At 41.6% G+C, this 53,841-nt stretch overlaps 1 protein-coding gene across 1 annotated transcript; it reads right to left on the bottom strand.

Moving 5' to 3' along the window:
- Positions 1-521: 521 nt before the first annotated feature.
- Positions 522-41,739, bottom strand: VEGFB (vascular endothelial growth factor B). The gene is made up of 9 exons (XM_063438576.1): positions 41,663-41,739; positions 40,989-41,108; positions 24,480-24,519; positions 14,158-14,354; positions 6,608-6,681; positions 5,471-5,503; positions 5,258-5,335; positions 4,003-4,125; positions 522-1,211 (listed from the first exon to the last, which is right to left on the bottom strand). The coding sequence occupies exons 2-9, from the start codon at positions 41,082-41,084 to the stop codon at positions 1,190-1,192; spliced, it is 663 nt and encodes a 220-aa protein (XP_063294646.1). The 5' UTR covers positions 41,085-41,108; positions 41,663-41,739; the 3' UTR covers positions 522-1,189.
- Positions 41,740-53,841: the final 12,102 nt, after the last annotated feature.

Below are 53,841 nucleotides of genomic sequence, written 5' to 3'. Positions count from 1 at the left end.
TTCTAACATTTAGATAAAGTGGATTCGGTGTTTAGATTGTTGGTTTACACTTTTAACGCATAAAATTTTGATCGGACAGAATCGAAACAATGTCCATACTCCCCCCCATTCTTTATATATCCCACCAAAAAAGCCTCCCAAAACAATATTCTTCTGGAATTGGCGGAAAAAGTGTACCTCTAATACAGAACCTGAATAGCTGGACCTGGCCTTTTCTGCTGCCTGAGTGAATTGGACCTCAAAATGATGGTGGATGATGGACCTTTAAAATGATGTATAAACCTTCTCTATAAACAAAGATATCTGTAAGTGCAACAAAAATAGTGGAAGATTTCTAAATGTTTTAATAAAAGACAACTGGCAAAATTCTAAAAGTGGAGTGACCATAGACACAAAAGTGATCATTCCATTGGTTCTAGAGCCCCACTGTTTTACCCCCTGTTCTATTAGCAACAGTTTTTTGTTTTTTAATGTAATGTCATCCTTTATTCTAGGAAACCAAGACAAATTGATAAACTGAGAAATGTTTTAATAGGTTGCAAATTACACACACAAAAAAATCCAAAAAGCTTGGAAGGTTAGGATCTAAAGGATCCATAAAAATTTAGTTATAGGTGACAAAAACTCAGTGATTACCCATTTCCCGTGCCAGAGAGGAGTAAACATGTTGTCTAGGGTGATCCATGTACTGATAAAAGTATCCAAGAGGGGTTCACAAAAGTAGTAATAACCCTTATTAACTCTTGCTCCTTTTCAAAGCAACCCTTTCAGTTAGAACACTTGGTAATATAACCCTCTGTAATATTTGGGTAGGAAGTAGATACTGATTTGTTTGTAACGTGAGATATAAATTCCAGCAACCAATTAACAAATAAAAATAATATGCAATTTGCTAGTAACTTGTCTTGGTTATGCTCATTTTGTTTGTCATGGTTTTCTTGAACCACTTAAGTCATCGTCGTGACTTTAAATGTATCATGAAGCTGAGGTAGCCATGTTTAATCTCTCCTTAGCTGACGTCACTGTATCGAATGTTCAGCTGTTATTCCACAGTCATCTTCTTGGTATCTCCACACAGGAATCAATGGTGGACTCTCCCCTCTGTCCTTCTTTGAATTGATCAGTGGCACAAGATCTTGTATTTGTTACCATTGTAGTGAAAAGTGTCATTGTATTACCAAGGTGACTGTCAACTAGTGATTGTCTCACACCTGCAGGGAAATGAGACACAGAGTGAGCGATCTATAGCAATTTCTGTGACACAATACACAAAAAAATCTATACCGTCAAAATGGACAACAAGTTTCACATTCCAACTAAAACAGGGGTTAAGGGGGTAGTGACAGGGGATAGGCGAGGTAGTGGGGGGTAGAGGGGCAGTGACAGGGGTTGGGGAGGTGGGGAGGCAGTGACATGGGTTAGGGGGGTAGAGGGGCAGTGACATGGGTTAGGGGGGTAGAGGGGCAGTGCCAGGGGTTAGGGGGTAGTGGGGTAGTGACAGGGGTTAGAGGGGTAGTGAGAGGGGTTGCGGGGTAGAGGGGTAGTGACAGGGGTTAGGGGAGGTAGTGACAGGAGTTAGGGGGTAGAGGGGCAGTGACAGGGGTTGGGGGGTGGAGAGGCAGTGACATGGGTTAGGGGGTAGAGGGGCAGTGACAGGGGTTAGGGGGTAGTGACAGGGGTTAGGGGGGTAGTGACAGGGGTTAGGGGGTAGTGACAGGGGTTAGGGGGTTAGAGGGGTAGTGACAGGGGTTATGGGGTAGTGACAGGGGTTATGGGGGTAGTGATGGGTTAGAGGGTAGTGGCAGGGGTTAGAGGGGTAGTGACAGGGGTTAGGGGGGTAGTGACAGGGGTTAGGGGGGTAGTGACAGGGGTTAGGGGGTAGTGGGGTAGTGACCGGGGTTAGGGGGGTAGTGACATGGGTTAGAGGGGTAGTGACAGGGGTTAGGGGGGTAGTGACAGGGGTTAGGGGGGTAGTGACAGGGGTTAGGGGGGTAGTGACAGGGGCTAGGGGGTAGTGACAGGGGTTTGGGGGGGTAGAGGGGTAGTGACCGGGGTTAGGGGGGTAGTGACATGGGTTAGAGGGGTAGTGACAGGGGTTAGAGGGGTAGTGACAGGGGTTAGGGGGTTAGAGGGGTAGTGACAGGGGTTAGAGGGGTAGTGACAGGGGTTAGGGGGTAGTGACAGGGGTTAGAGGGTTAGGGACAGGGTGGGGGGGCAGTGAGTGACAGGAGACAGAGGGGGGTTTAAATACCTGCCCTGGTGGTCCAGTGGGCGCCCTCTCTCTTCAGTCTGCAGCTCCGCCGGGAGTGAGCTGCAGACCACGTGAGTCTCGCGATCTCCAGCCAGGGCGTTGCCGCGGCAACGCTCTGACAGGCTGGAGATTGCGAGACATCTCAGTCTGCAGCTCACTCCCGGCGGAGCTGCAGACTGAGGCTCGATCTCCATCAGGGCAGACGGACAGGAGGGGCCTCTCACCCGGCGGCATTGTGGGCAAGCCGCCGGGCCCCCTCCTGTGTCGGGTCCTCTGTCATAGACCGAGGACCCGACATGTCAGTCTGCCCAGAGGTAGTGCAGCACGGAGGTGTGATTAGGGTGTGCCCAGGCACACCCGGCACACCCCGTGCGCACGCCTATGCACACAACTGATTTAGCTAATACCCCTTCAGGCCACTGGTTTATTTATCCCAAGACGGCGGCACTAACCAGGGGGCGGTAAATATTGCCACCACCCAAACACCCACTTGGGCTTCCCGGTGTTCCCCCTGTCATTGGGGGTCCAATGGGGCTGCTGGTAGGCGTGCGGCTGTGTTTGAATCATAGGCAGCAAAGGAGCTGTAATCTCCCTGCTCTGCTCCCTCGCACGCCGATTGGCGATTCCGCGGGAGCCGGAATATGACGCTCCAGGCATCAGTAGACAGCCAGCGAGGCGCAAGGGAGCAAAGCAAGGAGATCATAGCTCCTTTGCCGCCTATGATTCGAACACAGCAGCCCCACTGGACCCCCAATTTTAATTTATATTAATTGTAATAATGCCACACAGACACACAAGCTCATTTAGGAGCAGGCATGCACACACACACGTGCGCGCTCACTCACTCACTAGCAGGCCATTTTGTGGCCTCTTCCTTCCAGAAAGGTCAGCAACGTGTGTGTGGGGGCGGAGCTTGTGTGCAGGAGGCAGAGCTTCTGTTCATGGCGCAGGGCATGAGGCCATAATTGATGTACATTTTGAAGGGAGACTGACAGGTCTCCTTCCAGCCGCCAGGAGCCTAATTGCAACCGCACAAGCCCCCATTCATCCTTCTTGATTTAAATTACATTAGCATGATGATAAAGGCTGTCCGGCGTGCCAATTTGCCGCAGCACACCGGGAAATTTCCCAGAATCCCGGTGGGCCAGTCTGGCCCTGTCTGTTCCCCCTTTTATTGTTTTACCAAGTCTAACAAATGGGCAGCAACAACCAGTCTTTTTTTGTCAGCGAGCATCCACTGGCCATGTTTAGTAGACATGCACCATAGCATGGCAAGTGGCAAGTAGGGACATGATGGAAATTTTACACCTCTCTTATACTAATATGGGGTTTATTCTGACCCCTAAAGGTTTTTATTTGGTCATTTAACCTGTTGGGGAATTAGGGTGTGGGTCTCAGATAAAGTGTTAAGGGCACAAAAAGCGTACAACAGTGCTCCTGGTTTCCTGGTGTGGTAATCCCCCATTGATTTTCAGCTTATGTATTTGTAAAAATGAAGAAATAAAGGTATTGCATTTTCATTTACCGGTATCTTGAAAGATTATGTGTGTCTGACGATGCGTACATTTGGAAGTTTAAGTAGAGGTGAAACCTCATGCCATCAGCTCTCTCTAAAAAAAATTATATTGTGGTGTTTGTATACATTTTATATATTTGGACTGCATGTACTTTAACTTTGGCCTCAGTTATCCAGCTGATATTATCCATCACTAAGGATTGTTCTCCAAATTTTCGTTCAGAGTGTATCTTACCTGCATTTCTCTTTGTTAAATTTCTGTGCCTTTTTATGACATTTCTCCTCACTCCAATCACAGACGCATTTGCAAGTTTTAGGGTTCAGTGTCCTACGCTGGCCACAAGGTGCACACCGAGATCTAAGAAGAGATACAAAGATAATATCACAGTCACACTGTCCTTTAGAAGTTATGCAAAATTTCATTCTACCCTTTTTCAGGTATAACCTTGCAGACCTTAAGGATCAATATACCGGTAGTGTCAGGAACACAAACATGTATTCCTGACAATATAGTGTTCAAATAACTATTAAAACCCCCGACAAACCTTCCATTGCTTTGAAAATGTGTTTTTCCTCACTTTTTCTCCCATGCCGCAACGGTTTTGCCACAGCTGGTATGCCTCCATGGCTAAGAAAAGCAAACTTTATGGTCTCAGCCAAACCAATTGCATATGACTGGGAAAATGCTGCACCAACCAGCATTTCCTCATCTTTTGAATCAATTCATCTCTGTAGGGAACATAGGGATGCTGAAAGCCAGTGATGCACACTGTTCTGCACTGACCCAGGAAGCATCTGTAGTGGCTGTCTGAGTATTTGCCACTAGAGGTGTAACTAGCAAGCAAAGTAAACACTACCTTTTCTCTGAAAAGGCAGTGTTTATATTAAAAAGCCTGCAGGGGAAAAAAATGACACCAGAACTACTACATTCAGCTGTAGTGGCTCTGGTGACTATAGTGTCCTTTTAATTAAAGATTTCCCACCCAGAGCTCTAGAGATCTTTTTTGATGTGGGCCAGGAGGTCCAGTGGAAATTAGTTATGCTTGAAGTTCTCCCTTGCAGCCAACGCCATCTTCTCCCAAAGGATCCTATCAGTTCCTGGCTCTTCATCTGCCAGGCACTGTGTCACCACGGTACTTTCATGCATGCGTGAGAGTACAACACTGAGGTCAGTGGACTATGCCACTAGACCACAGGAACATCCATAGATCACGTGATGAGCATGACAATGCCTGAATCCCACAGATGCTGCTTGCGATGACTTTGACAAAAGTTAACAGCAAAGCCCCACCTCGGGCCTGTACAATAGACACAGTAATCCCTTCTTTGTCTTATGATATCTTTGGATTTTGTTGGAATTTTAGTGAAATTCCAACTATGAGTAATTTATACAGGTTCTATATTAGTGGAATACTCAGAGTTGCTTCAAATGCTAGTACTAGATTTGCTTCAAATCCTCTCTGGACAAACCCATACAATGTGTCACTGACCTTTTTTTGTTGGCTTCTCTTCCCTTTTTCCCCTTACGTCTCCTTTTTTTCATTTTTTTCTCACCTTGTCCAGACAGTCTATTTCAAGTGGAAAGAACAGATGGATAGGAGGGAGATTTGGAGAGGAGAAACGGACAAATGGGAAGAGTGAGAAATTAAATAGAAGTAAATAGGTTTATAATATAGCCTAGATCCATCCTGTCATGTGTTCACCTGTTAGCCTTCAACAAGACACCTTCCTTTGGCCTGCAAAATGAAAAAACAAAATCAAGAAGAACGTCACTTATGGAAAAACATGATATAAAGCACCAGGCTTAGTGAGGGAAAACTCACTGCCTTTATATATCCTGAGTAGTTGTTACACATATGTTGCAGAATACATTATACATGGTTACTCAATAAATACATGCGCACTCATGCCTGCTCCATTGTCTAGAGCAGGTGTAGGCAACCATCAGCACTTCAGATGCTGTGGACTACATCCCCCGTGATGCTTTGCCATCATTATGTCGGTAAGAGCATTATGGGAGATGTAGTCCACAACATCTGGTGTGCCGAAGATTGCCTACCCTTGATCTAGAAAATACATTCCAAAGAAATTCTTCACATGACCCAATCAACGCCATATTTTTTTTGGATATCAACAGTTAAATATTCTGAACACATACAGATCACATCACCTGTAATGGGGATTCTAGCTAATGCTATCATAGGAGCACTCTGGCGATAGGCACGTTTTCTACATTCATATTTCAGTGGTTTTAGCATTATTAAAATAATGATGTAATATAGTATAATAAAAACAAAAATAAGGTGCACTGTGCCTTTTAAGTTTTATATCCTAAATAAAATAATATATATATATATATATATATATATATAAAACTAATGTGCAACATTGCAACAAACACTTCAAAATTTACAATTAAGTGCTGCAGTACTGTGCAAAAATGCAGTGTAAAATGCCACACTTTACTTACATGCTAATATGTCCATAATAACATAAAATAGTGTTAGATGGCTCCAGATTGGAAAGAACACATGTATGGCTTCAGAATGTACCACTATGGACACAGCTGTGGTAAAGGTGAAAATCCAATCTTTATTTGTCAAGTGGTTTAAAAGCAGCATTCTTCTGTGCCTTTCACCCCTCCGATAGAGACCTTCCCGATACTCATGATGCTGAGAAATGGGGCCCACAAGAGCTGCAGTACCAGAGGTTAGACACCACTAGTATAAAATCTAGCACATTACAGTGATCGTAGGAAATTCAAAGTAGGCATCCATCCTCCTGGACAAACTTGTTCAAAAAGATATACTATAACACATCCCATGTTCATTACCACCTACCTGCATTCACAGCGTGTGTGCTGGGTAATCCCAATCTCTGTTAGCTCTGATTGGAGCAACTTCGTTTTAATGACCTGAAAAACATAATGAATTATAACATATACATTCTAATTTGTTTCTAAAAGAGATGGAAAAGTCTGTACTGTGATACCATGTATGCAAAAAAGAAGGTGCACACAATAACAGCAAGGTGGAAACTAGCTCTAACACTTAAGGGAAGGAATCCCTTAACCTTCACAACACAAAACATGCAAATAAAACAGAAATATAAGTGGAGCTCAGGTTTACCTTTACAAACAGTTGTATAATATGAGTATACAAGGTGCTATTGTAATTATCTGTAAATAATAAACAAGCAAATCTAAGTGCAGATGGTTGTTACAGAAATAAGTGGAAATAAATAATAAATGGGTAACTCACAAACATAGAGCCAATAATACACTTGGCTCCAATGGTTAGCGCCTCAGGATCTTCTAAGGTAGATCCAACACCCTCTTTTTGTCTCCTCTTGATCTCCTCCTCCTTAACCCAGTTTGGTAGGAATGGAAAGGGAAAACTCCAAATGAAGGTATAAACAAAATGTATTCAAATTTAAAATTAATCAATAAAAGATCAAAGATTAAAAATCTATATAGAAATTCATATAGAATCAATCCAAAACGCGTTTCGCCAGTAACTAGCTTCCTCAGTTGGTATAATGATCGCTGTATCCTCTTGTTCTTTTATATGTTCTTTAATTGTGAAATTACCGGCATCTGCCGGACAGGAAATTGGCTGTGTGGAACGCATATGTAGTTTGTTGGAACGCACGTACGCGCATACGTGCGTGCGTAGGTCATGTGACCCGGCTGTTTTCCTCCCTTGTTCTTCGTGGAACGCAACACATGCGTTCCACTGCCGTCGATCTTCAGAGTCGGCTGTTCTACTTCCTCTCTCTTCGTGGAACGCAATACATGCGTTCCACATCCGGATTGTGTATTTTTCGGCAAAGAGTCCTTAGTTACAATGTCCATTAGGTCTCAATGGACCCAGATGAATAAGAATAATATAAAACAGAAAAAAAGGAACATAAAATCATCATGAATAAGAATATAATATACTAATACTTATTGAATATCAATACTAATAATAAGCTCTTGCAATCAAATCCAGAAGGGTAGAGAACATTTTTTTATGATATTTTAAAAAGCTATAAAGAATCATCCTCATAATGAAAAACAGGGGAAAATATTATGATATCTTAAAAAGCTATAAAAAATCATCCTCATGGGGGGCGGAGCCTAGCAGCCGGGCTGAACGGACGCATGCTGGTGGAGCTCCTCACGAAAAAACCAGAAATAAGCCTAAATAGGAACATTACACCCTACAACTGCCTACTTTTCAGCCCCGGTACAGAGGACTTACCGCAAAGAAAGTGCGTCCGCAAAGCCGCGGCAACCCACAGCGACGACGGACCGGGGATTGACCTGAGGCCTACAGGCGGCCTACTCAGACGGCACGGGGGAGGCGGCCGATCCTTCTGCTGGCTGATGCCAAATTACTTGGAGGTCTCCCCGACACACTCTCACCCCCCCCCCCCTGCCGGAGAGGGATATCCCGGCTCAAGCCTCGGCACGGCACCGTAAACAACTCACCGACTCCATTGCTCTGGTGTGCCACATCATGGCGGACGCCACGTGCCAGCCAGAACGGAGACCCTCACTGCCACCGCTTTCGGAGCGGCTGGACCGACTGCTAGCTGCTTTCTGGGCGAAGTTCTCCGTTCCAGCAGAGACACAAGCAGCATCACCCTCTCAGATCACCAAACTACAACCCGCAGCTCCTGAAAAAGGCCATATTAATGCCTGGAAAGCTGGAAGGAGAAGGCGGGAAACCAGACGCAAACATCAACGGGTCGGCAGCAGACCACCAGCGGTGAGTCACTTAACTAAAAGGCGACATACCCCAGGTCTGCCCGCTTACACCCCCCCTTCCCCCGAGGTGATCACTATCCCTCCCAAGCAAAGAAACCTCTGCTCAATAAGGATGGGGCGTGAGAGGGGATCACCTTGCCATACTGCCCAGACAGAGTGTCCCAGCCACCGCCTGCTTCACAACCCTTGCCTGGGACAACAGGCCCACGAAAAGCTTACTATAAGTCAGGGGACCTTAACCATCATACCCCCAGACTCCAACCCGGTTGGGAACTGGAAGAACATCAAAAGCGGGGACCACTGCCTCACCACAACTAACACAGACCCGGATGAGGGCTGGAGATGGGGACATTCCACACGCTCAGAACACAGCAGGGCTGCCCCAGATAAATCCCGCAACCAACCCCGAGCAGAGCTCAGACAGGGAATCGGGTGAAGACCCTCATAAGCAAAGGACAACCGGATTAATGGATGCCGACCGCAAGCTACCACAACCGATGACTAGCAACTATAAAAATGGACAATAACAAATGTTAAGTTTTCATTATGTCTACATTATTTTTCCTTCCCTACTAGCACCCGCATAGTCTAGCATTTAGGCATGAATACATGGCCTGACAGGAGAGAATTGTTTTCTTTTAACTTTTATTATTACTGTGTGCTACATCCTAGGCTCAATGCTGCTTTTACCTATATCTGCCCACTCAGTGCACAGTTACTATTATTTACAGTATGTACAGCAGACACACCACAAAGCATATATTCTAACTTAACCTGCACGGTGTACCTACCAAGCCTGAATCTTATCACATAACATGCGTTGAGTTAACTCGAAATTGATAAACTTTATTAAAGGGAATAGCTGGTCGATATTAGTTAGAATAGCATGTTTATTATGCATAAAATATTACCTTACTTAACTGTTTTTTGTTTCAAACATTGAATCCACCTTTAAGCTACACGTAACAGAAGTGACCTTTTACATTAATATAAAAAGTGTGCAAATATGATTATGTTCCCCAATGTTGTGAATGTCATTGAAAAGCATGTGGAATGCCTTTGGGGTACCACATACGCGTTGTTATTCCTTTATGCACTACAAAAATAAAGAATTAAAAAAAAAAAAAAAAAAAAAATCATCCTCATAATAAAAAACAGGGGAAAAGGGAAACTTTAAACGGATGAGGGATATTTATGGCAAGAAATAACACAATTCAAAATCCAAATTGAATCCGTGGGGGACCATAGTATTAAAATTAAAGATAAAAGTCATTTCTTCTATGCCAATTTTTTTTAAGAAGTCTCCACCCCTCCAATTATTTTTAACCAATTTAAGTGCACAAAACATAAGACCCTGTGGATTTTGATGGTGACAGTGCTTAAAGTGTTGAGAAACACTATGTGTTTCAACTCCTTTCTTGATGTTTCTCACATGTTCAGAAATTCTGACATGGAGACATCTAATTGTCCTCCCTATATACATTTTATTACATGGACAAATTAACAAATAAATAATATTCTTAGAGAAACATGGCAATTGGTCTCTTATTATAAACTCTTTATTAGAGATTTTGTTTATATTCTTTATATGTCTTTTTTTATTCGATGTTTCCCTACACGCAAGGCACGTACCGCACCCAAAAAAACCTTGTCATTTCCATTTTGCTGATGTTTTCAATTACTGTTTACTAAAAAAATATTCATGTTCTTGCATCCCCTATGTACAATCTTAGGTCTCTCTGGTAATATTTCTTTAAGAATTGGGTCATCTTGCAATAAATGCCAATATTTATTGATGGCATACCGCACTTTCTTATTATTGGCGGAGAAATTGCAGATAAAAGGAATATTAAATTGTTTATCTTCTATCCTTGTTTTTTTCTTTTTGTAGGTTAATAAATCTTTTCGTTCTAATCTTTTTATTTCCTCTATGCTCTTTTGAAGATCTTCCTCTGTATACCCTTTTTCTAAAAATTGTTTCTTAATTATCTAAGTTTGTCCTAAAAAATCCTAGTCTTTTGTGCAATTTCTTTTCAACCTCATAAACTGCTCTTAGGTGCATTTGTGAGCCACGGAGCATGATGACAACTAGTTAAATCGAGGGGGCGGAGCCTGACCGGGGAGCTGCACAGACGTGCTTACTCTGAGCTCCGGATCCTGATCACGGTTAAAGGCAGAAATCAACGGTGCATTTCGCAAATCCTGCACCCCGGTTCACCCTGCCTTGTTACACTGGGGCAGAGGTACCGGGGGACACCTTCCGAGACAATATGCCCGCCATACCGCTGAACCGGAGGACCGAGGCCTACACCTCACTGGGCTGGCGAGAAACGGCCGCTCTCCCAGCGCACCAAATCATGATGCACCCGCAGTATCGGACCTCCTCCCCCCCCCCCCCAAGACCGGTGGGGGTTATCCCAGTCCTTACTAGCAGATATCATCGACCCACAAATGCTGCAAACGGGGACAATACTCCACAGCATGCTCCGAACCAGCAAGCAGAGTTCCACAAAATGGCGTCCACAAACTTAAACGCTGAGCCTGCTTTCCATCAGCCCCTCCACGAACGTCTGGATGCCCTGCTGCAAAGCTTTTGGGAAAAACTGGAGCAGCGGACGGCAAAACGACCACCTAACCGACAAGAGGTAGGGGAAAGGCGGGAGGCCGCGAGACAGAGCGGGCATTCCCCGGGCAAAACCGCCATACGCTTACAGGCGGAGTGCCCTTCTAGGCAGGGGCCCAACAGGAGACTCCCTCCTAAACGCCGACCACACCGCAGGAGGTCGCCCCCGCCGCCGGCGGCGGAGAACCACCAGGGCCCTCCAAAGCACCCACAACGGGAAAGACCCGGCCCCGAGAGGTATCCGAGTCTGTGGACACAAGGTATGGGCCCAACTTCAAGCCTGGAGCTGGGGTGAAGCTCCGCGCCGTACTCCAACCACCTCCGTGCTGACCCACCTGACACCTCCGCTGCTGAACTACCGATTATTCCCTTGCTCACCACCAACCATAAGACTGACAGGGATCGGCTGAATGAAACCTAGACCCCGATCATAAAAGGCCAGACCACAAGCTGACGGACACTCACAACTTGGCGCAATATTACCTAAGCAATCTACCTAAGGGATATGCATAACCTTATGTTTTGTTTTACTATTTACTGCACCTAAGTTTATCAGTTGTATTTGTATTTTGTGGAGGCATTAGCTGAGCCAGACATGACATTTCCAAGCAACATGTTACTAATCTAAATCTCAGATCTATAGCGTGTGTTTTCAACTACAGCTGTGATATGGCTGCAGATTGGGTGTGCATTAGTTTTCTCTCTCCATAGTACTACCCACCCTGAGCGAACTACCAACATATGGAGAAGCATATTGTTTGATGTGCGGGTTGTTAATACGCTGGTGATGCTCAATTCACTTAACTCGCCCTTGCCCTTTTTGTATGTTTATACTCTTGACTCTCACAGTTGAGCATTTAATTTTACCAGCGCACACTGTAACGTTACCATGCATGTTAAGCGTCCACTTAATGTTTCTTTAGCCTGTTGGCGCATGTCAGGGCACCCTATGTGACCCACGTATGTTTACTAATGCAGACCTAGGTTATGCTTCCTGAGTTAATATATCCTGTATTCTAAACTTAGATGGCGACCCTCATAAAACTCTAATATTCTCGTTTGCTAAGCAAGACCAATTTCTTTACCTACTTCTAGTTTAATCTACCGACAATTCACATGTTTTTATGCCCTCTATGCTAATGTAAATTGGAGCGAATCCAGCCTGAATCGTGCTATATTTACTAACTGCATGTCTAGGAAATTATATTGTATTTTGCTATTCCTTTGACTTTCTAACACGTCATGCAGTGCTCATGAATATATTATGTTGTTCCCGAACGACAAGTTCACAATTTAAAAAACGAAGCATCGTTATCCCAGAAATGTAATAGTTTAAAGCTGATAATGTTTAAACCCTTTACTGTACTCAAACTATACGTTTCCCTCCTTCTCTTCTGTACCCCATCAAAAATGCTTCAATAAAAGAAAGATTGACAAAAAAAAAACTAGTTAAATCAATGTATCCATTACAGTCTACTTCTTTAAAAAAAAAAAAATTGTAAAAATATTCCCTTCCTCTATAAAAACAGTGAGATCTAAGAAATTAATTTCTTTTTTGCTTAGAGTTGAGGTAAGACTGATCCCCCAGTCATTGCAATTTAGAAAGCTTAAAAAATTAGCTAAACTCAAATCATCTCCCTTCCAGCCCTTTTCCCCTGTTTTTTATTATGAGGATGATTTTTTTATAGCTTTTTAAGATATCATAATATTTTCCCCTGTTTTTTATTATGAGGATGATTCTTTATAGCTTTTTAAGATATCATAAAAAAAATTCTCTACCCTTCTGGATTTTTATCAATTTTTGTCTTAACCCTTTTATATGATTGCAAGAGCTTATTATTAGTATTGATATTCAATAAGTATTAGTATATTATATTCTTATTCATGATGATTTTATGTTCCTTTTTTTCTGTTTTATATTATTCTTATTCATCTGGGTCCATTGAGACCTAATGGACATTGTAACTAAGGACTCTTTGCCGAAAAATACACAATGCGGATGTGGAACGCATGTATTGCGTTCCACGAAGAGAGAGGAAGTAGAACAGCCGACTCTGAAGATCGACGGCAGTGGAACGCATGTGTTGCGTTCCACGAAGAACAAGGGAGGAAAACAGCCGGGTCACATGACCTACGCACGCACGTATGCGCGTACGTGCGTTCCAACAAACTACATATGCGTTCCACACAGCCAATTTCCGGTCCGGCAGATGCCGGTTATTTCACAATTAAAGAACATATAAAAGAACAAGAGGATACAGCGATCATTATACCAACTGAGGAAGCCAGTTACTGGCGAAACGCGTTTTGGATTGATTCTATATGAATTTCTATATAGATTTTTAATCTTTGATCTTTTATTGATTAATTTTAAATTTGAATACATTTTGTTTATACCTTCATTTGGAGTTTTCCCTTTCCATTCCTACCAAACTGGGTTAAGGAGGAGGAGATCAAGAGGAGACAAAAAGAGGGTGTTGGATCTACCTTAGAAGATCCTGAGGCGCTAACCATTGGAGCCAAGTGTATTATTGGCTCTATGTTTGTGAGTTACCCATTTATTATTTATTTCCACTTATTTTTGTAACAACCATCTGCACTTAGATTTGCTTGTTTATTATTTACAGATCATTGCAATAGCACCTTGTCTACTCATATTATACAACTGTTTGTAAAGGTAAACCTGAGCTCCACTTATATTTTTGTTTTATTTGCATGTACTGTGATACCAAACCGTAAGATTACACTTATATATTGCTAACATGTATATATGTAGACAGAATTAAAGCTGGGTCAATATATACAGTGACTTATGGATAGGAGTTTGCCGGCCACAGAGCTCACAATCTAAGTCAATTGAGAGGCATATAGTTAAAGGAAGGAGAAAATGCAATTTGGCCATTTTGATTGTGCATTCGGAATAAATAATAATTACACACGTAGAGATATCTAAATGGTGGCTCCTATTATATAGAATTTCTATAAGGTCATATTATATTGCTATTGCTTTTTACCTGCATAGTGATGTTGTGCGTGTGTGTAGGGACACAGCTTAGACCTTCATCCAGACAGCACCCACTGCAACGCATGACAGACACACATGGCGGCAGAAAGAGGGAGTCGGAAAACTGTGGGAACTCCACTAGGAGACTGCGAAGAACCAAACGAGGCTGGCACTGGCTGCGGTTATATAAATCCATCCAGGACAGTCCTGCAAAATACATCACAGTCCCATTATTATTTACCCTTCACATTACACCTCTAATAGTGTATTTTCTGTGTACTTATCTAGTTAAGAGCTATCCACCGAAACACAGAGCGGTTTAAATTATTCAGTACAGATCACACTTTACATTTGTGGTAGTGATAAATACTGTGATAATTAGCAAGCCAAAAGCTAGACATGTTCAATTCGTTTCGGTACGAATGGCAATTCGGGTACTTCTTATGTCTGAATAGCTGAATTGCCGAAGTCCCGAAATTTCTGAAGTGTCAAAGTGCCGAAGTGCTGTGTAATTTGACTCATAACTCTCTGATTGGTTACTTTCAATCGACCAATCAGAGTGTTGTTATGAGTCAAATTACACAGCGTGGGAAAATTCCAAAGAACTTTCCCACGCTGTGTAAAATGACACAGAGCACTCTGATTGGGTGTATTTCAAGCTAACCAATCAGAGTGCTGTGACAGGTAAATGTAGAGACTTACCTGTCAGTTTTGGGGACCCCTAGTCACCTGGGGGGTGACTCAGGGGTGGGGGCCGGGGTGAGGACATTAGGACCCCCCCTTATTCTAATTTAGGGCCCCCACCCACCGCTCAGGGGTGGGTGCCTGGGGGAGTACATTAGGTCCCCACCCCTTATTCTAATTTAAGGCCCTCACCCGCCGCTCAGGGGTGGGGTTCAGGGGGGAGGACAATAGGTCCCCCCCTTATTAGTATTTAGGGCCCCCACCCGCTGCTCAGGGGTGGGGGCCGGGGGGTGGGACAATAGGTTCCCCCCATAATTTTACTTTAGGGCCTCCACCCGCCGCTCGGTCTTTCAGCCTTTTGGTAGATAACTCCTTAATACCGTGGGAATTAGGGAGTTATCTACTAAGCGGCTGCAAGAGAAGTCCCAAAGTGCTGAAATTCCGAAATGCTGAAGTTCCGAAGTGTTGAAGTGCGAAGTCCGAATTGCAGAAGTCCCGAATTTTGGAATGCTGAACCGAACTGAAAATTTTCCCCATGCACATGCCTACCAAAAGCTGTAGTAGGCCTGTTGTAGTCCAGAACTATCCAAAAGGCTTATCAACAAGGGTAGGATTAGAGTTGGAAAAGCGTCATGGGAATTGATGTTCTACAGCTGCTGGAGATGTACGTGTGGCTATACATTTGCTAGCCAAACACAAGATCAGGGAAAGGCAACCTTTTGGTAAGGCCGTGTCCAGAGGAGAGCAGGCATGCAGGCATCCTGAGGCCTGAGGGGAAAGTATATAGATAAACCTTTTTATAGCATGTGAAAAATATGGATCCCAGGAAAAATGCATATCCCCGACTGTCTTGGATCTGGTAAAACCATCACGATTTCAGGCTCCTGACAAAGGAACATAATAGACATCCAGACCACTTCATCTCAATGCCCCGTCAATTTAACCCATTGCAGGCTTTTACATTAATAATTACTAGAGACTCTTCTGCCAAAATAGCAGAGTAAAACTCAACTTTTTCCATTAGATGGTCTGATAGAGACACTTTGACTACTGCAACACTGCCTCCAAATGCCTCATCATGGGAAAACATTAGATTGGCTGAAATCATCAAGATTAATGATCTCAGGCAACAAGGTGGAACTTTGGCACGGAGACCGGTGTGCCGCAGGATGTACGGTAAGTAAACTAACCTTAAAGTGGCACTCTCCTGCCGAATTTACCTTTCTCCTATTGTTTCCTCTTCTCTTCCTCTCTGAGAATCTGTTCTTCTTTTCTTTATTTTTGATCTAGTTTTCTTTAAAACATAAGATAAAGTATGGACTACTTTGTCATATGTATTTTTGACAAAAAAAAATACATATTCTGTCAGCTCCATTTCCTGTTACAAATTAAGTTACGGCGCACACATAAAACACACTTATAATCTAATCAGGCTACTTAAAATCGCCCATCTAAGAAAATAAATATGGGGATTCAGTTTCACCACATGGCCATATCATATTAGGCCCACCACTGCTTCATAGTACCCCCATATCTGTGGGTCCTACACTAATTCCAAATGTGGAAGACAAATTGTGTGTGCGCCGTAACTTAATTAGTATTATGTATGAATATTGGTCACTACGGCAGCACCATTCCTGCAGAATGCATGTTTCAGATGTGCCCCCAATCCTTTTTGTCTTTGCTAACTACTTTTCCTGTGTCAAAGAAAGTACTTAACCTACTACTTGACACAGGAAATGGAGCTGACTTAAGCTCCTCCTTTGGTTAAAGAAAGTCAAGCGTAGTCCCTACTTTATCTTATGTTTTAAAGAAAACTAGTACATCAGAAATAAAGAAAATAAGAACAGATTCTGAGAGAGTGAGAGAAGGGGAAATAAGAGGAGAAAGGTAAGTTTGGCATGACAGAGCCGCTTTTAATCCTCACAGCAGTAGGTGGGGCTGGCCACCTATAGGTAGATGAACTCTATAGCGTTAGGAATACGTTCCAAATACTATAGTGTTACTTTAAGCAATCCTGGGTTGGTTTACTTGTCCCTTGTATCAGGGGGGGTCACAAGGAAACTGTTCCCAGCTTAGGTGGGCTCATTCTGTTCTAAGGGCACTAGGACCATGCAGAACTAGCTTCAGCAGTGCTCACTGCATAGTCTTCCCTAAGATAGTCAGCCCAGAGCGGCTGCCAGCCTGACGTGCATTCATGCCAGGCAGAGACTCTCCTTATCTAGATGACCCTGCCCTCTTTCCAGACAAGACGTCAATGGTGTTTCTGTCACGCCCGTTCAAGCTCTCCCAATCCTGGTCCTGATTTCATATCTACCAATGTTAGAAGGTGTGAAGATGTCAGTGGGTGAATCTAGACATTGAGCTCATATTGTTACCAACTAGAGCATAATCCCACATAGTGCTAGGCTAGCACACGCACTTCAGCCTCACTAAGTATTTTGTTAACAGGCATCTCAAAATTGATTTTAATTAGAAGAGCCGTGCTGCTGTGTGGCTGCCACACACACACCTTGCATGCTAGTGGCCTGGGGACAGTCGCTCCCTTGCCTGCCCTCACTGTATCAGAGTAATATTTGAAGTTCTTTGGAGTGTCAGACAAGTAGAATGTAATCAGTATATCTGTACCACTTTATGATGTGCATCTAGCACCAAGAATTTGCATTAGTTTGTTCTCACCGCCCTAAAAAGAAGTGAGCACAGCTTGGCACGCATGCTGTCCCCATCGCACTACCCTTAGATTGTAAATAATGCTTCCCATTACAGATGAAATAGTTATGTGTTAAGAGAGCCAGAATAAAATGTTTTTGTTGGTCGTTCTATATTGTTGATTTATCCAGAAAGTACGAACACGCTTGGAGGCCTTTTTTATGGGTTAGATTACTGCATAATAATACCATATCCAAATCCAAGCTTCCTAGTATGGTATGTGGAGGTAAATAAAGTTTGCTTCATATCCTGTAAAATGATGGCAGTTTAGTTACAAAGGGATGCAGAATTTTTTCAACAAATTAACTAGCTTAGTTAATTAACTTAGTTAAACAATGGCTTCCAGACACAATTGGTCTGCCTAGTGGATTATAGATGTCTCTGTGGATTTTGGATAAGCAGTAAAAAGTGGCTATGGTGGGGTTGTTGTGAGATAGAAGAAATCTAAAGTTGGATCAGAAGTCAGCGTAAGGTAACTGGAAGAATCATTAAGGAATGAATAAATGATTGACACTGACTCCCCCTAAAGGCTCCCTCCCCTTCCAGTCCCTGCACACAGTGGATCAGTAGTAAGGAAAAAGGGACTAGTGGATGACTAAAGCAGAACAAGGAGGGTCAGTGTGTGTGTGTGTGTGTGTGTTAGCCCCTGTATACTTACCCTGGCGCTCCGCCAAGATGACAACGCTCCGACCTGGTGGACCGCCGTTCCCATGCAATATGCGGCTCCTGACAGCGTCATGGATGCCGGCCACAGTGCACCCGCCCCTTTTTATGGCGCAGCGCATGCATGCCAGCGTCATGATGTCCCAAGAGCTCCAAGCAATAAAGCCCGGCACACACACACATGCACCTTTTGGGGGCGTGGTTAGCATAACCACGCCCCAAACAAATCCCAGTCTGCCCAAAGTACAGTGCCCTCTTGTGGCTCCTAGTGTTAATAGTTTCCCTATAGCGCATTATTTTGTCCCTTTTGGTATTGATTGGTATTGACCCGGCATGCTCTCGACTACTCTGTTTTCTGGCTCCCTCAACTCGACTTTGATTATGTTTATCGTTCTAGTGTATCTCTGCCTCCCCTGACTCGGCTTTTGTCTCTCTTATTAGTGTATTTCTGGCTTCCCTTGACCGTGGCTCTTTCTGACTATCCTTGAATTATTATTATTCTTTATCCTGCCATTCTAAGGATTGTTTTAGGGACTTTCTATATGTCTCTATTTATTAACCTGTGGGATTTCACTCTGCGTGTTGGGTTGTACTTTACATTGTGTGTGTGTGTATATGTATATGTATGTGTATATGTATATATATACAGTGGGACCTCGGTTAACAAACGCCTCGGGTAACATAATTTTCGGTTTACAAATGAAAATCCATTGAAAATAATGCCTTGGTTTACAATTTTTTTTCACAATACAAAGCAAGTTTTCCCAGGATGCATTGCACCTGGGTGGTTTATAGCACCGCCCCCTGCACGCTGGGTAGCACGTGGCGTTGAGTGTGGAGGTGTTGGAGCAGCTTTTGCATCGAGTTTTGGAGCCATTCTGGAAATTGTTTGCAGTTGTTTTGGGACTTTTTGGTGCATTTCTCAAGCTGTGCAAATGTAGAGAGCTGAGCTTTGTCATTTGCATGCCTTTTGTTTTGTGTTCTGCATTGTGGGTTGGTTCCCATGCCAGCTCATTTTGACTTTTTTCTGACTTCCAGAACGGATGAATTGGTTTTCAATGCATTCCTATGGGAAACCGCGTTTCGGTTTACAAATTTTTCGCAATAATAAACGTCTCAGAGAACGCATTCAATTTGTAAACTGAGGTCCCACTGTATATATATTTGAAACAGAATATAAATCATACACAAAAATATAACTCACATGTATTAATATACATGTATATATGGAGTTTGCATTGAGAAAATTGGCCTTTGGGCAGCAAGGAGGGTAAATCCGGGCCTGTGTGGAATGCATGAGTGTGGCTGCTTCTTATACGTGTATATGGGCTGTCTGTGCTAAGGTTGGTGAGCTCTCTGAGATGTTGTGTATGTGTTTGGGATATTTCAGTAACTAATTTTATAGCGCAAGTGGAATTTATTTTTAAAAAATGTATTCGTTTTAAATATGTACTTAAATGTATCTATTTTTCCCTTTTTTTTCTATTTTCTATTCTACTTTTTTTCTATGTGTGTCTGTGAGGTGCTATGTGTTTGTGTGTGTGAAGGGTGCAGTGTGTGTGTGTGTGTGTGTGTGTGAAGGGTGCTGTGTGTGTGAAGGGTACTGTGTGTGTGTGAAGGGTACTGTGTGTGTGTGAAGGGCGCAGTGTATGTGAAGGGTGCAGTGTGTGTCTGTGTGAAGGGTGCAGTGTGTGTGAGTGGGGCGGTATGTGTGATGAGGCAGTGTGTGCTTCTGAGAGGTTCAGTGTGTGAGGGGTGCATGGTGTGTGTGAAGGGATCTGTGTGTCTATGAGGGGTGCAGTGTTTGAGTGGTGCAGTGTGTGTGTGAGGGTTGCACTGTGTGTGTTTGCGAGGGGTGCAGTTTGTGTGAGGGGGACAGTGTGTGTGTGAGGGGTGCAGTGTGTGAGGGGGACAGTGGGTGTGAGGGGTGCACTGTGTGTGGTTTGTGAGGCATGCAGTGTGTTAATGGGGGTGCGGTGTGTTTGTAGGGGGTGCAGGGTGTGTGAGAGGTGCTGTGTGTGTGAGGGGTAGAGTGTGTGAGTGAGGGGGCAGTGTGTGTGTGGGTGGCAGTGTGTGTGAGGGGTGCACTGTGTGTTTGTGAAGGGTGTAGTGTGTGTGAAGGGTGCAGTGTGTGTGTGAGAGGTGCTGTGTGTGTGTGTGAGGGGTGCAGTGTATGCATGTGTGAGGGGTGCAGTGCAGTGTGTGTGAGGGGACAGTCTATGTGTGTGAGGGGTGTAGGGTTTGTTTGTGTGTGAAGGTTGCATAAGGGTCTATGCTGTGTGTAGGTCTTAATGTCTCCTCCTCCCTTCTTCTTACCTTTTACCAGGGAGGGGGGACATAACGCTGCAAGCCCTGGTGGTCCAGTGGTGCAGGCTGACCCTCCTGTCCTCCTGCGAGTACTGCACTGTATCGGAGCATTGCCATGGTAATGGGTGGCAAGGCTCTGACCAACCTGCTCGTGGGAGGAACACAGAGCCTCCCAGGCCCTTCCCTCTCTGCTGAAACTAAGTGCTAGTGGGAGGGTGAGGGACGTCTTTGATCTCCTCACCAGCCTAAGATGGCTTACAGCAAGGCAGGTCTGCATGGGCTGGCAGAGATGAAAGGATCTCCCCTGCCGGCCTTAGTCCATGGCCATCGAGGCCCACCGGGCATTTTCTGCAGAACCCATCATCTCCCACCTGAAATCCCAAACTCCAAACCTACTTGCTAGAGTGACCTATGGACCTGGTTACCAAATTCATGCTTTTAAAACGGTCAGAAAGGATATTCTTGGATAAAGAAGTAATGCATTAAAAGGGAGTTATGGCAGTGATAAAAGGGGAACTGTGACCATTCAACAAATGTTTTATACCATTCAATAAAACATTGAACAACACCAATAATGTATGGTTAAACTTTTTTTGAGATTCATAATTTTCTTTTAAATTTATATGAAAGATCTAGCAAATTATATAATCATCCAGTTCAAAGTAGGCAAAGCCAGGGGACACATGAAAATAAGTAGAAACATTGTTTAAATTTCGGTTTTCTCTCTCTGTGTTGACTTCCAGGTGCAAAGCAGTTCACAATACCAAAGTTATTAGATAATAATCACTGTTTTCACATTCAAATTTTGTGCAAAGTAACTCAAATTCTGAACCAAATGCATCCAGTAGCATGCACATTTGCAAATTATTGTTCATTTGCTTTTATGCATACCAATGATAATTTTAAAGGGAACCTCCAGTGCCAGGAAAACAATGCGTTTTCCTGGCACTGCAGGTTCCCTCTCCCTCCCACCCCCCAATTAAAACCCCTTCAGCAACTTACCAGAGGCAGCGACGATGTCCCACATCGCTGCTTCCTCCTCCGCCGCCGCTCCTCCTCTGCATTGCATCGGGCCGGTGGGCGAGACTGATCCCGCCTACCGGCCGGGGAGACCTAATGCGCATGCGCGGCAATGCTGCACATGCGCATTAGCGCTCCCCATAGGAAAGCATTGAAAATGCATTTCAATGCTTTCCTATGGGGAAATGAGCGATGCTGGAGGTCCTCACATAGCGTTTCCTATGCTAGAAACCAGGAAGTGCCCTCTAGTGGCTGTCTAGTAGACAGCCACTAGAGGTGGAGTTAACCCTGCAAGGTAATTATTGCAGTTTATAAAAAAACTGCAATAATTACACATGAAGGGTTAAGATGGGCAGAAGTGGTCTGGGTGCCTGGAGTGTACCTTTAAGTACTGTTTGCCAGCAGGCAGTCCTATGGCTGCCCAGTCGCTAATTTTAAACATTTAGTAGATATGCCCCCACCTGTCACATTGCGGGTGTGGGGATAAGGAGGTTTTAAACCTCCCTTATAGTAATATGGGTATATTATTGACTCCCATAGGATATTTACTTATTTATTTATGTTTAACTATTTAAAATGGCAGCTGGCTAGTAAGCGCTGCCCAGCCACCACATAATTAACCCTTGCACCATATTTGCCCACAGGCTGCTAGCACTGCTAGTGGCCAAAGAGTCGATCACCCCTTTTATTATAATAGCTCTCACCCGTTAACCACAGTTGGTCAGCACGTGGGAGCTAGAAAGGTATCTGTCCAACCCTATTGGTTTTATTCTAAGTCCGCCACACAATGCACATGCGAGAACTATTTACCACATTCTTTTATTTAATTGGCTCCACCCCCATGGGATGGTCCATTTCTAGTGACTGGTCAGCAATGTTTGCCCATTCGCTAGTTTAAAACATTTAGTAGTTATGCCCCCACCTGACACATTAAACCTCCCTTATAGTAATATGAGGATCTTATTAACCCTTATAAGCTTTTTATGTATACTTATGGAAGCACTGACCAGCCACCACACAATTCAGCCTTGCACTGCTGAGGGTTTGTAACAATTTTGCTCACCGGCTGCTAGCAATTTGAAGAAACTGGGCCAAGATTTGAAGCCTTCGGGTCAGGTTTCAGACAACTGGTGGCGTTCGATCTGGCTGAATTCCAGACTAAATTCATGTCCATTTGGGGCCTGAATTGTAAAATCTGCACATTGTTTAATGGCATTAACAATATCCAGATTTGTATCCTGAATAGGACTGTAGTGAATAACCCTGTTAGCCTTGTTTCAGTAAAAGCTCACAGATGTATGGCTTCACATTCTCCTGTAGAACCCTGTGATATACTGCAGAATCCATTGTGTTAAGAAGGCATATCATACAGGTTGTCAGGTAAGCAAGCAGTCCTAAAATTCCTACCACAACGCTTGACAGTTTGAATGATTCTGTTCTGCTCAAACCAATCAAATTTCCTCCAAACATAACATCTATCAGTGAGGCCAAATGTTCTTATTTGACTTGTCTGCCATACAACCCTTTTCGTTAATACCAATATTTAGACAGGAACATTTTTTTTATCCATAAAGGTAATTGTGGTACAAGTCAGAAATGACCGTTTGGATTCGCAAACTCTTTTTCACTAATATACATTTCTGTCTAGATCATTAGGATCATGAATTAAATGAAAGCGTAAGGTTTGCATCTCACCAATAATAATCTGATTAAAACAATATCAAAGGGAATTGGTTGTGAAATTAAAATACAATTCCCTTCTACCAGTAAAATTAAAACGTTCCCTGAAAACCAGTTACTTTAACCACTGACGCATAAAAACAGTTCAGTAGTTTTTTTAGGAATAAACTGTGCTTTTCTTAGGAAAGAAAACACTTTAAGCACTTTAAACACTTTAAGTGCCAAAAAGATGAGTGGTTCATTAATTCGTACTTCATTCTGCTACTTTAAAGTAATGAAAGAACAATGCATTATCTTGCAAAACATGTTTGATGGTGTTTTGTATCCTCATCTTTTTATAGAAGTGTAAATATATCGCTCAGTACCTTGCCGACACTAAAACATGCAGGTACCAGATCCCTCTCATCTCATTCTTTTCACTCTTTTTCTTAACAGTCTATAAACAATCCACCACCATCCCTCTAGAATGTAAGCTCATTGAGCAGGGCCCTCTCTGTTCCTGTACGTCCAGTTGTCTGGTTACAATTACATGTCTGTTAGTCCACCAATTGTACAGCGCTACAGAATCTGATGGCGCTATATAAATAATCATCTAAACCCCCTCCCCCATACTTTCTCTCTCGCATCACCCATCCACATACTGCCTGTCACTTTAAACCCCCGTCATCAAATTGACAGCTTCTGTTATTATCATTTAACAATTTGCCAACAAATTCCGCAGCGCTGTACGCTGTTCATCCTGTCCTACACCCAGTCTATGAAAGGCCATGCTTGCTAGTGGCATGGTAATAGATGATGTATTATTATTATTATTGGCATTTATATAGCAAATACAAACATAAGTGTCAGTGCTTAGTAGATAATCCCCTGGTTCAGTAATCAGCGGATTATCTACTAAGAGCTGACACTTGTATTTGTATATTTTATGTTATTAGAATTTGGAGACATTTCTTATGTGTGAAGCTGCCTAAGTATTGTGCATTATTGTAATATTTAGGAATTTTTAAAGTATTTTATTTTTCTGGTGCCCTCTCTTGTGGTATTATTCGGCATTTATATTACGCTAACATATTCACGAGTTCTTTACAGATTTAATGTAGAGATATAACAGCAAATAACAAACAATTACAAATGTTAACAGGAAACAGTTATTGAGGACCGAGCTGGGTGCGAATGCTATGATGACAGCTCATTGTATATATTCTAGTGACAGATGTATGTGTTACAGTGATAAATAACCGTCTCTCTGGATAATGGTCTCAATTATACCTTCTGATTTGTGTGTCAGCTGACTTTGTGACCCGGAAACCTGCAGAGAGAGAGAGAGAGAGAGAGAGAGAGAGAGAAATAAAATGATTCTAATTATTAATGGTGTAAAAATTGCAATGCATACAGTACATAGCGTACCCCAGAATTCTTAATTTCCTTTTCCTCTCTTAAAATATATATAGGCTTCCATCCCCACTGTCCCTTCTACGCCCCCCTTCCCCCTCTGTTCCTGACTTTTGTATTCCCTCCCTCTGCTACCCTTTCCTCTACAAGCAGCTCAGGACTTTTCCCCTATTACAGATATAATCTTAGCAAAGCAGCCAGACTGTCTGCAAAAACCCATGTTACCACAGCAAACTCACGTTCTAATACAATGTGCGTTACTGCAAGCCACTGACTACATCGCTCTTTCTGTCACTCTAATGTGTTTACTAATACTGTTCTAGATCATTTACTGATAACGAGCTTTTCTTAAATCTCCTTCTGCAGTGATTTATTAAACCCAGTACAATATTATTCTGTATTATTCTTTTCAGTCTCTCCTATGGTTCCATATAACCAGCTGTATGTTGCTATATTATAAGCGCCTTTAGGATTTCCCATAGCACCATGTACACAGCACCTCTATATTACACAATACTTTATCCTTTCTCATGGTATCATCTAATCACCCACATCATTCAGTATTACATGCTCCTTCCACATAGTGCAATAATATTACATGTCCCTTTCAGCCTTTCCCATACCACCACCAGAGCTCAATATTACATGTTGTTTTCAGCGGTCAGTCTCCCGGACAATGTCATATATGCTGCCCTACATGATCCGTTCACACAGCTCCATATCTATTTCCCAAACAGATCAATACTGCCTTCCCCTTTAAACTTTTCCCACAGCTCCATAAAATCTCCCCTCCTCCTCTTCTAACCCATTCCAGGGGTCACCAACAGGTAGTATTCTTATTTTAAACGTCAGCCTTGAACTTTAGCAACCCCGAGCGCATAGTTTAAATCACTTCAGTTTTAAATCCATATAACCATCTGCTTAAAACCATTTCCCTCCATATAACACTCCATTAAGGTTCATAGAATCCTGATTTAATTTGCTACGGCACCATAGAATCCATGATTCCTTAAAACTCCATCTTTGTAACATCACCTAAAGTTCTATATAACACCCTCCTTATAGTTCCCAACACAGCGCTTATTTGACCCACTCGTTTCAACCTTTCCCAGAGCACCATGTGACTTAGCACCAACATATTCTGTAGTGCTCTCCATATAATGCTTTTTTTTATAATTTCATGTGACGGTAGTTCACTGTAATCGAAAATACTAGGAATTGTCTATCTTTGTAGCCGTCTTTCTCCTCTTTTTACTAATTTCTCTGACTGCGTTTCACTGACATGCGGAGCCAGATTAAGAGCCCAGTGGGCCTGGTGCTAACAATTATGAGGGGCCTAAGTATAGAATCTTATCGACCAAAAACACTAAAACAGTCCTACCTCTCAAGCGTTATGTATCAGGTGGAGATGTTGCAGGAGGGAAACTCATAGGAGCTATAAGAAAACTAAGATTCTCTTAAAATATGCTAATGTCTCTCTAATGCATGCTTTCATCTTTCAAGTAAATCCAAACCTCCCAACAGCAGTGTCCAGTGAAGCAGGAAGACAAAGGGCGGTGTAAAAGGTTGGCCACTGACACGGATCATGTAACCAGATCTCCTGAAAGGGATGAACATGCCCAAAAGGGTGGCATGTCTGCCCAAAGAATTGGAAGGTTAGCCTGGCATGAATGCATGTCATGCTGCCTGCCAATCATGCATGCTGGCCAACAGCATCCTGAGCTTGGCATAAAGGCGTCTAAGGATGCACTCGCTCCATGCTTTCTAAGGACTGTCCCCTAGCACTCACATGTCCACTTGTCTCCTTATCATCTTACTAGCAGGCAGAAGCTCCTGGTATACAGTTTGAGACAGAGAAAAGGTGGATGTAGTGAGTGTAGAAGAAAGGGAACATGCCACAGTGTTAGAGAGACCAAAGTCAGCATTACCTTAACTAATTTTATTTCAGCTAGTCCACACAAGTTTTGTTTCCATATATCCCTATTAAGTTTCCATACTTAAAGGGGCACTATAGTCACCCAGACCACTTCAGCTCAATTAAGTGGTCTGGGTGCCAGGTCCCCCAGGTTTTAAGCCTTCAGATGTAAACACAGCAGTTTCAGAGAAACTGCTATGTTTACATTGCAGGGTTAATCCAGCCTCTAGTGGCTGTCTTCCTGACAGCAGCTAGGGGCGCTTTTGCAATGCTGGATGCAAAATTAACGTGCAGCAAGAGCAGTGCGTGCATTCAAACCGTCCATAGGAAAGCATCTCAATGCTTTCCTATGGACTGTTTGAATGCGCGCACTGCTCTTGCCACGCATGCGCATTCTGCACCACTCGGGAGCTGACGTCGGCGGGGGAGGAGAGGTCTCCAGCGCTGAGGGAGCCCGGCGCTGGATTAAAGTAAGTAACTGAAGGAGTTTTAACCCCTTTAGCGCCAAGGGAGGGGGACACTGCGGGGGGGAGGGGGTTCCTAAACACTATAGTGATCCTTTAAGCAAGACTATGTGAAGAGTAGTTAGGGTTGCCACCATTCTTGGAAAAAAATAATTGCATAAGTAATTATGTATGCATGACATCACATGATGTAAATCACAAGGAGTGACATAAGAGAACATTCTGTAAAATCACCAAAAAACTACTTACAGTTTTATTCTGCTGTTTAGATGGATTGCTCCCGGTGTCTTCCTGTCTCCCAGTGTCCCTATGTCAACCAGTGTCCCCTAGTGTCTGTGTCCCCATATCTCCCAGTGCCCCCATGTTACTAGGGGACACTGTGAGACATGGGGACACTGAGACACTTGGGGATACTGGGAGACTTGGGAGCACTGGGGGACACTGAGACTATGTATCACAGTGCCCCTATGTATCACAGTGTCTCAGTGCCCCATGTCTCCCAGTGTCCCCATGTCTCTGTGTTCCCATGTTGCCCAGTGTCCCCTAGTGTCTGTATACCCATGTCTCCCAGTGTCCCCATCTCACTAGGGGACACAGAGACATGGGGACACTGAGACACTTGGGGACACTGGGAGACATGGGGGACAGTGGGAGATATGGGGACACAGACACCTGGGACACCGACTGGGAGACATGGGGACACTAAGACACTTGGGGACATTGTGTCCCTAGTGTCTGTGTCCCCATGTCTCCAATTGTCCCCATGTCTCACAGTGTCCCCTGCAGCCTCTTCCCCATCCTTCACTTCTCTGAGCTGTAGGCTGTCTCTGCAGGCTGGAAGCTGCAGTCTGGACTCTCTGTGCTGTGTAGCTGCTTCCCCAGCGGATCAGTGAGTAGAGAGATGCAGGTATATGCTATAACTTCCTATCCCTGCTTCTCTCCACACACACAGCGACCCCTACTGGCCGGTGCTGGTATTTCAGAGTAATCTCTGTTTATACTGAGAAAAATACCGGCATTTGTATTGCCAGTATTACTACAATATCGGCACCAGCCAGGCAGTCTTAAATTAATACCGACTAGATGGCAACCCTAAGAGTAGTGTGTAAAAGAAAAAAAAAAAAAGTAGTGTTCCTTTAAGTGCACCGACACTCATTATATATAATTGTGTTCAAAAGAAATAAGGCTTCCATTTCACATCAAATATTTATATATGAAACATAATTTGAAATGAATAAAATCTAAAAAAAAAAAACAATTTTGAGAAATTAAGAAATGTGGTTATTTTCCAAGTTCTGCGCAGCATTTTAACTGTAAAAGTCATAATACCATTAGCTTTTACTGCAACAGTACCCCCCATGTACAGGTTTTATGGGGTTTGGGAAAGTTACAGGGTCCAAAGTAGGGCTTGCCCATTTCAGTTTTTACACTTGAAATATGCCAGATTTCTTTTGCTGGGGCTATGTTGCCTTTGAGACCATAAGGCAGCACTTCGTTGCATGTGCCCTTTGAGGATCATATGATCAATATAAAGATCAAGATTATTCCGTGAAGACTTGGACTCAAAGCCTGAACCAAAAAAATAAACACTTTACTCTCATCCTAGGTTTAACTTCTCTTAAAAATGAAACACCCCATGTACACCAATACTAAATTTATCCCTAAATCAAATCCTAAACACCCTTTATAAGATAACTGTAAGCTAGCTCAAGCTTCAAATCCTTTAAACACTCTATGTAATCTAACTCTGAAATTGACACCATTCACTCTAAAGTTAACACCTTTCTAACTTTAAACCACCCTTTACCCTGACCACGTCTGTTTGACCCTGCATGTGTTTACACAGCTGCATGCACTCACTAAACTAATAGATTCCAACTTGAATACATGTTTTTATATTTTTTTTAAATGTTTTTATACTTGCAATGACCAGTTAAAGGGACATTATACTCACCAGAACTTAATGTAGTTGTTCTGGTGTGGATAGTATGTCCATGCAGGCTTTTTGCTGTAAACACTGCCTTTTCAGAGAAAAGGGCACACCTCCAGTAGCAGTAATTCAGGTAGACCATAGAGGTGTTTCTTGTGTCAGTGCTGCACACTGTGAATCATTGATGTTTAGCGTGTCCATGCTCTACATTCCTCATAGAGATGCACTATGTCAAGGTTAGATTTTCAGCTTTTTAAGGTAGTGGATGGCCACCTAAATAGTGTTATTAACAGCAATACAAACATGTATTCCTGACCCTACTGAGTTTATTTAATTAATTCATTAAATTTACTTTAGCTGCCTTTTATTTTGACTGGGGGAGGGGGCAGAGGGCACCTTAGAATTCTGTGCCTACATTCACCTGACATACATCCAGCCCTGAATGTAAGTGGTGGAGCTAAGCAAATAACTGATTTTGAGCATGAACGTACCGGACAACAGATGGCTACTTTGCAAAGAGGGAGAGGAGAGAAAGTTGAAAAGAATAAACATGAAAGAAGGGGCCTCTGTTGAAATGTACAAGCAGAGGAGAGCAAGATGCATACACCTTATCCTCCTCTGTCTCCAAGTCTAGGTGCATGGCTGAAAACCAGACCTCCAAAAGAGAGGACAGTGGGGGAGGCTGTGTCAGATGAAGAAAGCCAGGTCCCTATGATAGCAAGGAGGTTTCAGGAATGTAAAAAATGGTTGTATATAGATGGATTCTGTTTTATCACAAAACTCAGCAGGCATTCCAGAGGTAACAGTTAAAAAGTTTAAAATGGCACTATTGTGTTTTATTTTTTTTATTAAGGTAGGTATTCTGAAAAGCTAATGAAGACTTTGTTGGAATTTCATTGAGATTCCAACACCATCAAAATATATCATATCTTTGGTTACGGTTAAGGTGTTTGGCTAACAGTGGCACTGGATGTGGTTCAACCACCACAACTTGCCATTTCCCATTAGTTGTTGCAAGTGACTGCTCATGACAACAGCCATTTCATTGCCCATGTGTCGAATTATTAATGAAGGATTCTGGGATCTCGTGGGATCTTCCACTGAAGCCTATTTCTTAAACTCACGTCTCCCCAAGCCCAAGGACAAAGTCATGTGGAGCCTGGCAGACAGAGCCTCCATAACTAACTGATGCGTGTCTTTCAATGCCAGTGACATACAAAAATCTATAAATCTATTAAAAACATAACAATGAATAATAATGAAAATATACATTTGAAGATTCTTAATTTGCTGCAAAACACTGGGCTGTGCATCTTCTGCACTGACCTATCAACAAACCGTGAATTGACGCGGTCACTCATGATGCTTACATAAGCTTACGGGCACAGCAAGGGTTTCTGTTGGTTGTCAGTGGTCAGCTTTCTACTGCAGAAAGCTTCGAGTTGAACTACAGCATCCAGAAAGATAAGGATGACTGATAGGGCAGGATATTTTTTAATCAAAAAGGGTAATATTGCAGGTCGTTAGGAATGACAGAAAATGTGACGGTATGAAACAAAAGTAATGATTATTTAAAAAAAAAAAAAAGCACTACAAAAAAACATACAGCATTGCTAAATGTAACTTAACCTATCCTTTGCACCTAACATGGGGAGTCCGTAGTGTCCCTTTAAGTAGAAGAACTTTTGCATGATCTAAAAAATACACACTAAAATATGAATCTCTTGGGTATATAACCAATTAGGCTCACCGAAATCTGAGTACTTTAGTGTTGTGCTTGATAAAGCATGATATGTATTTGACTGATTTTTTCATTTGAGACAGGTGTTTTATGTGACATTATAATATATACAGAACGTATATAATGGTTCAATGATTCCCTTGTGTATTATGCATTACTGCAGTTCATCAGCAGATCTTGTGCTATTTTTACAACCAGCTAGCTGTTAGCCGACCGTGTCTAAACGTTATTTCGCAATACCCAAAGAAGGGACTAATGATGCCTAAATCATTAATGTCGCCAAGCCATTGCCCACAGCCAAATCTACTGTTTTGCTCTTTCAAAATGTTTTATCACTGTTGCAAATTTCTGGTCCATTTAGTTTTCCTATGCCCTCATATAAATATTATGGTTACCTCCAGTCTCTGTTGGTCGATTCAAATAGCAGCTCAATATTATGTAATGTCTTCTATCTTACTGATCTATCAGACTAATCCCTTTTGCTTCCTTATAAGCAAATCCTTATTGCACCATCTACCTATAGCTTCTCCCAGAGCACCATATAAGATATTCCTAAAATGTCTCTTATCGCTCAAAAAGCCTCTAATTTCTTTATATAACTACTGCCTATAACTTTTATTCTTCCATATAACTACTACTCCTTGTTACATTTCCCTTAATTCTATATTCCTATATTAATCGTATAATAAATCTCTATAACCCCTCATGTTTACTCCTTTTACCTGATACTGTTTAATATGGCACTTCCCATAACCCCCTTTAACTCATATTGCTCTTTGTAATTGCTCCCAATCACACCCTGTATTGCTAATGCGCTATATGAGTATATAGCAAACACTTCATATTATTCCCCAAACATTCTAATGATCTACAACAAATCCATGATAATCCTCCAGTCAACACCTTTATATATTCTATTGCTGTGTTTAACTGTTCCCAAAAACGATTCATTTACTTGTATATATCTTCAATTACTCTCTATAATTGCTTTCCAAAACACCTCCTATTACTTCCTATGTCATCTATTGCTCTACGAACCTGCTTCCTATAACTCCTCCTATTACTATATGTCAGAGGTAGTCAATCTTCTGCCCTCCCGATGTTGTGGACTATTTCTCCCATGATGCTCTTACAACCAAAATGCTGGCAAAGGATCAAGGGAGATGTAGTCCACAACATCTGTAGTGCAGACGATTTCCTACCCCTACTCTATATCATGGATAGGTAAACAGCTTTCCCCTATTTATTGTGAAATAAACGTTCTATAATTCCACCTACTACTTTTTATTTTTGAATGTTTTTATTTTTTTTATTATGATTTTTTTAAATTTCGTATTTTAAACATATCACAAATATACATACAAGTATACAAATACAAATAACAAACAGTGGTTCTTATATGATCATTATCGTATAGGATTAAACTATCAGGCTTAAGGATGATCACCTACTACTTTGAGAAAACCATTTTATAAATCTAAATAACTGTCCATTATAAATGCCCCCATTACTCCATGTAATGACTGTATGACTTCATCTGTCTGCTTTTGCTTTGTTTGTCATCTGCCAGTAACCCATAATCTTCAATGTAATGCAACAAAAGCATCATAGTACTCTACCACAACTGGACTTCTAAATATTCCTTCTGGTCCATAAAAGTGCCCCTAGGACCTTTACTGTACAATAGCTCCCTACATGTTTAAAAAAAACCTTATCACTATATAACTGTCCTCCTGATCTTATTTATTACGATATAACTGTCCTCCTGATCTTATCTTATTACTATATAACTGTCCTTATTACTATATATCTGTCCTCCCGATCTTTTCTTATATACCGTATATCTCTTTGTTAACATTTTTGTCTAAAAAAAAAAGAAGTAGAAATTGTATAGATAACAATATATAATACGTATACAGATACATAGTTAAATGTAAATATATAATCAAGAGTGAATATTTATATGAAACTAAATTTCCCCCTCCCTTTTCTCCATTCTCTTAATATCGTCTTTCTACTCAGATACATATTACGACACAATTTGTATATCATAAAATTTTTCATTCTGTATCAGAGAAGAGGTAGGGAGTAGAAAAAAATAAAAAGAAAACAAATATACATTCATTGAATAACATAAATCCTATCAGTCAAGTTATTTCATTTTATTGTCTATTTTTATTGGTATTTTTGAACATGGTGTGCTCCAACTAATATATTTTTGGAGGTTTCTGGAGTATTCAAAGTTTTACTAAGTATAGTTATTGCAGGGAATAAAGTTTAACATTTAATTTATATAGCAGACCATTTTGACCAAATCTTGTTGAATAATGCTTTTGTCGAAACATCTCTATTATAAAAGTATTTCTGTGAGGATGCCTGGAACTTAATTTGAGTTTCAGTCTCAGGCCATGATGGAACAATTTTTGTTCTCCAATATCTTGCTAAACATATCTTAAAGGCCAGTAGTATATTTATTATGAGAAATATGGTATATTTATCTGTAACTGGGAAGTATAAATGCAAGAGAAAAGTCTGAGGAGTTATTATATCGGGAAAATCCAATATATCTGTAATAATTTCTGATATTTTACTTTTGAACCTATCCAGGTATGAACACTCCCACCAAATATGGAATTGTGTTCCCATCTTTTGTTGACATCTCCAGCATAAATCACTGGAGTTTATTTAGAACTTAGCTATACGAGTGGGAACCGAATACCATCTGTGAGCCAACGTATAAAACTGTTTGTGGAGATGAATGCAATTAACTGCTTTTCTAGTCCTATTCCAGGCTTGATGCCAAGTCTGAGTTGAAAACGGCAAATTTTAATCAATTTCCCTTTTTTTTAAAAGCTTTAGGTTTATCGATTATTTTTGAATTAGCAAGAATATTCGCCAATTTTTAAACCAAATTTGTTTGCGATGATATATCAAAAATATCATCCCATGTTTTTGAGTCAGATATAGAGTTTAATAAGAAAAAAAATGCTTGATCCTAATATAATTAAATCATTATTTTACAGGTAATTTAAATATTCTTAAGACATCAGGAAATAGCATATTTTGGTCTAGGTTAAATATATCTCCGAGGGGGGCGGAGCTTCGCGGCGAAACGAGCCGGACGCCATTACAGGCAGCTCCGTGCAAACAGCACACAATCCGCGGCATATCTGCCAAACCACACGCCATCCAGGCGAAAAACTACCGGCACACAATAGGGGAGACCATCCTGCACAACCCGATGCCATTTCGGTACACACCGAGGCAGGCAAAGCCCAAATCCAAAAACCAGGCCTACCTCACACCAAACTACCGCGGCCTGGAGTACCTGTGGGGCGGAGAAAGCCTGGGAGACTACAGCGACGATCCACTGCAGGACCTCGATCACATCCACAAGGAGATGGGGCGCAGATCGCAAAAACCACAGCAAGGTACAGCACAGCCAGACATAGGGGTAATGCTGCAAAAACACATCCCAGCCAAAATGGCGGCCGAACAGGGCCCTGACCTTCCACAGGCAGATTCCCCTCCAGCCCAAAACACCCAAGGGGAAACAGGGGAAACAGAGAAAACCCAGCAACCCACCCAGGCTATGACCCTCAAACCCACACCCCTGCTAGGAGCTGCAAACCCAGCCACCAAACAGGATCTGCAGCAGATGCAGACCATGCTGCAAGATATCCAAAGCCTGCTGGCAGCAGACTTACCAGCGCTCAAAATGAGCATGCAGCAGATCACAGAAAAAGTGACCAACACAGAGGGACAAGTCAAAACAATCCAGGGAGAAATCTCCACACTGCAAATCTCACTCCACCAACTACAACAAGACCACCAGCACATGGCAATCCAACTAGCAGTACAGGAGGACAAAAGCCGGCGTAACCATATCAAAATAAGAGGAATCCCGGCCTCGGTTAGCAATGACGACCTACCTCACTACGTGAGGCGACTCACACAATCTCTACTCCCTTTGGCAGTAACGAAGAAGCTCACCTTCGCAGGGATCTACCGACTGCCTACCCCACCCAGAGCAGCAGCAACACTAGCTGGAGACGTCATCATTCGCTGCGTCCTACCCCAAGATAAAGGGTACATCATGAGCGCGCTCAAGGGCAAAACCCCGCTTGATTTTGAAGAAGCCCAACTGACCTTTTACCAGGACTTATCCAAGGCTACTCTCCAATGGAGGAAATCGCTAACTGAACTCACCAGCCTATAACGCACGGCGGGAATACCATACAGGTGGGGAAACCCACGCTCCTTACTTGTCACCCATCAGGGGGCAACACATAAACTCACCTCTGGGACTGAGGCTTCTGAACTTCTCACACAGTTGGGCCTACAGAACCTGCCTGCCCGGGGCACAACCCACGACTAGAACCCAGCGACCTCAGAAACATTTGTGCCAAGAAGACAGAGAACCAATGCACAAGCCACCTGACGGACAGGGGGGGAGAAGTCTCCTGCTCCTTGTCAGGATCGGGACAGGGATCCAACACGCAGAGTACAAAGTGTAGTAGGTACGTATACCGGACCTTAGAATGGCCGGACTTAACGTAAGGAGTAAGAAGAGAATGGTCAGAGACAAGCCGAGGTCGAGGGAACGAGAAGACAGGTAAGCGAGAGACAAGCCGGGTCAAAGGATAACGGAGATAAGCAGAGTGATACAAACAAGCCGGGTCAGAACCAAAGAGACAATAGACATACAAGAGCACTGAGTGACTAGACTGGCTAGAACCACGACAGGGCAATGAGCAAATGCGGCAAGCTCTATTAAATACCCCGGTTCTAGGAGGTAATCACGCCCCCAACGAGTCCTGGTTCGTGTTCAGGGTTTGAGTGACAGGTCGAGCCGGCTTGGCGTCATGACGTCGGCTACTGAGCGTCACGTCATAAAAAGGCGTAGATCCCTCGCGGCCGGCGTGTAACCGACCGGAGGAACCGCGAGGAACGGAGGAAACAGCCCTTCTGACCGGGAAAACGTCTAAGTCTCTCCTCTTATCAGAGGTAGAGACTACAGGTACCCTGACACTCCTGTCCGCTCAACGGCGACACTACTTTGCCATGTTTAAGGCTTCATGTATTATGTTTTCTCCCTACCCTCCACGCACTATAACCACAAAGTTTAATGCACCTAGTTAGCACATACTAGCGGTAACGGCCGACGCAGACACACAACCGCAATACCAGCATATGGAATCCGCAGCTCCGGACGACACCCCCCCCCCCCCGACAGCCCCACGGTTAGGGCCGCCACCCCTCACGAGTAGTCTACACCGACACTGACCCACTAAATCCCCACGGGGCATAGAAACACTCACTAGGGCTACTCATGTGACTCACCAACCGACGACACAACTCTCACTGAACCAAGCCAGGCCCCCGAAACGCTCTACAACCTCACTCAATGAGTTAACAGCTTAGTTGGGCCCAGATATCCACTACAACCCAACACCTAGGTAACAAACCCGCGAAATACTAACTCATCTGCACTCCTACAAAACCACACACTATACCTAGGATTACACACCAGTAACAAAAAATTGTGCTGAATCCGACTGAATGCATCAAACAACTACAATTGTAACCTGTTATACTCTCATGTGATGCATTTGTTGCACCATATTTATATCTCTCATGCACGCAAAAATAAAGAATTAAAAAAAATATATATATATATATCTCCGAGCCTATTAATACCTACTGCTTTTCATGGTATTACATTTAAATCTGTGATATATAGAGATAAGAGTTCGATAGGAGTGTGTTTAGTGAAAGTGTTATTACAATTATATCTCTTCCTAATTTGTTTGTGCTGATTACACAATACTCTTTATTAAATGGCTCTCAATCTGCATTTTTTTAACAGATTGAGAGAGGAACAACGTAATAAGTATGGCTCACAGACTCCTATTCTATATTTTTCAATGTTATACCAGCCAAGATTTGGAATGAGTCATGATAACGGTATATATCTGGATATCCCAAACCATCCTGTAACGTACTTCTCTTAAGGATTGTACTTGGGATCCTAGGTTTTTTGGATGCCCAGACAAAGATTGAAAATGCAAGACTGATTTTTTTCAGAATAGAATTTGAAACTTGATGTGGTATAGCTCTAAACTGTTATAGAAGTTTTGGGAGTGCATATGATTTCAATACCCCAAACCTTCCCATCAATTACTTTTCTAGTCTCTTCCATTGATTCAATAATATATTAAGTTCCCCCCACAAGGTTTCATAATTTATTGTGATAGTTACCAGTATTTTAGGTCTGATCTTAATTCCTAAGTAACCTATAGATTTTTGATATATATATAAAATTGGCCAATTATCGCCTATATCCTTCCTCTGTTTATCATATAAAATGTCAATATTTGGGTTTTAGAAAGATTTAAAATAATTACACAGTGAGGAGAATAGATCTATTGCATCCAAAAGGGCTGATATCGAGAATCCTGGAGAAGAGAGCGAGATGAGAACATTATCCGCATATAATGTAATAGTATGTTCTCGATGGCCAATCTTTATGCCTCTAATTTCGATGTTTTTTCGAATAAAAAAAGCTAATGGTTCGATTGATAAGGCATAGAGCAGAGGTGCCAAAGGGCATCCATGCTGTGTTGCTGTGTGCCATTTTGGATTTTGAATGCGCTAGAGTCAAAGTAAGCACCTCTAACTTTCGCGGTTAAATTCATATAAAGAGCCTTTACTTGCTCCAAAAACATCCCGATCTTATTTATCACTATATAACTGTCCTCCTGATCTTATTTATTACTATATAACTGTCCTCCTATTCTTATTTATTACTATATAACTGTCCTCCCAATCTTATTTATTACTATATAACTGCAATCCTGATCTTATTACTCTTATAATAAGAGTAATAAGATCGAGAGAACAGTTATATCGTAATAAGAGTCTTATTACGATATAACTGTTCTCCTTGATCTTATCTTACTATATAACTGTCCTCCCAATCTTATCTTGGTACTCTATAACTGTCCTCCTATTCTTATTTATTTCTATATAACTTATTACTCTTATAATAAGAGTAATAAGATCGGGGGAACAATTATATCGTAATAAGAGTCCTCCTGATCATATTACTCTTATTACTATATAACTGTCCTCCTGATCTTATTACTCTTATTACTATATAACTGTCCTCCTGATCTTATCTTATTACTATATAACTGTCCTCCTGATATTATCTTAATACTATATAACTGTCCTCCTGATCTTATCTTGTTACTCTATAACTGTCCTCCTGATCTTATCTTGTTACTCTATAACTGTCCTCCTGATCTTATCTTATTACTATATAACTGTCCTCCTGATCTTATCTTATTACTATATAACTGTCCTCCTGATATTATCTTAATACTATATAACTGTCCTCCTGATCTTATCTTGTTACTCTATAACTGTCCTCCTGATCTTATCTTATTACTATATAACTGTCCTCCTGATCTTATCTTGTTACTATATAACTGTCCTCCTGGTATTATCTTATTACTCTATAACTGTCCTCCTGATCTTATCTTATTACTATATAACTGTCCTCCTGATATTATCTTATTACTATATAACTGTCCTCCTGATATTATCTTATTACTGTAAAACTGTCCTCCTGATCTTATCGTATTACTGTAAAACTGTCCTAAAGTATTTATCTTATTACTCTATAACTTCACTCATAACTGGATAACTCCCCCCTAGACTTGTAACGCATTCCTTTATAACTGCTCCACAGAACTTATTACAGTATAACTACTCTGTTTTATGTATTTTATTATTGTATAACTATTCCATATTAGTCATTTCATTTCTATAACTGCTACATAGAACTTACTTTATCCCTGTATAACTGCTGCCTGTAAATTATGTTATTAGATTGGAACTGCGTTAGAGATCTTATTACTGTACAGATTATGAGCCGTTTGAGCCAGGACCGTCTTCTCCTCTTCCCCCTTCTTTAATTGTAAAATATTGCGGAATATGTTGGTGCCATATAAATTATAATAAAATACTGTTCTGCAGAACTTACCCTATTACCATATCACTGCTCTCTAGAATGCATCACATTACTCTCTTTATGACCCTTAAAACATGTCTTCTTTATCACTGCCCCATATAATATATCATATTATTGTATAACTGTCCATCTAACTTATCCTGTTACTATATAACTGTATTATAGAACTTGTCTTATTACTCTGTAGCTACTCTATTAAACTGTTAAACTGTTATAACTGTATAACTGCTTCCTAGAACTTATGTAACTTCTCCTCGACTGCCCCATAGAATATCTTATTAATGTAAAGTTTCCTTTACACGTGTGCGTTTCAGGGCCTGCCAGGGCACAGTGTCACACCAGTGCAACTCATATCTGGTGTAACAGTAGTGTACATTTAAAAAAATAAAATACAGGGGGCTTGTTGTCACCTTTCGGGGACCCTTGGTGTTGTACGTGGCTGGGTGGAGGAAGAGACCTTCAATGACATCAGTGAGGACAAGGAACGGGACATGGCTAGCTTGGTATCCAACCTTGTGCAAATGGGGAGTTTGCGGTTGTGCAAATGGACTGTTTGCGGTTGTTTGCCTTGCGTTAAACGGGGAGTTTGGTCTGTCACTGTGAAGCGGGCGTAACCCTTACACTACCTGATCGATACAACATCATACCTGATGTTTTAAAGCACGTTATTCCAAACAATTTAGGAATGTTAGGTGATTTATGCCCTTTATGGATTAAAACCAGACTCTGCATCAACTATGTAATTTTCCATGGGAGTTTTGCCATGGATCCCCCTGCGGCATGCCACAGTCCAGGTGTTAGTCCCCTTGAAACAACTTTTCCATCACTATTGTGGCCAGAAAGAGTCCCTGTGGGTTTTAAAATTCGCCTGCCTATTGAAGTCTAGGGCGATTCGCTCGGTTCGCCCGTTCGCGAACATTTGCGGAAGTTCGCGTTCGCCGTTCGCGAACAGAAAATTTTATGTTTGCGACATCTCTAGTGCTCACTGACCCATATTTTGTCCATTACACATAAATATTTGTTATCTTATATGACATGTCCATATAAATCCTCTGCTGCTCTGTACATTTTTGCAAAAAAAATCTATTATCAAAAGTAAAAAAAACAACAACATGTTTTTGTGCATTCCAATTCTAAGGTTCCAATTCTAGGAGTTCCAGATGTCTCAGGTTCTCGACGAACATACTTCCGAACCTTTGTAACTGTCACTGGATACTATTTGCCTAATAATGCATGTGTCAGAGGCTTAAGGGGAAAGTAAAACCTCAGCATATTGCTTTAACCCCTTAAGGACCAGTGTAGGTGTATAGTGTCATAACTATTTGTTCTTTAAGATTCCTATTTCTGAACAAAATGACGTGATTAGGGACCAGAATGTTATGACAACAGACTGTATCATATGGATGTAAAAGTGTTAAAAGCCATAAAATAGCACTTGGAACAATAGGTATCATAATAAAATCATGCACCCAGCCTTGTATGTTTGTTGAAGAACATCCCCTATCTTTATAAAATATTAAACCTAAAAAATAAAAATATTTAATAAAAAGTGTTTTTATACCTCTGTCTGCATTTAAAAAAAAATGACTCTTGATGAATTTTTCTTAGCAAATTCTTCTACAAACTTGTCCCAGAAATCAATGCATCCGATTAACCCATAGCTTCTTATCTGATTATGATTTCATCAAAAACCCACAAACACAAACAAAATGTCAGAATTCTCCCAAACCACTATCTAAATCCCTAGCACATACCCTCCGATGGAACAATACATGATGATCTCTTACTGAAAGTGCAATAAATCCAGATTAGAATTATGTTCATCTGCGTGATGACATCACTGATTTGCATTTATATACATTTTCACGCACACAAAATAAAACACGTTTTCATTTAAATTGGTAGTAGACAACATGCTTAATTTTGTCCTCTGGCATCTTACCAGTTGAGACTTCACAATACATTTCGTGCACGTTCATCTAATATTTAACCCTTGGTATCCTAGAGTTATTATAGAGCTCCTTTTCACTCCTCATGGCTACTCCCAGTAAATATCACATGGTTATATAAAGTATATTGGCAATAAGTTATTCTGCAGCTCCCTGTGTCATTTTCCTATAACTGCGCCTATTGCTCTATATAACATTTTAATAGTGCCGTACAAAATTTTCAAAAAACCCTAATGCCTTGTATAACTGGTCCATGTAATTTCCTATGATAGCCTATATTACGTTCTTCCCTGAGGCTTCCTAACACTCTGTATAACTGTCTGTATTGCAAAACAGGTATGTGGCTTACCTGTGTGAAGGTGTAGGTTAGCAGGAGGGCTAGCCAGATTGACGAGGTGGCTTGTGCAAATTCCATCTTGCCCATTTTCAAGGATGTACGGGTCATAACAGCGGTCCTCTGACGCCGGTCCTAAATCTTACAAGGAATACGTCAAGTCTGACAGTTGCCTTTATAAGCAGATTCATTCATATGCACAGTCAGTTCAATTTAGAGAGAAGGTGTGAGAGAAAAGCTCAGAGTAGAGAATGGTAAAGAATTATTTACTTGTAGAGACACCGTTCGCCAGCCACCCTCTAACTAAATAAACTGTTCACAAAGCAAACACAGAGTTCAGCCCCAAAGAAAATAAATAACAAAATCTACATTTACCAGCATTCCATTGTGTTAAAGCTGGACTTCTGTTCTGACTCTCGCATTATCTCGTTTTTGTCTATGCCTCACTTTCCTCTTTTTCAGTCTGATCCTCTCTGTCTCGCTTTTTTTTTATTTCTGTCTGATCTTTGTCTATCTCTTTGCCTTGTACTAAGCAGGGCTGAAGAGACCCTGACTCTTAACATAGGAAGGTAAAGAAGATTAGAAGATAAGTTAGGCTGAGAGAGGCAGTGGATGGTTGGGAGAGGGAAGGCAGGGAGTGAGAGGGGATAGGTATTGTAGTTATGTAGTGGATAGCTCTGCAAACTCACACCCAATCTGTGCCTCTTTAGCTTGCGAATGAAGTGGAGATAGTTGCTGTTCTTGCCACTGTATGTGACTGTGTGTGGAAGTTTGTGACAATCTTTGTGACAGTGTGTTGACAACCAGTAGTGTGACGTACGTGAGTGAGAGGCAGTGCGACACATTTACTGAGATCTGAATCACAGATAATGAACTAAGTGTTTAGCTTTCAATAAGCAGACTTTTCCTTTTGCTTCCTATTACTTGCTTGGTCCGGATGACAACAATAGGAGTTACACTCTATAGATCTTTGAATGCAGATACCCTTAACCCTAAGTTACTCTAAACTCTTAGATCCCCTAATGTTTTTTTTTTTTTTTGTTTTTTTTTTTTTTTTTTTTTTAAATTCTTTATTTTTGGTGTGCATAGTGATTAAGACATACAAGCTTGTGGTGCCCCAACAGCAATCCTCAAGTATTTTTCAAGCATTACATTAGGAGCAGTAGTATAATGAGCACATTTTTATATATTAACAAGTTTATAATAGGAACATTCAGTTCGATTGCGTGTAGGGTAGTAGCCATTTAATCGCAAGCAATTACCGCTATATTACCCAGGATACTTAAACATGTAATGGTGGCTGAAGTAAATAGTGTGGCTTGTCTAACCGATATTGCCTCTACTGATAGGTCTGCCAAACCTTCGTGGAACTAAGCGTGGAGTACAAGAAAGCCCTGTTGATTAGGTCTAGTTGTACATTACCTAAGTGAGGCTGTAGACAGACTTGCTTAGTAAGTAATTACGGTCCAGGCTTCCCTTAATGGGCAGTTACACATAGGTAGAGTCATAAAATAAAATAAAATAAAAGTGCCACTGGGTCATGTTAATGTGACAACTGCGGTTTCATAATGGCAAAAATATGTCTAACTTGCGAGGGAGTACGCTTTATAATAGATAGTAGTATTCTGTAACATAGAGTATAGGGTATAAGATGGTAATTAGGATACAGTATAGCATATACAATAACCGTAGCATTAGGATAGCAGGCTTGTGTCTAACTTTGTGAAGAAACAAAAAAGAACAAAATACAGATATGCTTTGTTATAGAGTGGTCGACAGTTTACTCAGCTTATGCCCGCAGAGGGGGGGACACTGTCCTTAGCCAGCTGGAGACTAGAGTCCGTCTCGGTCACCCAACCCCTTCCCTGGAGGCTGGACATGTGCGCTGGGAGTGAGGGCAGACGAGGTAGTCGGTGGATAGAGCAGCCAGTGTTGCATAGAGGCCGGTGTTGCGTGCAGGAACCCAGTTGCCATGCGGCGGTAAGGCGTTCCTCCTGCCAGCATTCTGTTCCGGTGCCTGTTTCACGGTGTCTCGCTTCGGTGGTCCCGTTGTAGCCCAGCGGATTCCTTTTAGGGGAAGGCAGGTAGTGCCCCCAGGCCTGCGGGTGGGTGCTTGGTGGCAGCCCCTGTTCCTCTGCTTGCATGGCCCACGTGCCCTGGGCTTCACCCGTCTCCTCCGCCTCTCGTCGGAGTGTGTCACATGAGCCTGCCGGCTGATCAAGCTTGGTGCGTAGTGGGGAGGGCAAGGTGGGTCAGGTGGCGGTTTCGCGGTTCGTGGTCTGCTCTCGAGCCTCTTCCAGAAGGCTGTGAATAGCTTGTCAAGGCGGACCTCTAGCGGCTCCAGTAGGTCCGGTGTGGTGGGGGTCCGTGCAGAGTCCGCCATCTTGTCCACGGCTGCACAGAGTGTCAGTCGTTTTCGGGTTACCCCGTCGTCGCTTGGCAGCAGGTAATGGGCAGCTGGGACCGGGATAACCCCCGCCGGTCCATAGGGGGGGGAACGTGGGCCCAGTCTCTTTCTGTAAGCCGTCGCTGGCGGCGGGGGAGCGGCCGCCTCCTCCACGCCGGCCATGCTTGTAGGCCTCGGGTTGCGTTGCTGGGTGTTCTGCAGTCGGTGCCTGGTATTTGGCACCAACGCGTAGCCCTTGTCAGCAGCTCTTCGTTGGTGGCCCATTTGATGAGATTTGGAGTCGTTTTGAGGCTTTTTAACCAGCAGATTTGGCGTTTGGAGCGGGAGCAGCTCTGACCTGCGCCCGCTCGGCTCTGCGTCCAGGCCCCCAGATCCCCTAATGTTAATAAGAATATTTTGCCATTTTGTTTTCCACCACTTGCTTGAGAATCATGGGAGTTACAGTCAACATTGAAGGCAGTAACCATTTAATCCTATACCTCCAAACACTAAGAAACCAAAACACCTCCTAACTATAACTAACCCTAATGGTAAAAAACCCTAGCCATGCATCACTTTCTAACCTTAAAGGGACACTATAGGTACCCAGACCACTTCAGCTCATTGACGTGGGTGCATATTCCCAGGTTCCTTAACCCTGCAAAGGTAGCTATTGCAGGTATTAATAAACTGCAACAATTACCTTTGAGGGTTAACTCCACCTTTAACCCTGTACCAGTGCTGAGGGATATTGGCGCTGGATTCAGGTAAGTGGCAAAATGTTTTTTTTAACCCGTTCTGAACCATCCAGTGAGCCATAGTTTCCCTTTAAGCTAACCCTTACTTTCTCCTAAGAGCATTTTAAAGGACAACTTTCTTAATGATGAAGTAGTGTGAGTGGTCTGTTATGAAGGCATCGCATCATTATTTCAACTTGACATTTGATTGTAACGTTTCAAATGTTTATGTTGTATTCAACATCAAATCACAAAAGAAATCATGATGTTTGGAGTTAATTTTTCTAGAGAGACATTTTAAGAAAAGACTAAAAGACAAAGGCAAAACTTAGCACTCTATAAAACATAGCTTTTACTCTCCACTTCTCACAGCACCTCCTGAACACCATGTTCACTGCTCCCCAGGCATTATAGATAGGGTAGGAAGCCTCTAATAAAAACACGAACATTTAATGTAGAATTGATGTCTCTGATAGTGAATTGGAAGTTGTGATGTAAAGAGATCTAGATCAGAAATAATGAATAGAAGTACAGATTCTGAGAGTGCAAGAGAAGAGGAAACCATAGGAGAAAGGTAAGTTTGTGGTGATAGAGCCACTTTAAGGTAGAGCACATGTGTGGATTTACAAGGTGCAAAGAAAGTAACAGTAACCAAATGAACACAAAGATGCCTAACATGATGCAAGGAGGATACAACCAGAACTCCAGTGAAATGGAAAAAGGTAGACATGTGCAATTCGTTTAGGAATGTGAACGGTGGGTGGGGTCCCTAAATTAGAATAAGGGGTGGGACCTAATGTCCTCCCCCCTGACCCCCACCCCTGAGCGGTGGGTGGGGGCCCTAAATACCAATAAGGGGGTAATAAAAAATTAACCCTCCTACCACAGGTGACTAGTGGTCCCCAAACCCCTAGTCACCCCCCTCCCCAAAAAAACACCTACCTCACCCTAAAAATAATGAGGGGGGGACCATTAACTAAGTACCTGTAAAAGAAAAAAAAATTACCATTTGATGTTTTCTTTCTTCTAAAATCTTCTCTTTTCAGCCCCAAAAAAGGGCAAATAAAAAATCCATAATAACACACTAAAAAAAAAAAAAAAAAAAAAAAAAAAAAAAAAAAGGAGCACAAAAAATAAATAAATCACTGTCTCTCTTTCCCATGCTGTGTAAAATGACACAGAGCACTCTGATTGGTAGATTTCAAGCCAACCAATCAGAGTGCTGTGACAGGTAAATGTAAAGACTTACCTGTCAGTCTCTTCATTTACCTGTCAGAGCACTCTGATTGGATGGCTTAAACCCACCAATCAGAGTGCTCTGAGCCTAATTGAAGGGCGGACATTAGGTCCCCCCCTTATAATAATTTAGGGCCCCCACCCAACGCTCAGGGGGGTGGGGTCCAGGGGGGGTACATTATGTCCTCACCCTTATTCTAATTTAGGGCACCCCCCACCGCTCAGGGGTGGGGGCCAGAGGGGGAGGACATTAGGTCCCCCCCAATTGGTATTTACGGCCCCCACCCACCGCTAATTTTTACTTAGTATTAGTAAATTTGGCTGAAAGACCAATTAAGTTCTTACTGCCTTTTGGTAGATAACTCTCTAATACCGTGGGAATTAGGGAGTTATCTACTAAGCCCATCCCATGTGTTCCCTATTAAGGGTTAATAATATATAGGGGTGTATTTAAAAAAACTCAGCCTTGTTACAATGCAGCCGCCCATCCCATGTGTTCCCTATTAAGGGTTAATAATATATAGGGGTGTATATAAAAAAAATACCCCTTTCTGTCTCAGTAGAGATTTTTGCCAGAGGCTCAAGGAAGCAAGGTGAATGGTTAGAGTTAGGACCCACCTAGGGGGGTCTGCCTTGACATTGGCAGGTGGGCTCATCCTCCCATGGCCATTGGAGGTAACTAAAAAACCTCCATTTGTTTTAAAAATACATAGGGATTAAGGAGAGAGCGCAGGTAACTTGTTTTTCTTTGGTTTTTACTATATATTGGGGCTGATGTGTACTGTAGTCATTGCAGCCGCCCAGTGATGGGAGTGAGCGCAGGACTTATCTTTCTGCAGTTATCTACTAAGCGGCTGCAATAGAAGTCCCGAAGTTCAGAAATTCCGAAGTTCCGAAGTGTCGAAGTTCCGAAGTGTCGAAGTTCCGAAGTGTCGAAGTGCTGAAGTGCCGAAGTTCCGAAGTTGCTGAAGTTCCGAAGTGTCGAATTACCGAAGTCACGAATTTTGTAATGCCGAACCGAACCGAAAATTTTCCCCATGCACATGCCTAGAAAAAGATGATATTTTATCATGACTCCCTTTGTTTTATAAATCCAGCCTGGTTTACGTTTGGCGAAAGCCCAAACTTTTAAATTACAACCTTTGTTACCAACTGGTAACCTTTACAGGAAATCCTTTATCGCATGTTTAGCCCTCATTTAGGAGAACTTTAAATACCATGATTATTCCATATAGTAGAATAACAACCAAGCAATATAAGGTAATTTTACAAGACTAGGTGCATCCTATAAGAACAACAGTGTTCCTTCATAATGCTTCTATTTTGGGATGACGTTCCCTCGACTTACTTTTAAACAAGTTCCATTTTTGTTTCACAAACACCAGGATGAAGTCAAACACAATCAGTGGCCTCCCCAATCACCGGGGGACGGCTTGGATCACAGTGGATTAGGAAGATTCCCACCTAATGGATGAATGGTACATTATCTCACTTGAAACATTTTGGAATTTAAGAGAAATAATTCCAAGAGGGATTTAAGCTGTTCTGGGGGCAAAGAGCAATCCTGACCCCTATAGGGCCTTTCTTTTCAATTTATTGTTAGGTATATATGTGTGTATGAATGTGATTTTTTTTTTTTGTAAACAAAATTGCTAATGCAACTAGTTCTCAAGGCCTTTGAAATTGTACTCATCAATACTAACAACGTCAAAGCTCAGTCAGAGTGCACTCGAAAGTTAAGTCAAGTTTATCAACAACAACAACTGAGAACTTTGATTAATACTATTCTTTTGCCAAACCTCTCGTAGCAAATTTTTGTTTACTAATTTCTTTGCTGGTTGCAGAGAGGATATAGACCTACACTGATGTTCCTGTGCTGGTTCCATCAGGTTTATCGATCTGAAGATGCTTATTGCCACCTGAAAAAATTCATCCTTTCCATAAACCTTTACCAGACTATTCTTCATGTCAATAGAATTTGTATTTTCCAAAGGTCTACATGGGATGGGAGTCCTTCCCTTATACATTTAAACTGTTGTTATTATGCACAACCAGCTTTCAACCTAAGAAGATTGGTTTTATATAAATATTACAGTGTGATCCACTGTGATATTTATTTGAACTCCCTAACTGTTGTGTGTATAAGTTTTATTTTTTTTAAATGTGTGTGTAGTTGGGTGATCATTGGCCCTAACTACAATTATTCACAGTCTAGCACCAGAGTGAATCTCACTTACGTTTATCGTGCAAAGAAAATATCTTTGTCTTCCTACGGCGATGCGTCATGTTTCTCAACAGCTCTTCATGTGAACTTCTGTGTAACAAATGTTTCCCCAAGTCATCTGTAAGTAGGGGATTGCCGTGTGTGAAATATTACCAAGCAGAGGATATGGAGGAAGAAAAGGTAGTCGTTGTCAATATAATGGAGGAAGGAAAGGGTACAGATTGTGTTATTCAGCAGTTCTTCTGAACTTAACAGGTTATGTCAGTCACTACAGCATATGTGCAGTGCTCAGTGCAGCTGTTAAAATGTCCTTTATTGTTTTCAGAAAAGACATCTGACGCATTTCCAACCTGGAAATATGTAACTTTTGACTGTTTTGCTGGTTTTTATTTTTACAGAGCTAAAATAAAACAATAAGACTCAAAAGATGCTGGAACAATGAACAATGTTCACTACAACAAATAGCTATGCTGGTGATTTTAATTTTCCAGCCCTAGGGAAGTTTTAACCACTTGCCTAATACATCAATGAGACTCAAAGCTAACAGTATTCTTTTGAAATATATTTTAAAACTTGATAATGCAGATCTAAATTCATATTTTTATGCCACACATTTGTGCGTTTGTTAATAAAAAATTTTGGTGTAGATTTGTTTTTTAGATGTACATAGAACATCCACGGTTGTCTTAGACATTGTAGACTGATATTCCTTGATCTTCGGAGTGCAACCGTAGAGCACTTTGACTTACGGTAATTAAATCATATTTTGTCTTGTTTTGTTTGGTCTCTGTAAACTGAGAGAGGCCCTCCTGTAGCCTACTTGCTACATGCTGGGGTCAGCGCACAAGAATAAAAACAATAAAAAATGTGCGCACGCACAAATGTAAATTAAAATAAAATGTATGTGTAAATATTATGCACAGCACAATGATCGTGTCAATTAAAATTTACACATGGCCAACAGAGCGCATCTAATACCTCATTATTATTAAATTGGTTGGTTAGTCTAGAAACAATGTTGACTCAGCACGGAACCTTTTCGAATGCCGCAATCTTGGCTCATGTAGGCAGATTCTAAATGTGTCTGCAGTGTTTGGGAAAGTCAAATAATCTAAGGTCAACAGCTATGTTTTCTACCAGGTTTCCTATCCTAAACGTGTTATAGTCACTTGTGCTATATAAAGGACAGCGACCCCATGGAAGATGCTCTCGGAAGGCCTAAAACTGGGTCCTCTATATATAAATAACGATTTCTTGTAAGCCTCCTAATGTATGTGTGAGAGATTGATACTAAATATTGCTATATAGTTAACAGAGAAGAACATTATGTAAAAAATGTAAAAAATATATACAATTTACATATTAATCCAATGATGTCAAACTTGAGGAAGTTTTCAGTTGCCAATGTTAAACTTAGAAAAGCAATATGAGGCATTTTTTTAGGGCGTCACATTTTTGCAGTGCCTTTTAGCTGTGTACATCACAGCGGCTATAGGCATGCAGCTGCATTTGATCACTTGACTCTTCCTGCAACATCAACCCAGCTCTCTGCATGTTTGTCCTTTCATGTCAACGCCTGCCATTGGAGATACACCTGCCACAAACAGATAGTATATTGCTAGATTGGGTGCAATGTACCATACGTAGTGGACATGGACATTGGAAACTACAAGTGCAGCCACAGCTTGACTACCATATCAGAAAAACAAACTGTACATTAGGCAGTGGGTTCTAACATTTGGTCCTCCTTAATATCAAACTAATATCCAATGTCCAAATTTTGCATTCAGAATGTCCCCACGCGTTACTCCATTCGTTACACAGCTATTCAGAGTTTAATTACCCTGTTATTTTATAATAGCCTGCGTGTCTACGGGAGAGAATTACATCTATTCAAAGCTACTGATCTGTAGATGATCAGAATTTTTAAAACGGAACAGAGCATGGGTATGGGTGGAGTGAGGAAAAAAAGATCTGTGGATATTTCATCCAGAATCGAATTTACGTATATATTTCACTGTTGTTTGTTTATTTTATGTTTTAGGTGAACATTCAGCCCTGGTGAGTATAAATTCACCCCTGATGAGTGTCATGGACCCCCCATTCGTGCAGTGGCAAGTAACATTTATGTCTCTAGTGGCAAGTGACTTGAAATTTTGCACCTTGTTTTATGTATTATAAATTTGAATTTTACATTCAACAAAGTGGTAATTCAAAGTATAATTTTTTTTAAAATTATTATTTTTGTTGTATGTGTTTATGTTTTTAGTGGGAGAACCCATGGGTGTTTCTTTGTGAGTATGAGTGATCATTTATACATCAGTCACTGAAGAACATTAGAAGGTAAAACGTAAAATAAACACGTACAATTATTATTGCAAGCTCTGAAACATAGGCCATTAGGGTGCACCGTGATTGCTGCCTGAACAAACACCGTCTCTGAATAGAAGAGGATTAGAGTACACCAACACCCTTCTAATTTCTTTTTTTTTTAGCTAAGAAAACAAGAAACATAACAGTTATTTAAAATGGACTGTGTGAGAAAAGTTCAACCTTTGTGATCATCTTAAATCCCTTGTCCAAAATTGGGAGATTGGTCCTGTTCAGTTTGCTGTGTACAAACAGGGTAACTATTCAGAAAGATAAAGCTGTACTTAAAGGGAAAAAAACAACAACATTTACATAGCACAGAAACTGAAATGGGGTTTGAAAAGGGTCCCTAAATCAGAATTGTAATTATTTTACTAAGCAATATGTGGGGTTAGAGTATTAGTATACCAAAAGGATGTAGTACAGCGCACACTAGGGCAACATGGTCTTTTACATTGGTAGTTACCGTATTGAAATTCATGTTAATCATATAATGTGTGTAAAAGGTGCAGAAATTCATAGCAATCCTGTGATATATGTGTATATTCTCGAGACCTCACAAGGCTTACTTGAATTACTTTTGTTTGCTTTGATGTTTTTTGTCTGCGCGTTATTTTGTATTATTTTTTATATTTCATTTTTTAGTCTCAATCTACAAGCATGTGATTTACAATTGATATATTTGCAGCGAAACAATGCTAAGAGAAATATAAAACGTACCGTGAAATTGCATCAGCAAGTGGACTGAGGGTTTTTTAAATTATATGAAGAAAAACAATGCCCATAAGGCAAGACATAATAAGGCAGACAGCACAGGTATTAACTGTAATGATAACAAAACGGTATTCAGTGAGAGGCATGGATCTACACTAATATAATGATACCGGAGAAACTGACGGAAGCCAAGCACAGAGAGATGGACACAGGTTTCTTCAGGAAGGAAGAGATTCTTTATTGGATCACCGATCGGGACTCAGAGGGACTAGCGTCACCAAAATACCACAAGTTCTGAGCCCCGGACAATAGTGCAGGCTCCTTATATAGGCATATAACTCCTCCCATATTAAGCTCCACCCGCACATTCTCTTAACCAATCAACACAAATAAGAATTAACTTCCTGTTTGACCGCATGGCTTGTCCAGCACAATGGAGGAGGGGGAATACTATATCCTGTATTCTTGCACATGCTCCGTACACTACTGATCGTATCTTGCCTCGTGCAACCAACTGATCGATACGTCAGCATATGCACGTACACATGCCACGTGGTAATCTCGGCCTACTAAATTTATTTTTACCGAGATTCCACCACATTCCCCCCTTTGATGCCTCTTGATATTTTACAATTACTTGAGGCATCACTTAACCTTGGTTTGCTTACACCGCAAGTTACCTTGAACCAGACCAGGCTTATCTTATGATGTGAATCTTTTAACACTCATCTTCCTGCATTGGTTCTCTTTGATCTAGAGCCTTATACTTATATATCGCCATTATCTGTGCAGCAGCCTTCCTCTCTGCTATACTTCCTATCAGGCTTTGCACAGACCTAACTACTAAGGGTATAAGACACGGTAGGAGTAGACACAACAGTAAAATCAGTAGGACTCCACCTACCACTGCCTTAAGCCCTCCAAACCACTCATACCAGCTACCAAACCAACTACTTGGATTATATCCTTTCCATACCTGAGTAGGCACATGCGCTAGCTTAACCATATGGCTAGTAAGCTCAGCTATTGCTTGCCCTTCGTCATCTATTTGAAGACAGCAATTGCTTAGGTTAAACTTCCCACATACACCTCCCTCTACTGCCAAAAGGTAATCCAAGGCTAATCTATTTTGGTAGACTGCTGTCCTCATCCTGGTGTTATGCTTCGCTAGAAGATTGAGCGCTTGTGATGTCTCATTTGTGATAATCTCAACCACCGCCTGTAATCTTATAATACGGTTGAGCATATAAATAGGGGTTCTATAACCAAAGGTACCATCCTCAGCCCACGTGGCTGGCCCATAATAGTCTATGATACGCTGGGGAGGCCATTCATTATCTTCCCAGGTGCCTATCTCTATGGGTCCCCTTTTCTTCCTATGATTCACATCATACACTTTAACACCTAAAGTCTCACCTGTTTCAATTGGTAACAAGAAGAAAGATGGTTTGAGCATACCCAACACACATGCCCCTTCCCAGTCCTGTGGCAACTCCGAATAGGCTTTCTTACCACAGATCCAGTACAAATTTGCTGGGGCTCTCCAGGTAGATGTGATGGATAAATCAAACCACACGTCCTTTAAATTGGCGTATCTAGCAAACGGGTTAGATGGTTCTGAGACATTTGAAGCCGACCACCAAGTTGTATTTTTAGTATCATCATCATAAGCTTTTTGCCCTAGACAAGTTAATTCTCCTACAGAAGTATTATACATTATTCCTTTCCTTGCTATGCAAACATAACCTATGATGGAGGTCTTTAATCTCCACTCAGATTTACCTCTAACACTCAAATGATAATCGGCTTGTGTAGATATTAGTTGGTCAACTGCCTCAGAACCGGACATTACCTCCTTTGCTTCCCAAGGCCATTGGTCTCCCATGTTAGTACCTCCACACACATAGCAGTTGGTAACATTAAGACTACCGGCAATACTTTCAGCTAGGTCAATGAACAGGTTCTTAGCGTTATGGGGGATCTTATTATCTATACTCATCTCTTCATAAAAGGAATGGTATACTTGATGAGTCTGGGAGGATACCGTATCAGTCTCTATTCCTATAAACAATAATGTCCCAGGATCTAAACCCGTCCCGTATATCTGAAACCCAAATAAATTGCCATACTTATCTAAGAACTTGTCGGGGTTATTTATAAGTATATGGACTGGGTTGCATTCCATAGACTTACAATATGGGCTAGTCGGCAACTTAGTCACTATCATGTCTTTATCTACTGTCTGTCCCCAAGTCGCCCATCCCACACAAGACCAATATGGGCAAAAGTTATAGTCTTTATTTGGGCATCTAGGACTTACATATTTATTTTTACTACTGGGACAAATATATTTATCATTAGACCCATACGTCCTCTCCCATCTAAGATCCCCACATACATTCCACGGCTTTCTACCACTCGATATCGCTTTACACGCATCAAATAGCAGAACACCCGAAGAATGTACGGATTCTAACACCGTCTTATTAATTAGGGTCCCCTGAGGATCTCCATTCCTGAGAGTCAACCAAATTGTACGAGGTTGATACTCCGGACTGAAGCATTTAGGTTCTCCTACTCCTAAATGGCACACACTATAGTCTATATTTAGGTATCTACATCTTGATACCTCTCCTTTACATTCGTATTGAGAATGCCAAATTAGGGTTTGGGAAATATGGTTACCTGTTCTCGTAGTCTTAATGCATACCTCACAGCTAGGAGTGTCGGTACCTCTTATTCTGGAACGGCTGCAAAGGCTATGAATGTGGTTTTCAGGAGCACATGGCGCTCATTGCCCTGATGAGATTATCCATACCAAATCACCTTCGCAGATAGTTTACTCAGTCACAACTCACATGTAAGAAGATCTGGCGCTGTTTAATAGTCGTATGATCTGTAGAATGTGAAGTTACAACAGGTAAAAGAACGATTCTTCCAAACAGGTAGGAGAGATATCACAAGTCACATTGAATGTACAGCATAGAATACACTGGAACAGGAAAGGGGGAGGGGAGAATCTGAAGCATCATGCAAACTATGGAGTGGCCCAAGAGACAAACTTAAGATGAACATTAAAGAAACAGTACATTATAATAAAACAATATCATGTAACATGACACTCCCCGCCTGAAATCTTTAGATTTCAAAGCCTATTATATATATATAAAGATAAGTCCAAATGTCTAAAAGTCCAACTTG

The sequence above is a fragment of the Pelobates fuscus genome, chromosome 12, assembly GCF_036172605.1.
Source record: "Pelobates fuscus isolate aPelFus1 chromosome 12, aPelFus1.pri, whole genome shotgun sequence".
NCBI lineage: Eukaryota > Metazoa > Chordata > Amphibia > Anura > Pelobatidae > Pelobates > Pelobates fuscus.
Note: the sequence above shows the minus strand (reverse complement) of the source record. Positions and strands in the feature narration are given on the sequence as shown.

What these genes read in the sequence shown, in the direction of transcription:
- VEGFB (XM_063438576.1), bottom strand. Translation starts at nt 41,084, where the DNA reads ATGACCCGTACATCCTTGAAAATGGGCAAGATGGAATTTGCACAAGCC. An exon ending in TAACCTACACCTTCACACAG is followed by an intron (nt 24,520 to 40,988) that starts GTAAGCCACATA and finishes CTCTCTCTGCAG; the next exon opens with GTTTCCGGGTCACAAAGTCA. An exon ending in GTCTTGTTGAAGGCTAACAG is followed by an intron (nt 5,336 to 5,470) that starts GTGAACACATGA and finishes CACTTGAAATAG; the next exon opens with ACTGTCTGGACAAGGTGAGA.